Source organism: Nesoenas mayeri (genome assembly GCF_963082525.1).
Source record: "Nesoenas mayeri genome assembly, chromosome: 19".
Taxonomy (NCBI): domain Eukaryota; kingdom Metazoa; phylum Chordata; class Aves; order Columbiformes; family Columbidae; genus Nesoenas; species Nesoenas mayeri.
This window is the reverse complement of record NC_137568.1, coordinates 10,672,928-10,743,232: the sequence shown is the minus strand read 5'-3', so window position 1 is coordinate 10,743,232 and position 70,305 is coordinate 10,672,928. Positions and strand designations below refer to the sequence as shown.

Genomic DNA, 70,305 nt, shown 5'->3' with positions numbered 1-70,305 from the left:
GAGCGCGCAGGGCGGGGGTGCGGGAAGAGCGCGCGACGCCGCGCAAATAGCGCGCAAGCAGCCGGCGCGCCGCCGCTGCGGCTTTTCCCGGCGGTGCGCGCCTGCGGTTTACGGGGTGATGCGCGGAGGCGCCGCGGCTCGGCGGTGGATCCGCATCGCCAGCTCGGCTTTTGTTGTTTGGTTTTGTTTCGTTTTTTCACCCCAAACCGCTGTGGCTGAGAGGGAACAGATCCCTGCCCTCCTGCATCCCTCCCCTCCTGCATCCCTCCCCCCCTGCATCCCTACCCTCCTGCATCCTTCCCCTCCTGCATCCCTGCCCTCCTGCATCCTTCCCCTCCTGCATCCTTCCCCTCCTGCATCCCTGCCCTCCTGCATCCTTCCCCTCCTGCATCCCTGCCCTCCTGCATCCCTGCCCTCCTGCATCCTTCCCCTCCTGCATCCTTCCCCTCCTGCATCCCTCCCCTCCTGCATCCCTCCCCTCCTGCATCCCTCCCTGCCTGCATTCCTGCATTCTCTGCCTTCACCCCAGCTTGCATCCCTGCTTGCATCCCTCCCTGCCTTTCTGCTTCTGCCCCTGCTTGTGCCCCTGCCTGCACCCCTGTCTGCATCTCTGCCTACATCTCTGCCTGCCTGCACCCCTGCCTGCTGCACGGTGTGGGGGCTGCTGGCTGTCCTCCTCCTCCTCCTGTCACCAGGTTTGGGGGGACAGTGGCATTAGCCCAATGCAGGTCCTTCCCGGTGGGATCCTGGGGCTCCCTGGGGACCAGGGAAAGGCTCCGGCTCTCAGGCAGTGGCTGGAGGTGACCGTGGCGGGTCCAGGGTGGTGTGGGAGGTTGGTGTGGTCAGGCCCATCGCCCCCATAACGCACTCGAGTCCATCTGGTGCTGCCAACCTGGGGGTGCACACAGAGCATGGGGAGACGTGTCGGTGTCCTGGTGAAAACAGGAGAGATCTGGGTGCAAAAATGCGGTAGAAAGAGCAAAAAATTATGCACTCCATTTCCTTTCCATTGGGTTTAGATTTTAAGGATCCATTTGGGAGAAACCTCTTGCTTTTGTGCTCAGATGATGCCGGGGGCATTTCACATTCTGCAAACATGGTGGTGCCCTGGCTGAACCACGACACTCAGCTGCCTTACATAACGTCATTTCTTAATCTTTTCTCTTTTCCCCTTGCAGGCAGAGCAGATGAAGTGAGTTTATCCCAATTCTGAAAAGGAGTGTTTTCCAAGGTGGTCAGCTCGGCTGCTGTGGCCTCACGGAAGCTTCCCAAATGAAGAGCCAGGGGGGGACATGACGTGGTGACATCCCCATGAGATGGGGATGCTGTCCGGATCAGAAGTGCAGCTGGATGCTGGGCTGTGGGAGCTGGGGACCCCTGTCTGCATGTAGGAACCCCACTTTGGGAAAAACCTCGAAGGAAAAGACAGGCCTTCCTGAAGCAGCGCTTTATATGAAACATCTGTTTAATTTTAAGACCACTAGAGGAATAAAAATTAAAACAAAACACTAAATTAAAAAAAAAAACCAAAAACTAAGTGCTAAGAAATGTGCGCTGCAAAAACATTTACAGCTAAATTAATGGCAAGGATGTTTGTTTACACCCCAGCAAAATATTGACGCCAAAGGTATAAAATCCAGTGCAAAGCTTGCACGGAGAGCGTGTCCGGGATTGTAAGTAGCGCTGGTGCTTCTAGTGCCTTTTCCTTGGGCTGGACAATGTGGATTGTGGCGGAGTTTTTACCCTGTGCCCCCATGCCGCTCCATTTCCCAGCCAGCCCCGTGCAGTTCTGGGCTGGCGTTGCTCAGGATTTTGCCATTTTTAGCTGCGAGGGCCGAAGTCTGACGGAGCTGTAAGTAACCCGCAATTAGGGATCTGTTTGGGTAACTTTCTAATGTTCGGAGTGATTGTTTGGGGTGAGGGAAATATGCTGCTGTACGTGGTCCTTCCTGCCGAACTTGCAGCTAGAGCAAATCCTTAGAGCCAAGCAATAAATCCCCAAAATGAAAGGTTTATGATGGAAACGCTGACAAACCCTTAACTAACACATTACAAATGGCAGCGTTACAATTCGGTAGCTATAAGCTAAATTAGCAGCGGCGCGGGTAGCCTTCGAGGATTGCCATGGCGAGCTGGCCTTGTCTCGGTGAAGACATGCAGCGAGGCAATGGCTTCTAATTTGCTTTGATCTCTCTAATGAACTTTTGTTGGCCTAACTTGTGTGCAGGTGCAAAACAGGGGATGCTCCTTTGGTGCTTCATGAAGTTTTTGGATGCCTGTCAGAAGAACATCCATCGGGCAAGAACAAGCGCTCAGTTGTTTTAAGGCATTTTTTCATATCAAGGATGGAGTCCTTGGTCCCCATGGTTCCCACAGCACTGACTGCGTCCCTTGCCGTGTCCCAGGTGCCATCAGGTGCTCCAGTACGTCCCCATCACACACACAGGCTGTGAGAGCCCAGCAAAACCTGTGTCACGCTGCTGGCACCCAGCAAACAGCACAGTGTCAACTGTAATTATTTTTGAATATATTTTTTGTATTCCCCATCTCCAAAGGCACGCAGGGACCTGGGATCCCCCCGCAGCGCTGCCTTCCTCAGAATTGGGGCACCCTTGCACAGCACCCTGCTAACGCCGAGGGAAATTTTCTCCTGGTTTAAATGGGTTTAGGCTGAGCCCAGGACCTGCAGAGGCTTGTCCGTCTGTCATGCGCGTGTCTGTACGGATGGAGGGGGTGTGAAGTTCAAGCCGGCGGACGAGTCTCGGCAGGCTGCGGCGGGACCGGGCGCTGCGGCAGGAGGCTGGGGGCTGCCTGGAGGGGTGAGGGATGCAGCCCGTGGGATGCTCTGATGCTGAGCCAAGCGGGGATGCCGTGTGTGAGCCGATGTCCCTACAACTGGGCTTCCACGGACCGTGCATCACGGTGCCATGAGCAGGTACCACCAGCTTTGAGTCAAGCGGTACCAAAAGATTTTATTATCTTTATTGGTCGTGATTGCTCCAGCACAGTGCCCAGCCTTTAAGCTCCGTGTTTAGTTTCCCCTTGGCACATCTTTTTGCTTTTAAAGTCCAAATTCTGCAGACAACGTAACTGGATCTCCTTTGCCCCAGGTGGGATTCACCCTCTGTGGGTCTCATCTTTGCTGCTCCAACTGTCTCCTCATCGGTTGGCAGCGCCTCCAAGGCCATTTGTCTCCTGAGGACTTGTTAAGTAATTTTTTTAAACACAACTTGAGTTGCTGGCTTTGTTTACAGTCAAACACTTTGATTTGTCATGCAGGAATTATGAGAGCAGATGCTGAAGCAGAACAGAAGAATCTTTTCTCAAATGGTTACGTACCCAAAGGCTGCGGGACGATACCTGGAGGAGCCAGCGCGGTGCCTTAGGTCAGCCTGTGCCTCCCGATGCGTGTAGGGAAATGCTCTGGGAACAACACTTCAATAATCTTGGGTCAATAAGTAGTGCCATGCATCCCTGTGCAGTGACTTTATAGGAAATAAATCATCAAATTGTGAGTCGCTGTGAAATGGAGCGGTCCTGCAAAGTGCCTGGGGAGAGCAGCTCCGAGGGAAGGGAAATTCATGGGGCTGAACAAAGAGATCTGATTTCTACATCTGCATCTGGCCCTTACTATTTTCTCTTCTACTTTCTGTCTGTATATAGTAATTTGAATTTTATGCATGCTATGGTCTGTTTATTCCTCCTTCCAGGTTGCTCCTTCATTGCTAAGAAACGATTTTGCTGCAGAGACATTGGACAAACATGCTGCGGTTTCAGGGCGCTGCTGAAAAAATCTCCTCTCCGCGTTTGTAAACAGGAGATTTGCGCTGAAATATGTATTTGCTTTAGCCATGACTTGGTTTCCAGCGTTCGCTTTGCTCGGGGTGCTTGGAAGGCGAGCTGTGTCATGTGCCGGCTTTGTCCAGTAAAAATACAATTAGAGGCTTCGGTTTCAGTGTTTGCGCGAACAGTCGCTTGCGGATAAACGACAGGCCAAAAATTAATCCCAGAGCCCTGTGTGCAAACAGCGACAAGCTCGAGGGGTGCAGCTTCTCAAAGGTGTCCGGCTTCACTCTTGCAAGATCATTATCAGAGTTTCTTTACATATTTCAATTTCTTATTTCTCAGTGGGGAAGACCATGTTTTCCCCTGGCTCGTATCCCTTCACCAAGAATTATTTGGAAAACTCAGATGGTTATGCGTGGTTCGTAACTGTTATAAACGTATGTGGTGTGAAACAGAAGCAAAACCGGTATCCAAAGCACCTCTGGTGCCCCCATGTACATCCTTGAGCACCAAGACCAGGTTTTGGGGCTCAAATCCCATCTTTCCCAGCGTGTCCTGTGGCGTGATGGTGCCGTAGCTATTGCTCCGAAGCTGTTGTGTGTTTTGGATGACAACCCCGTGCAGGGACGGACAGAAGTCACGGTGCCTGGGAAGTGGGATCTTCCAAAAACAATACACTTTGCAAATGAAAGCAGGAGGTGGGACAAGCTGCAGCGGCTATTTCGGTTTCCTTTGGTTCCAGATTGCGTTTTTCTTGGATTCTGCTGTTTTCAGCCATCTCCTCCCTCCATGGGGATGGGAGCTGTGGAGATGGAAGGATGTTGTGTGGCAAGTGTGGGGAGGTTGAGCTTGGTCTGACCTGCGATAAGGTGTAACCGTGGCAGATTGCTTGTGTCCAGGAGAACGCCAGCCCTTTCCCCAATATTCCTGAGCACAGGGGTCTCCAAATACCAAGCTGAGAATTAAAAGTAATCGGAATAAGCACATGGAGGGCTCCGCAGGCAGCCAGGGAAGCGCTTTTTGCGACAGAAGATGAAGAAACTGTAGGAAGTTCTCCAAGACAAGAGGGACCAGCTGGAAAAAGGGATGTCCCAGGGGGATGCCTGGGGAAGGAGCTTGAAGAAAAGCCAAAGCGAAACAGCGGCTGCAGATGCTGGGGAGGAGAATAGGGCTTGATGAGAGAGGAGGTGAGAAACAATGAGCAGGAGCTGCTGATGGGAGCAGAGACCATCTGCTTTTCACCAGCCTGAATGGTGCCGAGCGATATCCTGCATTCCTTTGTTCCTGCTTTAAGGGGAATCGCAGGCTGGGAACATTTTGAAAGGCAAAAACAATCCCTGAGAGTTCAGCCGCATCTTACCTTTTGTCTGCGTTTCCTCCATCTCCTTCTCCTCAAGCGTTTGCTCTTGCAGCCCTTAGTTCGCAGCAGTTTTTCCACTTGGGATGGCGAGTAGGTGGATGAAAAGCCCAGGAGGACGGTGCCCTTGGCAGAAGTTACACAAACCGAGCTGCCCCGGTGGGATGGCTGGTGAAGTCTGTCTTTGTGGCTTTAGCGAGATAGATGGGCAATTCGGAGGGGATAAAATGACCCAAGAAGTACATGCAGCTCATAAAAATGGCAGAGGCCAATAAATAAAAATGACTTCCAACTTAGTAACTTAAGTAATAATAAGATCTTAGAGCCATAAACCTGGCTAGATAATAATAATGGGTTGAGCACGCTCTTCCAGGAGGGGTAAGGGGGATGCTGGTCTCTGATAACCTAAAGAAGAGGGATGGAAATGGAGGTGGAGAGACATGACATGTAAGAGCCACGTAGGGGTTTTTTTTATATGAAATTAATGCACAGATGAACTAAAGCAGCCTCATACCACAGCAAATCATTTATGTAGGGGCTGCAGGAAAAAGGTGGGTTTATGTGCAGCTCCGGTTCCCGTGTCACACACATTGGGGTTGGCACGGTGAGGGCAGAGCTGTGCCCTGCGCCTGCTGGTGTGGGGATTGATGCTACAAATACTGCTTGGTTTTTACTGTATGCATTTCCTCCTATCTATATGCCATGCATATATATATATATGTATATAATTGGTTCTCTGTTTACTTGGGTGAAATAATGGACCAAAATGCATCCTCCAGGCATCTTGTGAGCGTTTAGCTCAATCTCCGGTCCCGGCCCTTTTGTGTTTTGCTGGATTTGCAGTGCTGGCTCTGGGTCCTGTCCCCCTGTGTACCCCACATGCCACAGGCTGTGTCTGTGGCCCTGCGGCTGCTGCGGGGGAGCTGGACTGTTAAACAGCTTTTTGGGGTCGTATCCACCACCTTTAGCCTCCGTGCTGGTAAGATTTGCAAGTCGCTTGCCAAGCGTCATTTGAACATCCGGTGGCTTCATCCCAAGGACAGGAGCAATAAAGCAAATTTAAAATATTGTAAATTGTGCCCAGCTGCCAATAGCCAAGCACTTTCATGAGATGGAGTGAAAGCACCGCACATGCTACACCGAGAGCATTTTAAGTGGCTCCTTCAAGGTTCCTTTAAAATCAAGGTACCATTAAACCAACACCAGTCAGTGATTCCCCCTCCTTCCCAGGCAGGCAGGGTTGGAGCAGAGTCCCCAGTGCGGTGACAGCCCTGGGGATGCTGGTGGCTGGAGGTGCAGGCACAACCTTTGTCCCAGCAGGTCACAGTCCCTGCAAGTCACCTGCCTCGTGTCCCTCGCTCCCCGGATTACGTAGAGCTTTTTTCACCTTGTGGCACCGCTCTGTCCTTTGCACTTTGTTTCTCGCTGTTTTTCCCTGACTCCTTCATTCTGCTCATTCTGAATGAGTTGCGGGCTCATTCAACAACACAACTCAGGGTTCAACCGTTAACAGCTCGTTGCTCTGGATTCCTGTTGGACGCAGAACCGTGGCTGCAGATGCAAAGGGGGTGTCTCCAGGGGGCCCCATGGGGGGCTGAGCATCACAGGGGGGTTCAGGGGCTTGTCCCAGGCCGGCTCCTCGCTGGCAGATTAGAGCTGCCCAGAACCCGTCTAGGTCTTATCACTGGGTGCGTACAACCACCACCACGTGTTTTTGTCAAGGTGGTTTATTAAACCTTTATTATATTTATGTAGCCCCCAGGGTAATATGATCCAGAGTTAATTACCGCAGCCGGTTTTCTTTGGGAAAACATCGGAAGAGTTTGTCAGAAGCCTGCGGTAATCCTTTGCCTTCCTGTTTAATAGGATACAAATTTGGATGGCTCGGGGTAAACGTCAGCATTGGGGGGATGCGGGTGCTGAAGGCGGCCGCGAGCCCCGTGTTGCTTTGCAGGGGCTTTGCAAAGGGATGTGAGCACCCCATGAGTTTTTGGGTATTGATGCGATGCTACACGGTGTCCCAGCCAGACCAGGGTTGGGTAGGAGATCACCACCAAGCTCCCGGTGCAGGGCAAGGAGAAGCCCAAATATTCCAGGTAGAAGCGACCAGGGAGAAGAGGGAGGAAGAGGAATCCGCTGCAAAAATGTTCTCGAACATGGTTGAATGAGGTTGAGCAGCTCCAAAAGTGAGATTCTGAGAAAAGCAGCGCTAAATAAGGGCAGGTAGTGGCCTCTGTCTGAAGGGATATTTTGATTGGACTGGCAGCAGGAAGCATAATTTTCTTTAAATGACATGTATATCTAGAGTGTGCTGTAACACAAAGTCAGCCAGGGCAGCGCTTTTTTTTTTAAAACGGGAAATTATATTTCATAATCCACACAGCAAAATTCACTAGAACACAACTGGTGGCGGCATTTTCATTCTTTTATGTTTTTTCTATGAACATAAGGTATCATTCATGACCAGAATGAATATATGTTTGTACCGACACGGCTGTAATTACAGTATTCTATATGCATTGCGTACAATGTATATATTATCTTTGTACCCCGGCACTGCTGCTGTTAAGAATCTATTGATGCTTTGATTAGAAAACTTAGTTTTTCTCAGAGGTTTCTAACTTCCCATAAAAGCCCATGCTGGGCTGAAACTCTGCGCCAACTCTTAGGCCAAGACTGCAATTTCTTTTATGAAATTCATTTTGAGCCAGGTTGAATGTTGTTACAGAGGACAGATAAGAACACAGCGTAAAATTTGTCTTGCAGGCTATGAGGGAATCTGGTTCCTAAAGAACCTGAATTTTGCAGAAGCGTTTCTAGAGGTGCCCAATGCCATTCTCAGCAGGGCTTTCACCCCTTTTCTTTAACCTCGGGTGTAAATTGCTATTGGTTTGCTCTGTGTGTGATAACCATGTCCTGCTCCTGAGCATCAGGGCCGTTTTGGTGGCTGTGGCATTGGGCCCTGGGTGCAGCCGCAGACCCAGAGCGGTTAATGCTGAAGGAAGATGCGTTTTTGCATGGTTTATTTTCATCTCCTTCTAGTGCACAGGAGGAGGCAGGTCTCTAAATTAGGTGCTCTGAATTACCGTCAAAGAGCATCCTTGGCAGAGGATCTGGGCTCTAGCCTTAGATGTTGCAAATGCATCATCCTTCTGCATAGATGCAGGTTTATTGATGCAAACGCATAATTTCCAGTAAATATGGAGTATTTCTGCTCTTGTTCTGTCTTCTCATAAACCATTGCCTCTCCTCCGGAGGGTGGAATAATTGCTTTCTGATGCCACTGTCGGTGGCAACTTGTCTGATTAGTTAAACCTAAAAAAAAAAACCCCAGGCAACCTGCTTTTTTAAGAGCTTCGTTTGGTTTCAATCTGGATGAAACCACAGCAGGTGAAGCGAGCTGGGAAGCAGCAGCAGTTCCTGCCTGGTCTGTAATGATGAACCGCGCTGATGCGGCCAAATAAAACTCACCAGAATTAGAAAAGGCACAAGCACATCATGGGGGTTTTGTTCTCCGCTGAAGTGCCGGGCACTCGGGAAGTGCTGGCTCCAAATAGAAGCAAGACACAATGGGCAACTCGCTTTTTTTCCTGTAATTTTGCTCTTGACCAACACAACCTCTAATAACGGTGCCTGGAAGAAAGAAAAGAGCAGTTCACCAATGCAGACCCTCGCTGGAAGGAGCCAGGCTGGTGAAATGAGGCAAAACCCTGGCGCTGGTGCTCAGCTTCGAGAGAATCACCAGTTTGGATGCACTCTGTTGGCTGAGAACACCTGTGCCCTCTGACTGCATGAAAAGAACATCTATGATTTGCAGGATAAATGCTGGTTCTTTTATTTCTGCGCAGGGATTCACGCAGGGGCAGGTTACCCTACTGCTTTGATCTTTGCCTCAAGGATGTAATAAGGTGCCTTTACAACTCTTCTCATAGGCCTGTTATCTAAACCCAGAGGTTCTGTGTTATTCTACACCCCAGCTGCAGTCGCTTGAGCACATTTGCAGTTCTCCTCCTGGCCATTCCTGCGCTATTCAGACTGGGACTGTCCCATCACCCCCTCATCAATTCCCTCTGGGTTTATGAGGGTCTCAACTCAGACTCACTTTCACCGAATGCTTTTGTTATTTTACCTTTTGTCATCAAACTCACATAGTTCTGTTTAAGCAACACCGGAATGTTTACACTGAACTGAGCATGGGGAAGAAACAGCCCAAACTTTCAACTGAACGTGTAAATGTTACAACCAGCTCCCTACGCCGAATGTTTTGCCAGGTGCCGGCTTGGTTTGTTATTGGCTTGGATGCTGATGGAGACTCAGCAGCAGATGTGGGAACCTCCCCATTATAGGTAGAAACCAGCTTCCAGAAAGAAAATTGGGTCGTCTGTGCCTACCAAACCTTTGTGCAGCCATTCACGCAGCTTTGTTGCACTTGATGCCACTACCTGGTGCAGTTGCTTAGATCTTTATTCTAGTTAAAGAGGTGAAATTGCTTTCTTTTAAGTTTTTTTGCTCAGAAGTAGAAGTTGGAGAGGTTTCTGGTGTCTGCTAAGGCAGCACCCATCCCCACCACAGATGCAAACTCCTTTTGGCCTTGAACAAATTACAACACCCTTGTTTTTTTGTATCTATAAAGGGAGATTATGTTTAAGGCACCTGAGTGTACAGGACTGTTGTAAAAATTAATTAGGTAATGGTTTTACTGTGCTTTGAAGATGAAAAGCATCGCAGCTCTTCAGGTGATAATTACTCTTGGAGACTCTCCCCGTGCGCGGGTTGGTTTGGGCTCTTGCACTGATGCTCCGGGCTGCAGCAGCACCCTGCTGACCCTAAGATCTATTTTAGGGGATGTTCTCTTTCCCAGATGCCGTAGCCCAATGTTTTGGAGCATGTGAAACTGGTCCCATGCTTCGTGCACACCGTTCGCTTTTCCCTGCTTTAGACTGTGCCAGTGGGTTATTGCTGCAGAGCTGGGCTCAGATCAGTTGAGCAGAGCTGGGCTCAGCTCAGTTGAGCAGAGCCAGGAACCTGCTCAGGAGGGGCTGTTGTGCTCAAATACCCAAAACTGCAAGGAGTTCCGAATTTTGCAAGTCGAACATCAACGTGAGCAGTTAAAACTCTTGAAGTATGAACAGAGACCACAACAAACATCAAAGTGAGCAAAAGAATTCAGCCCCAGACAGGCCTGTATTCTATTTAATTCTAGATGGATGAAGACAAGAACTTTGGGTTGGTGGTGTTTTGATTTGGGGTTTTTTTTATATTATTTTATTTTATTGAAGCTCAAGTTGTGCCATGATGTTTACTCAGTATTCATTAGGCAAAACTGAAGGGCGTTATTTAGAGTACTTTCATCTAATGCTCTTTGTTAAAAACTAATGGAAAAAAGGAAAGTTTCCAGTTAAAGCAAGCCTTTCTGATGGCTTTTTATATTACTATTTTCTCTAAAGGAAGTGCTAGCATAAAGATTGAGTGGAATTTGATCATTTTCCCTATGTGAGGTACCTGAAGAAGTGTGGACCCAATGCTGCTGGGCCACACGGCTGTCGGGGGACACCCGATGGAAAGAGCCTCATCCCCAAAACCTCATCCCTAAAACCTTGTCCCCAAACCTTGCTGTGCCGGCCCATGGGATTTCGGCAAAGGTGCCGGTGCCTGATGAGGGCCCTGGAGCCAAAGCAGCCCCTTCAATCTGGAAAATTTCCAGCTGCTGCTGTCGGTGAAGGTGGGAATGCAAAGGCTTCTGCGTGGCTGCGATATCTACTCATACAACCTCAGTTTTTCACTTAATGTGCTTTGAGACCCTTGTCTTTTTTTCTGGATGAGGACACAACCTCCTGCTCTGTTTCCCAAGTGAAAACGCTGAGTCCGTACCGTCGCTACAGAGCTGCGTTTCAGCACAGGCGTGCACAGCGCTCGTGCAGCTCCTCGGGTGCACAAAACCAGCTCAGACGAGGCGTTTCAAACACTGATCCCTCGAACTGCTGCGCTGCTCTGCGGGAAGCCGAGCAGCCAGCCCTTGGTGGAGCACGAGCAGCCGCAGAGTTTCTCCCCAGCACGCACGCAGCATCCCTGCTGCAGGGCTCCGGATGCTCAGCGACGCCTCTGGGTTTCATTTTCAGCGCAGCCTTTCCCAGCGACTCGCAAGAGGCATTTGGAAAAACGGGCACGTCGGATTGCGCTCAGGATAATTAAGATCTGGGTAGTTTTGATCGCATCCCACTTGTCAGCAAAAGGCCGGACATGGACTGAGGCGAAAGGCCTGTCCAGAGGGTGAGGAGAACACTGGCTGGAGGTGGAATGACCCGCTGGGAGCATCACGCAGCGTCAAGCCACCGAGGTAGGGAACCGACGCACGTAAACAACGGGGATTCGGCATTTGTATTCAAGGCAGCATTTCCCACGCTTTAATTACATGTTTGCAATGCAATATAATAATGCGATACAGTACTGGCGACCTTCTGGATGCCGGCGGGAACCGGCAGCAATGGATGTACCGAGGCGGCTCCTACTCGACTGTAAATCTCTGGGTCGTTTTTTCAACCTTTTCCATGGGGGTGCTGCGGGGGGAATGACCAGGGGATGGATGTCCGGGGGTGGGGGTCCCGAGGGAAGGGATGTCCGGGGATGTGGGGTCCCAGGGTGAGGAGGGGTCCCGGTAGGGGTGTCCCCGGTGCTGCGGGGCGGCTCTGCGGTCCCTCCCGGGGGCGGGGGGCAGCCCCGCTCCGCCCCGCCCCGGGGCGGTGGTGCCGGCGCAGCCCGGCCCCTCGCCCCGCGTCCCCGCCGCAGCGGAGCCGGTGAGTCCCGGGGCACGGCCGGGGGTTCTCCGGCGGGGGGAGGCGCGAACCGGGGACACACACATACACACACCAGGGGAACCGGCCCCCCCCCAGTGCGTAGGACGGGAAGGGGAAGGAGAGCAGAGGAAGAGGAGGAGTTTTGCTGTACCTGTGCGTGCGCGTCAGTACTCCGGAGTCAACGCTGGGGGGTTATTGATTTAATGTGTTTATTGAGGTTTCGTGGCTGCGCGCAAAAAAAAAATATATATAATGGTGAGGAGGCGGTGTTGGGAGGGTGGAAAAAAGGGAGGAATGGAACGCCCGAGGGGTGTGTCCCCCCCACTCCCCTCCCCGTGGGGATATGGGGGTCCCCGGGGAGCGATGGGCTCGGCCGGGGGGTTCGTGGTCCCGCAGGAAATAGCGCTGGGGCCGGCGGGAGCTGTTGCTGCAGCGCCGGGGTGCGGGGGCTCGGCAGCCCCAGGCGCGGCCGCTTCCCCGGGGGAGCGATACGGGAGACAGTTCAGCCCGTTTTTAAAAATGCATCAATGAACATTTAGCTTCAATAATTTAAAAGCGGTGAAAGGCACATCAGAGTTTTTCTTAAGTATCCTTTAGGCTTCTTGCATTGAGATCGATAATCTTAATTTCTTCTATTTCTGCAGGTGGTGTTCACTGATAAGTTGTATTTTATTCATTTTCCCCTCATCCACCACACCCTGCTTATTTATATTATTTTTAGCTTAAACAAGGGAAACATGACCTGCAGCACTAAATCGCATAAACTGACCCACTGTCAGTTGATGTCTGGGGATGTGGGGGAGTCATCCGCCCATTATTCCTCCCTGTAAGAAGCACTGGTGTCTCCGATGCAGAATTAAAGTACAGTAACAGTAATTTACTTGAGATTGAGATGCCCACAAGCAGGTTTTTTTCAGCCACTTCTATCAGTACAAGATCCCAGGGAGGTGGGAAAACGGTCGGGGACATATGCAGGTTAAGAGTATTTTCATTTTGCCCAGTATGATTCCAATAAATGTCTTGGCAGCTTCTTTTTCTGTTCAACCTACATGTTCATTTTCCTGGTCTGGAGTATTTAGGAGAGTTTGGTTGATTTGCTTTTGCTCAGGGGGAGTTTTTCACCATTCAAGTGATACCTCATCAGAGTTCTTAATTGTGTGCTAAGTAGCCTCATCAGCCTATATGTGGACGTCAGGTGTGATATCAAGACATTAATTAACATTCTTAAAACCCTTCTTTCAACGTAGACGGGGTAAACTGAAGCATGGAAGTGGTCCAGTGGTGATGTGGAAGCATTGCTGGTAGCGTTTTGTTTTTAATAACTGGATAGCAATTAATTAAAGAAGCAGTAGCTGGCTTTAGTGAGTGAATCTGATTAAATCAGCCTTGCCAGTTTTCTGGATCCCCATTAACGAGGGATGGGGTTGCTGCTTTAATGCGGTTGTGCGGCGCTCAGCACGGACCTTGTGGAGCTTGTCTTCTTGTAAGTGCTCTCAGAATCCGCTCCCGACAGCAAACAGTGGCGGTCCGGCTCTTAGTGGGCGTGCTGGGAGCCGAGGGGAGAAGCACATCATGTTTTACGACCTGCAAGCAATAGCTGCTGCTCTTGATTATTTTCAAAACACTCCGCTGTCACTTTGAAGCGCTTCTTGCTTGAAAATATCCGGAGGAGCCGCATGTATTTTTCCTGCAAGAATTAGTTACTAGCATAGGTTGATGTTTAGACATTTTGTGTTTGTTGTGGTTTTTTTATCCAAGGAATTTATTTGTCTTTTATGAAGTAATTCAGTGGGTTTCTCTGAGAAGCCCTCAAGGTTCTAGGATCTCTTCTCTTGGGGTGATGTGCATCCATGTTCCCTCTGGGTCCTGGGGGATCCCTGCCCCATGGAGAACCCCAACATCTGAACAAGGACGCCCTGAGCTGTGGGTTTGGTTTCTTGAGGATGTTTTTCCCTCCTCTCCTCCCTCCTACACCCAGAGAAACGCCGGCCCTGTCTATGGGCACTGAGTGTGTTTCACGTTCTTCCAGTTCAGCTCATGGCAGCGGTGCTGACATCCGAGCGACCTCCCGGGTTTCTGTAGCAGGGTGATATCTGCGCTCCAAAAATAGATTTCCATATTAAAATACAGCTGAGGAAGGAAGCGTGAGCCATGTGTTGTCTAACGGATAATGGAGAAAACAGGTCCTGCCACGGAGCAGCTCTGGATGTGCGGTCACCGAAAACGTCAGTCTGCTTTTGGAATGAGTGTTGGGAGCTGTGAAAAACCTGGAATAGGGATAAATTCTTAAAATCAGAGCTGTGCTTGGGCTGAAATGTTGTGAAATGACTCTCGTGGCAGGTGGGACTCGTGGCCACAGCGGTGGGGAGCTGGACAGGTGGTGCTGTGATGATCTGCGCTGGTTCTTGTATTGTCTCTACTGAGCGGCTCTTCATTGTATTTCAGCTTCATAGATGAGGAAACAGAGAGAGATGCAGATTGACCAGTGACTCCAAACCTCGGGCAGCAAGGTGGTGGCAAAACTGGGGATAGAAACGTGGTGGTTCCCCAGCCACGTCCCTCACCAGGTACGTCCTGGTGGAACGGGATGCTGTTCTTCTGGATGTGTGTTTTCTATTTTATTGTGGTTTATTTTTCCCCAAAGAGTGTGCTCAGCACTGGTATGCTGTGCTGCTGACCTAATGAAAAGGTAAAAAAAAAATAAGGAAAATAAGTAGTGTTGGATCTACTCCAGAATGGAACCGGGTTACTCACGGTGAATTGAACACTTTGCCTGGGGTGAGGTGGCTCTTGTTTTTGGATCCATGGCTCTGGCTGGCTGCCCTGAGCCCATCTGATGGATGCTGGAATTGTGCTCCGAGATCAATACTTTGGTTTGTCATTTGTACTTAGCAGAAGGAAAATAAGCTCAGGTTACCTCGAGTTTTGTGAGTTTACATAGGGCTAGTCCTGCCATTGGGTGGAATTGCTCAGATGGCATCGCGTGAGTACCAGCGGTTTCTTCGCGTCATGGGCATCTGATGTATGTTGGAAAGCATTAAAAGTATGAAAAATATATATGAAAATATAAAAAAAAAATATCTGAGATACTGAATGCTGTAACTGCCTGGATTTTGCTTTTAAAATTATTCCGTCGTTTCATATAGATTTATTTTGGTTTTGTTTTTTGTTTTGTCTTAAACAAGCTGGTCTTGAATAATGGCGCCGGGCACTCCAAGGGAAGCAGGAGTGTGGAGACAGACCAGAGCTCTTTTGTTCAAGAACTGTCTTATTAAGTGTAGGACTAAAAAAAGCAGCGTCCAGGTGAGTGCGATGCTCGTGTGTCTGCGGTTCTTCTGCATTGAAGTGACTCCGGACTCAGAGATGCTCAGCTTTATTCTAATGTTTCTAAAGCTTCAAGGTCTGCTCTGAATTTGGGGTTGAAATGGGTTTTTTCAGAAGGCATTCTGTCATCCTTTGGTTGAAAATGTGTTCTAATGTGTATGGCATTATCCAGAAAATCTCCTTGAATTAGTATTGCGATCTTAGTGCACTTTTAAAAACTTCTGCACCAATAACTGACCAGAATAGTGGGATTAGGCCTCTCCAAAATATTTTTATATTCAAGTAATGTGTGTGGTACTTTAAGATGGATTTTGAGGTGAAGAAGAGACAGTCCAGTGCTTGGCTAGACTTGTTTAAGTGTTCATGGTTTGTGTTTTGCCTCCAAATAACATACGTCTACTGATAGTTAAAACACATCGATTTATCCCTTTAAAATTGCTTCTTAGGTGATTAAAATCCCACTTCAGTGCCAGAGAAGGATTTGGCATTAAAATTACTGTTGCATTGAAAACATTCAGGGGACATTACATTCAAGTAAATAGACTCACAGTCTCTCCTTTAAGCTTCGTGTAACTAAGATAAACTTCTGGAAGTTCTTATTTCCATGACTGCTTTATGAAATGCCGTATTTATTTCTTCCTTTGCCCAGGAGGTCCTTTTCCCACTCTTCTTCTTGTTCTGGCTCATTCTGATGAGCATGATGCACCCGCACAGGAAATACGGCGAGGTGGCCAACACCAACCTGGGCACCCTGGACACCTCCATGCTGATCAACTTTGTCATCGGGTACACGCCGCCCACCCACATGGCACGAGAAATCATGAAGAAAGTGGCTTTCGATAACTTCGAAGAGGGTATTCAGCCCTTTGCGTGGCGTTTTTCTGAGTATATCTCACGCTGTGGCTCGTGTTTGAAGAGCTCGCTGCTGCTGCTGAGGACAGAAATAATCCCATTTGTTTTCTATTGCGGCTACAGGACAGATTGTGGAGGCTTTTTCTTTTCGCTTGGTTGGCAAATGTTCTGGCGCTGCCATCTCCGTGGGGTTCGTGTTCCCCTGCTGCAGCCAACACGTGTAATGTGATTGCAGGGAAGGTTTTCAGATGACCCAAATGCAAAAAGCCCCTGGACATCTCTAGGGCTAAATTAATGTCCTGTGACATCCTGGGGCAAATTTGGGAGAGGATGCTGTCCTGCAGATAGATTAGATTGCATTTTCTAGCCTGTTGTTACTATCAGAACAAGATTTGATTTGGTTTTATTAAATGATTACAGTTAACACTGTGTCACCTTTTGAAGGCAATTTTTAGGGTTTTTTTGCTTTAAAGTGCTTTGCCTGCGCAGCTGACGCATCCAGTGGGAACGTATCTCCCCACGACCACTCTGATGTATTTTTAGTTTGGTATCTTTGATTCTTTTGTGGCACTTGTGCTTCAAAGGTACCGCACAGAGCAGCCCAGCCCGGCATCCGCGTTTTCCTGACGATGCCTCAGCAAACGGCTCCACTTTCCGCCTTCACAGCCCATTTTCCTCCCATCCTTTGCCAAAGGCGGTGGCAAAATCCCATATTTTCATGTATTTAGCCCTGATTTAATCTGCCCTTCCTCTAAAGCGCTGGAGAATAAACTATATATCCATAGCCAAATAAATCGTTAAGTATTAGCGTAACGGCGTTGCGGGGTTTTAATCCCTCCTGTGCTGACGCCTAAATGGATGTGAGAACTTCTTCTGCCCCGCAGACATCATCACGGAGGAGTATTTGAGCGAGGAGGACCTGCAAGAGGCCAGCGCTTCCAAACCCCCCAACTTTGTGGGTGTCGTATTCACCGGCCCCATGTCCTACCAGCTGCGCTTCCCCGACTCGGTCGCCATGGCTTCCATTTACACCGAGTCCAGAGGTAAATAAACGCACCCCCTCTTCTAGGTGTCCGCAAGGGGATCAACTGGGAAATCATCCCCTTTTTTTTTTCCTTTGTTGTTGTTTTTTTGGGGAGGTTTTTGCATTTTAAATCACCCTGCGTTGTTCTGCAGCCAGCTGCTACAACCTGCGGAAAGGCTGTGAATCCGTGACGTACTGGAGCTCGGGATTTACGGCTCTGCAAGCCTGCATCGATGCTGCCATCATACAGGTAAATCTGAGCAAATAGCAGAATAAACCCAAAGACTTTCAAATCCATGACCTGCCTTGGCTCTGGTTGGTTTTGTGATGTTTTTGATTTGTTGTGTGCAAAGCCGTATCAAAAATCAGCCTGGATCCGATGAGAAAGCAGAATGTTTCATGTGTATTCTCCGTATTTCCTACAGAAGTGTTCTTGTCTGGTTGAATAATGCGGACATTTGTCTTCGTTTGCGTTCAAATGCGCCCAAAGCATCTCATCAAAAGGAGGTGCTCACCCCAAAATGCTAGTTAAGATACCAAAAAGCTATAGAATTTACTATTTTGATAATAGTATTTATCAGCAATGCTCTTTTTCCTCTTTCTCTCCCATTATGCTGCTCGCAGTGAGAGCAATTTTGAGGGTTTTTTTGGGGTTTTTTTGGTTTGTTTGGTTTTATTTGTCCGGGTTTGTTGTTGTTGGTTGGTTGGTTGTGGTCCATTGGTTTATTTTACATGATAGGAATTGCAAAATTGTTCATTTTCTCTCCAGATGTTCAGATGTTCTCAGTTCCCCTGCCATGGACTGGGCTTTGGGGACAGGAGGTTTGGGGGTGAGATGGGGCTGTAGAATCACAAGCGATGCAAAAATAACTCTAATTTCTTTTCCTTGTAGCTGAAGACTAATCAGTCGGTTTGGGAACAACTGGAACTGACCAGAGCGATGGTCATGGGAGAGGCCGCGGTGGTGGAAATCGACAATTTTCCTCGGGCCATCATCTTAATTTACCTGGTGATCGCTTTCTCACCGTTCGGGTATTATCTGGCGATTCATATTGTGGCAGAAAAGGAGAGGAAGTTGAAGGAGTTCTTAAAAATATTGGGACTTCATGACACTGCCTTTTGGTATGTGTTTGGTGCATCTCATTCTTTATAAAGGAAATATATATAAAGAAATTTTTTAAAATAGCATTTTCTAGGTATATCCCCCATCCTCCATTTTTTAAATTGTTTTCTGTCTGATTAAATGAAAGCAGCTAACAATGAGATACTCTGCAAAATCGAACAGATATCGTGAAAATAGGAATGTTTTCAGAAGTGCCGGAGCGATGCTGTTGCATTGATGCATGTAAAGTCACGCCAGGCTTAGAGGGGTTAAACGTGATGATGCACGAGGTTTTTACCTAGTTTGTTTTTATTGGTTTTAAATATTTTTGGCTCAGCACCTCCTGTTCTGGAGGCTCAACACGTCACCTGCAGCCTCTTCAGAGCTTATCAGCACTTTCCCCAACCGATCATTAAATGCATCTCACTCTGTAATTTTAACATGACAGAGCAGTCTAAGCAACAGGTTCATTTCCTTACCATGATGGAAATTATCCGATGCAAGATAATGAAGGTTGTTTTTTTCCAAATGAGAGGAAGTACTAATTTGAAATCATTGATATTTGCAGAGATACAAACAGATTAAACTTTGCCCTTTGCTGCAGCAGCCGATGCTATTTTAGCACCTTCTATGCCATAACAGCCAACTAGGGTGGGCTAGGGTACCTTTTTCTGGTTGCTTTTGGTGTATTTCTGCCAGCCGGTTCTGTTTGTTTGCGGCACATCCTTGGTGACAAATCTCCTTTAGTTGAGTCCTTGACCCACAGCCTCGGTCCCCACTGGCCCCTCGAGCCGCTGAATATGACTCGGTTTTGAGGAAAATGTGTCACTTTTTAACTACCTGCGCACAAACTGCCCTTGTATCCTTAGGTCAGAATTTCTAACAGATTCGCCACTCTGTTTTTAAAAAGAAAAGGATTTTATTACCCTGCCCAGCCGCTGGAATGACTAGCATATTAAATTTTAAATAGAATTTCTTTAATTATTAAAACCTACTACCCAGTTACCCCCTCTTGGTCATACCGGGGAATTAATTATGCAAGTTCAAAAAAAACCCCACCCACCCACAATGAATCATCTAATTGTGTATCTTTTTGATGCCGTGGGTATTGATGTGTGTGCTCTGATGCTCGGAACAATTCCGAGGATGTTTACAAGAGCTCCTTTTATCTGGGGCCTCTTGTTTTGTTGCAAGCCCGTCCTTTGGTGCAGCTGTCTGGAATATTAAAGAATGGTAGTTTTGGCTATTTTTGTGTGTGAATAATTGAGGCTGGGAGTTCATTGACTGGTTTCTGTGCGTTTTGCTTTGGTTTTCTCCCATTTTTGCTCCTAGGCTTTCTTGGGTGCTGCTCTACATGAGCCTGATTTTCGTCATGTCCATTCTGATGGCGGTGATTGCGACGGCCTCCTCCCTCTTTCCCCAGAGCAGTGCCTTTGTGATATTTCTCCTCTTTTTTCTGTATGGCATCTCTTCAGTAAGTATTCCCCATCTTGTTCAATTCAGCCATCCCATCTCTGTCTGTCTGTCTTGTCTGTTTGTTTTTTCCCACCCAATCTTATTCTTCTCCACTAAAACAAACATGACCTGAGCAGGTGATGGGTGTCAAACCTGTCCCTGTCCCCTTCCCCAGCTCCGCTTTGCTTTGGGATGTTGTTCAAGTCCCAACCATCACTATGACAAATACCTTGTGTTACTGAAGCATCTCAGTTTATAACCATCTGTCTTGGAACTGAAAACACTGTACAGCACCCTTTTGAAGCCCAAAACCGTGCCCTCTTCTAAACATTTGCTGTTACTATATAGTGGGATGTTAAAACCCTAATTACAGATCGGAGAATTAATTTATAGAGAGAATTGCTTGTCTGAGTTTGTAAGCAACCAATGCAGAAATAATCACTTATTCACTGTGTCATTTACAGAGATGTACTAACCAGGGTGTCTGTGCCCGCTCAGCCGTATGGCTCCTTATTTTTCTTTTACTTTGTTTTATTCTGTGCTCTGGCATCTTTGGGAAATCTGTCACTTTGTAAGGGACGCGTGGGACGTGGGTGGATGCTGGAGTGACTGTACCAGGAAAATGATACGATTAGCAGAGGCAAAATTGAAGCTATAGTCTTTTTACTTCAGCTTTTCTACACCCTGTATTTTTAATATAGTACCTTCTCACATTTGTTTTCAATCTGTCCCTAGGTTTTCTTTGCACTTATGCTGACGCCTCTATTTAAGAAGTCGAAGCACGTGGGTATAGTGGAGTTCTTAGCAACGCTGGCGTTTGGTTTCGTGGGCCTAAATATTGTCCTGCTGGAGGATTTCCCCAAATCCTTCGTGTGGATTCTCAGCCCCTTGTGTCAGTGCAGCTTCTTGGTCGGCGTCGCGCAGGTAAATAACCTTCTGCTCCTCCGATCGCAACCTCATCATGCTGACTTGTCTGTCATCGTTTTCATATAGGCCTTGATGCAGGTATTTTAAATGTATATACATTTAAAATGAATTAATGATGGTGGGGAAAATTGCCTATTTTAATAGCTTCCCACGGCAATTTAGTATCAAGCAAAATCCAATGTGCCGTCGAGCAACTGTTATTCTTTGTGTTGCTGTGATCTCGGTCACTTTTTCACTGATTTTGTTTTATTTCACTAAGTTTTTCCCCATGCTGTGTTGTCTTTCCCAGCTGGTTCCGTGCCGGTGTGTGACATCCCCATGTGTCTGTGTTTGTTGGCAGGTGATGCATCTAGAAGATTACGAAGATGGTGCAACGTTGTCAAATCTAAATCACGGGCCTTACCCGCTCTTTATCTCTCTTATTTTATTGGTGCTGGATAGCATATTTTATCTGCTTGTAGCCGTCTACCTGGATCAGGTTATCCCAGGTATGTTCATGAGAAGAATTAAATTGAACTGTGCAAACATCACCAGTTCCCAAAGTCCTGAGGGTGACACGACCGGTGGCACCTCTGACTGAATTTCACCTATGGAGAAAGGAGATGCTGCTGTTTGCCAATATATTTTATGCTGTGACTCAGAATACTTTTAGCTGAAATAGTTTATATTCCATTAAAACTGTGAGACGTGAAACTAGCGTGTTTAGAGATGATGGCTTTTATGGATGCCAGCTAAACTTTGTTTCCCTCTTCCTTACTGGGTTAACTGGTGCCTCAGCCTCTGCAATTTGCTCTTACAGGGTTGAAAATTAAAGACTTGTCTGCCTGTTCCAGACCTTTCCCTGTGATGGCAGTAGCTTAACTTGAAACGCAGAATAAAGTTGTTAATCGTGCGACTAATTCCTAGTTAAGCCCTGCAGCTCCCTTCGCCTCTCATCTCTCTGGATTTATATTGCTGGTGTTTACATCCCTGTTCTTGCAGCGCTGGGGATTTCTCTTGCATGGAAAGAGATTTGCACATAATATTTAAATACTTAGCAAAACTGGAACCTGCTGGCAGTGTTGATGGCTTAAACGCGGATAATGTAAACTTGGCTGATGACATTGCTCCGGAATGGAGGTGTGGGCTGGCTGCTAAACTTCTAGCAGGAGAGCTCATGGCTTTTGTGGCTAAAACCTAAAAGATGAGGAATATCTGCACTTACTGTTAAGAAATTGTCTTTTTCCCATCACTCTCCAGGGGAGTTTGGACTCCGCCGCACGCCGTTTTTCTTTATGAAGCCCTCGTTTTGGTCCAAGCGCAGAAAAAATTACAAGGAGTTGTACGAGAGCAGCATCAACGGCAGCTTGAGCTTCAGCGAGATAGTTGAGCCCATGCCTTCCGAATTTCAGGGGAAAGAAGCCATCAGGTACGATTCCTGCCCTGTCCACGTGAGGTTTAGCAGACTTGGGTCCCTGATATTTAATGCGTAATTTGAAAAATCAGTGTTTTTCCTCCAGTTGTTGGATTCAAATAGCATATGGTATGCATTGCCGGGTCCTCCGCGCACACACGCAGCGCGGCGAGTTTCCACTTTCTGGGACGCCCCACCATCATGGATGCTCTCCAAGGATAAACCGCGGGGCGTAACGAGAGGGTTTGTTTGTAGATTGTGTTCCTTAAGTTGGAGTCCTCTCAAAACCGGCCCCTTTTCCTTCCCCTCCGTTGCGCTGGGGCCGCGAGAGGTGTAAGCAGTTGCAGATGTTGAAACGCCTACTCTGCTGGGAGGGTTTGGTTTCTGGTAATACGCATTTGAGGAGAAAAAGGCTGTTGTGTCCTCTGTAGACCAGAGGAGAACTTCATGGTGGTTTTACCCAACTGCCCGATCTAGGAGGGTGAAACAAAACTGAAAAGTAGACGGCCATGCTCTCGTCTTTCACCTTGTATTTTGTGTCACCTGTTTGTCTTCCATCTGGCCCGTCATGTACTTTTAGTGCATCTCAGATACTATTTTCAGTCTTTCCAGTGTCGTAGCATGATGTGGGCTGAGGAACTCTGTGTCTTTACTCCTCATTGGCTCCACAAGTCTCAAATAAATATTTGAGCTTCGTGACCAGAATGATTCTTGTGTTGTCCATTCTATCCGTGTCTCTTCGGGCATCTGCCATAGGTTGAAGGGTCCATTTTTAATCCTGATGTTCACATGAGAACATTGTGGCCACTTTTGCACTATTCATCCACCCTGGCCATTTTCCACAGCATCCCTCTGCCAGCTCTTCATCATTTTTGAACTATCTTGTCATCTTTACATGTACTGGTTTTGTTTTCTGTCATACCCAGTTCTCCCCACTATTCAGAGCTGTAATCCACTCCCCATCCTCATTTTCAGGATGGCCAGGCTTCCAAAACCCATCTTACATGGCGCCTTCAGATAAACCGGTGGGTTTTTTCATTGGGAAAATCAGTGGGGCTGGAAGGAAGGTTTTTACCTTTCTTAGAGAGATAGGTAGCTGCTTTCTTTCACTTAAATTGATCAATAGCTATTGGTAATCATGTCTTTGGAGTCTGGTGTACTAACACCTGTTTTCCATATCGTGTCTGTTGAGTCTTCTGTTGTATTGTGGAGTTATTGGGGAATAGCTGTGCCCTTTTCTAGCTTAGGAAACCTCTAGTGCATTGTTCTACTGTGTGAAAGAACCACCTGTTTGAAATAATCTGGTCTGGCATCATAGGAAATACCTTAGAAAATACCAGCGAAAGCTTTCTGATACAAGAGTGGAGCTGGACTAACGTCTGTGACAAGATGCCCCGTCTCTTGACTTGCCTCCATGGGATTTTAACCTGTCTAGTGCCACTTTAGCTTAGTCGCCTCATTGTGACTGTTTCTGAGTGTTGATCGTTCAAAATGCCATATAAAGATGAAATAAAATAGTGTATAAAATGACATGTCTTCTTTCAGAATCAGCTGTGTTCAGAAAACATTCAGGAAAAAGGGGGAAACTGTGGAGGCTCTGAGAAGTAAGAACACTTTAGCTTTTTAGCTGCTTGTCAGACACCAAGGAGCAATAGCTGAACTGTCGAGTGGCCTTTTGTGTTTCAGTTCGGGCTTTTTGGTTTCTTTTAGTGGGGTGGGACCTTGGAGCATGAATGCCAGATGTGCTTGCGTGTGTCGTCCCTCACCGCTTTGGCAGTAAACTTCTTTAAAACGGTACCCCAAAAAAGAGGAGCCCTTCCAGCACTAAACAAACCTGCTGGCATCGTCCCCGTGGTTCCTCCTCTGCCTGTGTTGTTAGCAATACAATCTTCCCTCCCCCATCTCCCTCATCTTTTCATCTTGTTGCTTTTAAACGCGAGGACTGTCCCCCCCCAAGCATCCCCTGCCATGCGGGGACATGGAGGTAAGGCGTCCCTTTGAGCAGACCCTAAATGCATACCCCATATGTCCGTATTTGAATTTCCCTCCGCGGTAGGAGCCGGCCCCGGGTGCCACGAGCGCTGTCACTGACATCTCCTCTTTCTCTCGCGCCTGCCTCGGGGACCAGATTTATCCTTCGACATCTACGAGGGTCAGATCACGGCTCTGCTGGGGCACAGCGGCACCGGGAAGACGACGCTGATGAACATCCTGTGCGGGCTGTGTCCACCCACGGACGGTGAGCTGCTCGTGGGGCGAGCTTTGGGGTTCCCCTGCTTTGGAAAACCAATTAACATCTATGGTTCATTCAGATGCGCCACGTTGTTCTCTGGATTATGTCTGCAAGAGTCCGTTTTACATTCATGTCCATGTTACCCTGATCTCTGGCTGTAAAACAAAAAAGAACCACCAACCAACCAACAAAACCCTCTCAGCTGATGCTTCTGGGTTGTTTTTTTTTAGGATTTGTTTCTGTCTATGGGCACAAAGTCTCCGAGATCGATGAAATGCTTGAAGTGAGACAAATAGCAGGGGTGTGCCCCCAGTCCGACATCCACTTTGATATATTAACTGTGGAGGAGAATCTCTCCATATTTGCTGCAATTAAAGGAATCCCCCAGAATGATTTGATACAGGAGGTGAGTCAGCTGGGCACAGGTATTGTCTTGTATGTTCATTTTTAACCTGTAGGATAAAATACCCTTATACTGCGCAGGTATTTCCTTAAGACAAGTTTGCGGGGAAATATTACTTTGCAGTACAGTAGGCAAAGAGGTACAGACAGGTATTTTTACAAAGATAAACTATTAATTTTTTCTAGGCAACTGAAATGCTTATGAAACATTTTAAATCCTAATATTTGTGTTCAAGCATAGACACCTTTTAACTCCTTCGGGTTTGCTGGATGTTCAGACCCTGCTCTGGATGTTCGGGTTCGTTAGCAGCGTGTACAGCTCAACAGAATACACTGGGAATTAGGAACAGTTAATTTGAGTGTTAATTGGTAAGAATCTGGTTAAAAAAATTACAGCTTTTTTTAAACAATAAATATGTTTCTTGTGTTTCAAAGGTGCAGAAAGTGTTGCTGGATTTGGATATGCAGCCCATCAGAGACAATCAAGCTAAAAAATTAAGCGGGGGGCAGAAGAGGCGGCTGTCGGTGGGAGTTGCTGTTCTTGGGAACCCAAAGGTGGGTGTGATGGAAACGTTCCTGACTTGTTGTCACCAATACACCCAAGGGTGACGTCTCATTGCAACCAACTACCACATATAGTAACATGCAAGGTGCAGAAATTATTGCCGTATCTCTCTTTTTCACCCTTCTGGTTTGTAGTTTAAACAATTAAAGTTGCTTCAATAGCTCAACCTTTATACTTGAGGACGTTAATGGCTTTGGGAACGGCAGTAGCTCTGGATTTGATCTCTTTGTGAAGGAAATAATGTGACAAGTTTGATGCTGTTGCTGGCAGGTACCATTTAGCCCCCGACAATGAACCTGTTGGGGACTTTCCTTGCAAAAGCATCCAGGCTCCTGGCGCAGGGACGGAGCCGGAGAGCTCCTTTGTGTTACAGATCTATTATTCCTGGCCTGTGAGAATGGGGACTGCTTTTAGATCTATAGTTAAAAGTGATGTGTGTGACAGTTCGCTGGGAGTTTAAAAGCTTGTGTGTATATTTAACCATCCCTTAATAGGAGGAGTGAATCCATAGCTGAACGTAGTTGTGTTAGAATAAAACAGACTATGGCATCAGCTTACTATATGATTTTTCCATTTGTCACAACAGGAGATGAATTTATTCAAAGCATAGTGAAGACAGCTGCCTTGCTTACTCCAGGATATTCCCTATATGTTATAGGGACCTAACGAACAGGCTTCAAAAAGCCCCATATCTGTTACATAGGTGGGATTTCCCAAGATCAATAATTGTAGATTTGGCTTTGCAAATGCTGCTTGTTTTTGCACCAAGGTTTTACTGCTGGACGAGCCGACTGCGGGTATGGACCCGTGTTCACGGCACATCGTCTGGAACCTCCTGAAAAACAGGAAAGCGAATCGCGTGACGGTTTTCAGCACCCACTTCATGGATGAGGCCGACATCCTTGCTGGTGAGTCCCATCACAGCCCAGGGTACCTGGTCCACGAGTAACCATCATTTTACAGAGCAAAAAGTGATGCTTCTTAACTGTACTATATGCGTGTATTTGAAATATATAGTTATTTTTTGGAGTAAATTACAAGTTCTCCAAATGGTCGTCTTGATTTTAATTTTTCCATATTTTTTTTTTGGTTTCTAGATCGTAAAGCTGTGATTTCTCAAGGGATGTTAAAATGCCTTGGATCCTCTCTCTTTCTTAAAAGCAAATGGGGAATCGGCTACCGCTTGAGGTATTTGTTTTGTGTTATATCTGTTACGTGACATTATGCATCTTTCTTTTTTATTGTTTGCTCTTGGAATCTCTAAGCTCGCACACCCCACACTCAAAAAAGATCCTTTTATTTTCTCCATACTGAGGGACAACTGTCCGCTAGTTCTGCTGCAGATGCAGGGAGAAAAGCCGGCTTTAAAAACCCCGTTTCTTGCGTGTTTTCTCAGCATGCACATCGATGCCTATTGCAACACGGAAGCCACGACGTCGCTGATCCGCCAGCACATCCCTGCAGCCAGCCTGATCCAGGAGAACGCCGAGCAGCTGGTCTACACGCTGCCGCTCAGGGACATGGACAAGTTTGCAGGTATTCATTTATTTACGTCGTTATTGGGCTGCAGAAAAATCCATCCAGTGAGGCCATAGCCTGCAATTCTTGCTAAATTGTCCTTGCTATGCATATGTTTTATTATGAATATTGATCGTTTGGCTGATGATCGGCAAGGTCTTCATCGGGTGGGTAAGGACCTTGTGGCCACCTCTGAGGTGGTTGGGTTGTGTTAAGAGGGATGTGGGTTCCAAGCAGCAAGTGTTGGGAGATGCTTTTAGCAGAAGCGTGAAGAGAACCTCTTGTCTGAGAATCCCCTTGTCCTGCAGAAGCATCGTCTCATTGCAGAGTATTTTAAGGAGCAGGACTGGCCTCTAGCAAGGAGCCAGAAAGCCCCTCATTGAAGATGTCCCTGCTCATTGCCATGAGGTTGGACTAGATGAGCTCTGAAGGTCCCTTCCAACCCAAACTATTCGGTAATTCTATGGTTCTAGGATTCTATGATCCTACAATAATCCATCCCCCTCATTGTGAGCTGCAAAGAACCTCGTGTCGCTTCAAATCCAGTGGTGAGAGGGACAGATGTGCTGGTTTCACTAGATGGCAGCAATTATCTGCTCAGCCCTACACGAGTCTTCTTCTTCATCTCCCAGGAGAAAATGGAAGAAGCAGCGTGTCCTTTGAGCTATGTGGAAAGCAAAGGGAGAATCAATACTGATATGAACGCAGCTCATATTTCATAAATGCGCTTTTTTTTTTGTTCTCCATTGCATATAATCAGTTAATAATTTATTAGTTCAGCAGCCACTGCGGGTGCTTTTGAAAAATGGGCATCTTTGCGCAAGATTGAGTCAATTCCACCAAACTATTTTAAGGAGAAGCTGAGGCCAGGAATGTGCCTCAGCACCGGGGCAGAAGAAATCGCGGAGATCGGATGAGCATCGTTGGGTATCCGACTGCTCTTCCCATTTTACGCATTTGCGTTTCTTGTCAGTGTGACCTTGACTCTGAAGCTCCTCGTTTTGTCAAGTCCTTCACCTCACAGGACTGGCAAGAGCCCAATGATGTTTTTTATCCCAAGGTGCTAATAATTACTCTCACTCTGAACATCATTCTGGTTTTCAAGCTATGCATGTTGTCCAGTATCTCCTGCCCAGTTAAGCTGGCTTCACAGATCTGGCTATTTTTATATATATATAAATATATAAAATTTCTGGGTGGTTTTATTTGTAGAATCTCTTTGTGTCTGGGCAGCCCAGGATTTTTCAGATGCTGAGGTGGTTCTCAGAAATGCTACAGCTTTGGGGAAACATCCCCCATTTCCCACACCTGACCATGGAGGATGAAGTTTCGCGCTAAAGACGCTTATCCTAACCTTGCTTCTCAAGCCATGACCTGGGTTTTCATAATGTAAGCAACCAAATTGTCACGTTACCTGCTTTTCTCTGCCGTGCAGAAGACCTTAGGGATGCCTCTGATGGGCTCGAAGTTCTCTCGGGAAGACGATATATTAATAATTCTGTTTCAGAGTACGCAGTGTGTTTCACTCCTGTCCCCAGGCTTGTTTACTGACCTGGACACTCATTCCCATTTGGGCGTTATCACCTACGGCGTTTCCATGACGACGCTGGAGGATGTCTACCTGAAACTGGAAGTTGAGGCAGAGATTGATCAAGCAGGTGGGCTGGACCGTGGCTGCTCTCCTGTTTTTCCGCAGATTTGGTTTAGTATTAATTACTGTATAATTGCCCACGCCACATCACTGCCAGATGGAGATTTGCTATGGAGGTGATAATAAAACCCCTCTTGCTGAGCGCTGCATCCAGCAGCACCAGGCGCCTTCGGCCACATGGCATTCCAGGCTTTTCAAATATTTAACATGAAAAACACGCAAAAGCAATGAGTTGTGGGGGGGTGATGCTGGGAGGATCCAGGGGAAAAGCTTTTTACTGATTGTCTCTGCAGTAATTAAATTTTCATCCAGTGTACTTACATCTAAGCCCTTGGTTTTACCATTGCGCTTTTTATGGGTAGCTTTTAAAAATGTGCTTTGTTTTCCTAATGGAGTTTACTTGCGAGAAATTGTAAATACGCAGTATAAAATTTATTTCCAACTTCCTGCGTGAACTGTAACATTAGAAGCCTGCGCTTAAGGCTGAAATAGCTGAACTTCTCTCTTCCTCTCCTTTAAGTTAACTTTCAGGTCAAATGAAAAGTTGGGACCGCTTAATATTACTGCAGAATTAATCAATTGTTCCGCTGTCACCTTTGGATGGTTTAAGTTATCTTAATCTTTCTAGTGCTCTCTGTGCGATACAGACTAATAAACCATCCAGCTCTGCAAAGCTTTTGCGTGGGTAGAAGAGGGTTTAGCAGCTGAACGTGCTGGTATTTAATAATACAGGTGAACGCACAGGATGATGCATCAAAATCTGTTGACTTCTGGTTTGTTTTTCAGATTACAGCGTGTTCAACGCCCAGCAGGTGCAGGATGAAGTGGACACCAGGTCCTTCGAGGACATGGAGCAGAGTCTCCTGATGCTCTCGGAGGCGAAGGCGCCGGCCATGAGCAACTCAGCCCTCTGGAAGAAACAGGTTTCCACCATCGCCAAAGTTCATTTCCTCAGTCTCAAGCGGGAAAATAAATGCGTGAGAGTTATGTAAGTACCGGGGCTTTCTCGTTTGTATACAGAATTCTCACAGCTTGTTTGAATGACACCAGAGAAAGGGCAGGATGCTGTGAATATCTGTTACTGTTGAATACACGCTTTTTGGGGGCGATGTTTTGATAGCATGCACATCAACCGAGTCGGCTTTCGCTGATTTTTAATAAAACCAAAACTTTTTATTTCTTGCAGGTTGTTGCTTTTTCTGATTTTTCTCGTAGTTCAGATTTTATTGTTTTTCATACACCACATCATCAAAAATTCTGTAGCCGCTATCAAACTTTCCCCAGATTTGTACTTGCTGAAGCCTGGAGAGAACTATCACAAGTACAGGAGTCGCCTCCTGCTGCAGAATTCCACAGGTACGGGAGCAGAGGCTTCAACTCAGGATGTTGTAAAAGTCTGTAGCATCGATCCAGACAACAGAAAGTAGCCTCTGTTTGAGCTGTTCGGAATTTGTGCTTGATACAACTTCATTTCTCCAGATGCTGTATTAAAGTGCTGCTGATTTCCCACTCGTTTAGCTAATTATCTATTCAGCTGAACCTTTTGGAATGTCCTGATAATGCTCAGTGGCAGCTCCGCTTCCTCACGGCTGCATTGGATTTGCACAGATTAACTGGAGAATATAACAAAAAATGTCTTGAATTCTCCAGAGGCTGTTGAGTGGGAAGCCAAGATAAAATCATCCATGTTGCTCAGAACAGCAGAGGACTCTTTGACAGGCGCGTGTAAGGAAACAGGGATCTTTTCTCATAGGGTTATATCAGTGAGAAAACACATCGATAATTTTGTGTTAAATGCTCCAAGCTGGGATGAGTAATCGTGTTGTTTTCTCTGTCTTACACCAGAATCGGATATCGATGACATTGTCCACTCTCTTGGGAGCATGAACATCCTCTTGGAGATGTTCAACGACAGCGATTACGTCTCGGCTGCTCCTCACAGCGCAGGTTTAAACGTGTTCGACCTTGAATCTAGACAGGTAAGACAGACAGCAATATCATATTGCTTAGACAAGAGGCTTGCAAAGAGGACTTTTATTACCAGAATGGAAATATTATTAAAATAAATACTCTTCCTTAATGGTAATTATGGTAGGCGAGTAAAACTTCCATCCCCCTTCCTTCCCCACAAGGATACAAAAAGCCAAGAGAAATATTTTACTTCGCAAGAGCTCTGGCGTAGGAATTCCTTATACTGGTTGAATTATACCCTTTGACAGATGTATAATTCCATGGTGCTCTCATGTGTAAAGAAAAATGAGTTTCTTGGATCGAAAATATTCATTTCAGTATGGCCACTGAAGGAGTGTCAGCAAGATTGGAACATTGGGTTGTGTTTAATCTCCAGCACAGGAACTGCTGTGCAATGTGCCAGCTCTGTCTCTTCTTTCCATTTTTATTCATTGCAAACTCTTAATATTAGTGTGACAGCACAACCCTTAGCTAATGTAAATTTTTGCCTGTCTGGCTTTTAAATGCATTAGCAAAAACATATGAGTGCGTGTCATTCTGTGTTTTGGTTTTCAGGCTGTAATTTTCTGGAGCATCGTTTGTCACAGAGTCACAGTCGCATAAAACAGACTGGGAATTTATTCCAAATAATTTGTTCTCTATGAGCATGACTGTTTTCCTGAATGAGGTTACATGTTATAACCACCCTGAGCAGCCCACAGCTTCCTGCAAAACCTACTCTATTATGCAAAGCTTTTTCCAATGTTCAGGTTTAATTAAGCCCATGGGAGAGGGTATTACCCTTCGCAACACTTTCCTTTGCAGAACTACGTTTTCACGCTCGTATTCAACAGCACCATGGTGCATTCCCTGCCGGTTTTGATGAATATTGTCAGCAATCTGCTGCTGCGCAGTTTAAATGTGACGGAGAGCATCCAGATCTGGAGCAACCCCTTTGTCCAGGTGAGCACGCCCAAAATCGCCCTTAAACATGACGGTCTATTAGACACTCCTACAAATACTCCAAACCCCTCCATAGGTATTTTTCTTCATGCTGCCACTCAGATATCTTGAGATACACAGAAAATATGATTTAGTGTTTGCGGTCACGTTCCAATTTTAAAAGCGTTTTTTTTTGGTCGCACCCATTCTGGTGTTGAAGAAATCTGGTTTATGTTTCAGAATCTTCCAGACACAATCTTCAGACTAGAGATCTACTTTGAAGCTGTGTTACTGGGAATCATTATTACTGGAATGCCGCCTTACTTTGCCATGGACAACGCAGAAAACCATAAGGTAAACTCCCAGGTGGAGATCCATAGACTTCAGAAGAACTTAGAAACATCGGGGCTTGGTGAAAATCTTGAGTTGTTTCATATAGTGTCTTTTATCATGAGGAGCAGTATGGATGTGGCTGCTGTTTGCTGCCTTGGGTAGAGCAGATGTGGGAAAAGCCCTTTTGCTTTCCCTGGAAATGCTTTTTGCAGCTAAAATCAGCCATAAGCAGGTGACACCATGACGCACCGTCGGTGTAAAAGCAGCGTATTAGGTGGAACAACAATACCCCGCGTATACACTGGCGCAGATTGCCATCGCATTCATTTTAATTAACACATAATTAATGTTGCATTGTCTTTTCCCGTTGCAGATCAAAGCGTACACGCAGCTGAAGATAGCGGGGCTGTATCCCTCGGCGTACTGGACCGGCCAGGCCATGGTGGACCTCCCGCTCTTCTTCTCCATCCTCATCCTGATGCTAGGCAGCCTCTTCGCCTTCCACTACGGCGTTTATTTCTACGTGGGCAAGTTCCTCGCTGTGGTGAGCGCCGTGGGGGTGTGAGAGCGTGGTCAGGTTGTTTTCCACAAGTGTTGGTTTTTATTAGATGGTTTGGTGGACTTTTTCCAACCGATACATGGGGAAAATGCCCAATTAAGGCTGCTGGAGTAAAGGCACCCATCAGGTTGCACCAAAGGCTAAATAATGCAGCTTTTCATGGAGGAAAAATACTGAAATTTTGCATTGCGTTCAGAACAGGAATAAAGTGAAGCTTTAAAATACCAGGATATTCGGAGGAAATGCTCTATCCTCTTTATCCCCTGTGTGTTCAGCGGCTTCGCGCTCTTTGCTACCCATCGATAATTGCTCCATTTGCGTCGGTGTGCGGCCAATGATGAGGTTACAGCGACTTTGAACACAGACCAGCCCTACAATGAGCTGCAGAACATGATTAAGTCGAAGAGACTTTAAGTCTCCTCATCTTTTATATTCAGAGCAGGGTTCCCTGCGATATTGACTGTAACTGAGAAAAATCAGATTTTCCTATCTGCTCTCCCATAAACTCTGATTTGATCAGCTTTGGGATGGGACCATTGCGCTGCGGGGTCATTTTTCTACCAGAGCATCTACCCTTGTTGCAATATCTGCAAATACACTAAGGCTAAAAGCTGGAATTCTTAATATTTAAAATCTTTAAAATCTTCAGGTCAACATTTATGTTATTAAGAAAAAATGGAAATAGTTTAAAGGAAACTGACAGGTGGTTCCTGCCTTTCCATGTACTCTTTTATTTGTGTCTTTGATAGAATATGTTGTATGTACCAAGGTGGCAAAATACACCAAATTAAGTGACAAGGAAGGATATAGAGCTACGTAACATGCTGAAGTGATTCTAGTTGATACTTATACAAACAATTCACCCCTGGGTTCTTGCTGCACATTTCCTGAGAAGCCTTTCCTGTCTTTGCAGATCTTTTGCTTGATCGGTTACGTACCATCAGTTGTGCTCTTCACTTACGTGGTCTCCTTCACGTTTAAAAAAGTCCAGAACACGAAAGAATTTTGGTCATTTATATTTTCGGTGGTGAGTAATTTCACCTTGATTTTGGGTCGCTGGGAACACTGATTTATTTCCAAAGCCACAACCGGCTGCTCAGTTATTTTATTGAACTGTGCGTCCTTAATGCACAAGGAATTTGAAACATTTACCAGTGTCTCTGTATTACTGTCATATCCTAAATGATAAAAGCTTTAAAAAAAGTGCCTCAAATTAGATAACTTACACTTGGAGAGTCTGAACTGAATGAAAATGGGCTTTTTTTTCCTTTTCCTTTGTACAGACAGCCTTGCTCTGTACGGTTGTCACCGAAGTGGCCTTTTTTCTGGACTATTACCTGGTAACCACCGTCCTGCATTATGTCTTCTCCATCTTCATCCCTATTTATCCCCTTATTGGCTGTCTGATTTGTTTTATAAAGGTAAGGGGATGTAAGAAGTCCTCTCCAGAGCACTTGTAAAAGGCTGGGATTGATATGGGTGTCTTTGATGATAATGAAATCTAATATGTGAAAAGTAGCAACTGGTGGTGAAAAGTCACTTTTTTCAGCGCGTTGCAGTTTTAAAATGAGCAAAGGAACGAGTTTTCCATTAAATATCTAAAGGAAAACTGCGTTTCTGGGCTGGGTGAACACAGTGGTGGGTGACGCGTTATTTGGGAGTCGGTGGCTTTAAACTGGGAGCAGCCCCAGGGACTTGGATGGGATTTTATTGGCATCAAGCTCAAGCAAGCGAGGTCTCTGCAGAGCTCAGAAAGTGACTGACCAGTGTGGCTTAAATGACTGATCTGAGATTGAAGTGCAGTGCAGGATATCAGCAGTGATTATTTCCCTGAACGTATGTTTTTGCACTGTCAGATCTCATGGAAAGGCAAGCGAAAGAACGGAGGATACTACGACCCGTGGGACCGGCTCCTGGTAGCAGTTCTAGCTGTAAGCGTGGTTATTTGATTATTTGCTGTAGAGAATTGCTGATTCCTGCCGGGAGGCCCCTTCTGCTCAAGTATCTTTATTAATAAAGATTTGCTGGAGCCTGTGGCTTTGCAACCTGTTGCAGCATGAACAGTATCAGTAAAAGCTGCTGTGCCCACCAGCTCAACATCTGCTTCAATAATCTTATTAACGATGTTGGGATTAATCTTGATTATTATGGGGGCCTGTGCTGATGGAGCAAAAACTGCAGAACAGGGGGCAGTCCCTTCTGTCTCCAAAAACCAAATAATTGCCATTAAATCGAAGCAGATTCTGGTTGTGCATCCTCAGCGTTGACGCACTGAGCACCTAATGATACGTTTAGTCTTTTTGGAAACATCAGCACTTCTGTGGTGGGGAGGAGCTGGTGCTCGTCACTCATTGCACTGGTGGGATCACCTGTAGGATCACCTATGGGATCACCTATAGGATCACCAGGCTCGCAGGGCTGGCAGCGCTCCGAGTAACCAGAGCTGTATTTGTCTGGTTTAGCCCTATTTGCAGTGTCTCGTCTGGCTCTTCCTGCTGCGATGTTTCGAGCTGAAGAATGGAGGGAGGACAGTGAGAGAGGATCCGTTTTTCAGGTAAGTCTCTATTTAATCAACTTTTAAAAATAATAGTCCTAAGAAGCCATTTTTGAAGTGCTGCTGGTGATGAAACTGGAGTATGCAGCCTGTAGTTATGGGAGATATTGCAGAAAATACCATACCCGTGGTTATATCCCATCCCAAGTGTCTAAAGAATTTGTTTTTCTAGCTTTATTTCTCTGAAATTCAGTCAATAAAGTATATAAATAGGGTTTTTACTTCCTTTTAAGTTCTATCAGTGCAAAATCAGGAGTTTGGTAAGAACATCCCCTATACATTATAAAAACAGGAACTTCCTTTGCATGGCTGGAGATGCCAACCTCAACAAAGAGCTTGGCATAAAGATGAGGTCTTTCTGCTCTTTTGGGGCTTCTTGGATGTGCTGAATAACTGTTATACGCGGGTTCAGCAAATTGCTTTCTGCATCCAGGTGGAGACCAGATCCCACCTGAATGCTGAGCCGACGTGTCCCATTGTTTCCTTCCCCTTAGAAAATGTTCTACAAAACCCAAAACCTGGAAGTTCCCCGACGCCCCACATGATGAGAATGAAGATGAAGATGTGAAGGCGGAGAGGCTACGAGTCCAAGAAATACTGAGCGGCCCCAAAAATGAGGAGGTAACACTGTGAACACCAGCAAAACCCCAAATTGGGATTTGGCCAGGATCTGCAGCCGCTTCTCTCCTCTCTCCTAGATGCCGGCAATCCTGGTCAGCAGCTTGCACAAGGAGTTTGATGAAAGGAAGGAATTTCTTTTGGGGAGAAAAATAAAGAAAGTGGCGACAAAACATGTTTCTCTCTGCGTAAAAAAAGGTAGGAGTTTGATTACTTGCTGTTGAGCTGCTTTATTTACAAAACCAACTCTTGAGTCCATGTATCTGGCCTGATGGGCAACATTTTGTGTCATCCATCCTGTAGGAGAAATTCTGGGGTTGTTGGGACCCAACGGAGCAGGGAAAAGCACGTTAATTAATATGCTTGTTGGAGAGATTGAGCCAACCAGTGGGCAGGTACGTTACATGCTACAAACTAAATAGAAAATGATTCTGTATTTTTTATCATTATTGCAAGCGTTTCTGAGTGTTTTTTGCTAAAACTTCACAAAACCTGTTCTGATACTTAGAATATTGTTGAGTAAAAGCTATACGTTGTCCTCGCAGGTTCTGATGGGAGATTGTGCATTTGGCTTGAACAGCGAAGACGACTCGGTGAAATTTGTAGGGTATTGTCCTCAAACGAACCCGCTTTGGCCAGATATTACATTGCAAGAACACTTTGAAATTTATGGCGCTATCAAAGGAATGAGTGAGTCTGATGTTAAGGAAGTCATAAAACGGTAAGTAGTTTGTTATAGAAATCTTTAACGTTTGGCTATATTTTTCCTAGCCTTTCTTTTTTTCACTTTTCCTAATGCAATCTTCTTTCATTTAAGTTCGATTGGATCTTTGCAGCGAATTCAACAGGTCTGAAATTGTTGGTCAGGAGACAGAGATTCAATCACCCAAAATTCAACTGGTTTTGTTGGTGGTGTTTGTGGTGCTGCTGGTGTTTTTCGTGTGTGTAGTGATTTTTTTTGTCTGTGGTTGTGTTTTTTGTGCATGGGTTGGGGGTTTTTTTGGTGTTTTGTATTGGTTTGGGTTTCTTCAAGTTAGGAAGTGCTACCAATGACCCTTGCAGAGACAGCAAGGACAGGCAGTCCAGGGCTTGGAGCTGTTTCTGGGCTGTCACCCTGGGCTCCTCCAGGCAGATGCTTTCGTATGGAAGCGCCCAGCTCTGATTCTTCTTGTTGCTTTGCTTTTTCTATACTTTATATACAAACATATATAAATACTTGTCATCGAGTTCTTCAAATGAGACCGTTCGCCTACTGTGTGATGAGGGGGAAGCCGAACCATCACCGTCTCAGCTTTTCACGTGTGGTCCTTCCTCCCTGTTCCGCAGCATCGCGAGTGCCCTGGATTTAAAAGACCACCTGCAGAAGACCACGAAGAAGCTGGGCGTGGGGCTGAAACGCAAGGTACGGGGGAGCTGCTGGAGTCACCACCTTGGGGTGTCCCCAGCAGCCGCTGTGTCCTCACGCTGTCCCTTTGCCGTCCTCCAGCTCTGCTTTGCCCTGAGCATGCTGGGCAACCCGCGGGTCACGCTCTTGGATGAACCGTCAACCGGGATGGATCCCAAAGCCAAGCAGCACATGTGGTGAGTGCCACCAGGTCCACAGGTTCATTTCTCTGTGGGAATTTGCCTGATTTTATATATTTGCATTATGCTTGTAAACACCAGAGAGAGCCACAGACAGGGAACCATCCCGACCTTAGTCCCAGGTGTCGACAGGTGTGTCCTCTCCCAGGAGAACTTGGAGATGAAAGCCTTGAAATTCAAAACAAATCTTAAAATATAAAGAGTATGAGATTTGAGTCATCTCTTGTTATGTTTTGTAGGCGGGCAATTCGAGCAGCGTTTAAGAACAAGGAGAGAGCGGCTATCCTGACCACGCACTACATGGAGGAGGCAGATGCTGTTTGTGACCGTGTGGCCATCCTGGTGGCCGGGCAGCTCAGGTACCACAGGGAGGACAGGACAGCTGTTAACTAGAATAGATTTCTTTGAAAATATAGGTAGATAATTGTTTTGCACCTTAAACTTGGAGCAAAATTAAACTGCAAAAAGGGTCCGTTGAAAGTTAAGCTGCTATTTGAGCGTGGTGTAACATGTACAACTCTTATTTTCCCTCTGCAATTGGTAGATGTATAGGTACTGTCCAACACCTGAAGAGTAAGTTTGGCAGAGGGTACTTCTTGGAAATGAAATTAAAAGAAGCAGCAGATGTACAGCAAGTGGAGTATCTGCAGAGCCAGATTTTGCACATCTTCCCCAACGCGAATCGTCAGGAAAGGTGAAGTTTCACTTCATATTAATACAATAATTAATTTCTCAGTAGCTCCTTGGTAGCAAGTAGGAAATGCCATGATACTGATATTTGCACAAAATATTTATGCGTAGCTTAAAAATGAAAAGAGGAAGGGCTGTGACAGCAGCAGAAGTGCCGGGGCGGTGGCTGCGAGTCCCGTGTCCAGATGTTCGGCACGGGGGAAGCAAAACTCAGTTTCTTCATAGCTGGTGTCTAACAGCTTCCTCCTTGGTCTGGGCCCCCGAGAAAATCCGAGTCACTGGCCCTTATCTAGAAATGCTTGAAATTCTGGGGTTCTCTCGAAGTCTGAGTGTGGGTTGGTTGTTTTTTCCCTCAACTGTATTGAATCTCTGCAGTGTGAACTCGAGGATCTGGCTTGGTGGGCGCTGGTGAGGCTCCAAAAGGGGCACTGCAGCTGTCAGATAAGGATTCCTCAAGTGTGGGAGACGTGGAGGAGAGTTAAATGTTGAGAAGGAAATGTGTGGGGTGGAGCAGGTCCCTGTTCTCGAGTCTGGGTTGTGGGAACTGCTGCCTGATGCCAAGTCCCAGGAGATCCCGTCACCTTTGCCTCAGTTCACTTGAAAGGCAGAACCTCATAACTTTTTTAGTTTGAGGCAGTGATTTTTTTTTTTTCATTCATGAGTTTATAGACGGAATATAAATGGCTGAATCTTAGCTGACGAGCATATAACTCATGGAGCGGTTTCATCTCGGAGACAGATCTTCTGGAGCTGCATCTTTCCTGTTGTGTAATGACAACAAGTCAAAATGCCTGGAGTAACCTTCAGAAAATGAGTTTAAATCTATTAACTCTAATATCAATATTTTTCGTTGTGAGGAATTTTACCTGAAGCTAAATTTGCTTTGTTTCTTTGTTCCAGTTTTGCTTCTATTTTGGCATACAAAATTCCTAAAGAAGATGTTCAGTCGCTTTCACATTCTTTTTCCAAGCTGGAAGAAGGTAATTAAGCACTTTCCATGCGTCATGTAGAGAAATAATTTAGTCTTCCATAACTGACACATTTGCCATGCAGTGGCACTTGTGCATTTCTGTTCCAAATCAATTTATTTTTGTATTATTATTGGTGTCCACAACTCTGCTTCTTGTTAAATGAAGAGTCATTGCACCAGCTTAAAATGCTTTTAAATCCAGTTGTTTCAGATAATGAAAACATGCACTCTCATTAACTCTTTTGCGCTCTCATTAATTCTTTTAACAGTAAAACACGCCTTTAACATCGAGGAGTACAGCTTTTCTCAGGCAACATTGGAACAGGTATGTTAAAGCAAATTATATATATCTATTTTGCCGTGGGAAGATGCTGCAGGTGTTTTGATGATGGTGAGCCCCGTGCCCGCAGTTTGTCCCTGTCCTCGGTGTCTGGGTAGCCCGGGCTGCTCTGCTGCTATTTGGGCATTTTTAGGGAACTGAAATCCCCTTTTCCCAAGTGAACTGGGACTGCCAGTTCCCCTGCTCCTCTTTATTCCCATTTTCTCCTTTAAAAATAAGACGCCAACTGCAGTGATTGGAGCAAAATCAGTTTGTGGCGTTACTGGAAATGTTGCTGTGATTTATTGAAAAGACGGGCAGTACTGTTCATTTCTGAAAGGAGGGGAAAGCTGAGGTTTATTATTGCTTATTCTAAACTAGTTATTGCTGACGATAAATGTTCTTCAGCATGTATTTGGTTCAACTTCCTTTTCATTGCGCTTTTGAAGAAATGAGGTGGGAGCAAGGAGAGAAAAAACCCCAAAACTAAGCTAAAAATTTCTTACTCAGAGATGAAGCAACACGTTCAGTACACGTGGGGTTTTAGCATGAATTCTGTTCGTGACCAAGTGACTTCCTAGGAGAAACGTGGTGCATTCGCATCCCTTGTCTGTGTCGCAGGTGTTCGTGGAGCTGGCCAAGGAGCAGGAGGAGGAGGACAGCAGCTTCGGCACGCTCAACAGCACGCTGTGGTGGGACAGGACGCAGGAGGACAGGGTCATTTTCTGAGCTCCTGACGGCCCACATCTCCTCGGCACCTCGTGTTTCGTGCCCGCGATGATCCTCTGTACACGCATCGCGGTGTGCGTGGAAAACATCGGGGCTGGGACAGACAAGGGAAATTGTATTGGAAGCACTGAGCGTGTTCCACCAGCCTGGCCTTAGGAATAACGCCGTGGTGGCAGCGAGCATCCCCACCGTTATTCCGGCTGTTCAGAAATTCCTCCTCCCCTCGCTGTGTCCTGGTTTGCCTTGGGCAAGAAGACGCTGCCACGGCAGCCAGTCGTCTCCTGGGGTTGGGAGCTTCTGCAGGAGCACCCACCTTCCTCTCTCGGCCGTCCCTGCCTGCAGTTGGGCTCTCCTTGCTGGAAATTGGAGCAAAACCAGTTGCCATTGGAGCATCCCACCCCATGGGGCTGGTTTGCAGGGTCTTGCCGTGCCTCCTGCCTTCGGTGGGCGTTGCTGCCAGCCCGACCAGGTGTCCTGCAGACACGTGTCCCCGCAAGGTCCTGCTACCCCACCGGCCAATCCGTCCCTGCTTATGCTTCAGATCCACCTGCTTAGAAGAGACGGGGAAAAAAACGCTCCACAGTCATTATATACTCACTGCAAAGAGGGTCTGAATTACACCACAAGCTTAGCTTGGTATCCAACCAACGTGAAAACGTTCATTTACAGATAAAACACGGCACTCATCAGCACTTAACATTCATTTTACCGCAGGTTGGCAGATGCGGCCGACTCCTGCTGCCGTGCTGGGTGGCATCGCTGTTCCGCGCATGCACTGTAGGGTTCACGGGGGTGTGCACAAGTGGGTTCTTTTGTTTTCCTCTGCTTGGTAAAAGGTACAAAGACATAACTGTGTAGTTAAGGGATTTGCAGAGATGTGAGTGTTTCTCGTCTTCATTAAAAACAGTCTAATCCTTTTGTTGGGTGTAACGACGTGTATCCTGCCAGCTGGTTTTAGAGGCAGCCCTTTTGAGATGTTTTCATTTTTCTCAACAGTGGATTCATAAGTACATGCAACAGTATTTCCCAATCCGTCTTTGTTGTGATAGCAGTAAGTAACGCAGTAGTGTGCTCAGCACAGGAACTTTGGCTTTGTCCTGGCAATTTTTATTTACCTCTGTAAACCCAAAATAGATCCAAAATTGCAACCTCACCATTAGGAATGGTGCCTTTGGTTTGTATGGAAGCACTAGGAAGAGCAGAATATGGGATCCTTTATCCTGAGATATGACAGATGTATGCTGAAAATATAGTATTTTTGTTTCTTTTTTCTACACAAAGCTATCATCACCTTTTTAGTTTTATAAGGTGAAATAAATGATTGCTAACAGTTCATTGCGTTCTGCAATGAACAAATATAGAGGTGCATTTATATAGAAACATTGGCTTCGTAAGTCATATCAGTTATATAACTTCACATTAAAGTTAGACAAGACCTTTGTTTTTCTTGGGAAAACTCAAAAAAAAAGTGAGTTAAGGTGGAGTTCTGTGTTCCGACTCTGTAGTTATCAGGCAATAATATTTGTAATATGTCTGATAATGGTTTGTCATCACATTGAGCCCAAATCCATTTTCGTTAGTTTCTTACTCAACAATGGGGAGATTCGAACTCAACTTGGGCTTCTTTTTTTGCATAGGAATGTACAGATTTTGTTTTGTAGTTAAAATTTGAGCCCAAGAACTGCAGAAACACCTGGACGTCCCATTTGCTGCACCGGGGGAAGGTCCCATCCCCTGGGGAGCATCTGAGCCCCGAGCCGCGGTACTCACCTGTGCCCTGATCCCTTGGGCTGGAAACCAAACACAGGTGAAAAACAGGATTAAAGCACCAGCTTCTAAATTGCAGCTTGAGTGACAACCTTTCTAGGGTTGACGCATCCCTGTAAGGGAAGGAAAATGACCCAAAGCCAGCTTTTTTGTTTATGCAGACTTGTACTTAGCTCCTGGGAAGCCCCAGCCCTGCGCTGCCGGTGGCTCTGAGTATTTCCCTTTGCTTGAAGCAAAGGTGGGACTCAGAATTTTCTCGCGTGTGTGTACATATAAGCCAAGTTTATCTTCTCCTGAGAAGGCTCCGTAGCTCACGGGGTAGAGCCCTGGTCGAGTAGACCAGGGGTCCTAAGTTAATAGTCTGTAAAATAGTTCTGTACTATCTGGTTGGAATCGCCCTATTTCAAACAGTTTCTTGTTTTCTGACATTTCAAGTGGATCATACGAAAACTTTCCTTTGCATCTAGATTTGGCACTGTTCTTGTTCACCCTGGAGTAACCCAGTTGATGGTTGCACGGTATTTACACAGCTACACATACAAAGAATTTTGCTCGTCAAGGTAACTGCAAATTTGGGTGGGATCTTCTTGGCCTGGTGACATCACTTGTCAACATGGTGTGAGATGCCACCCCAAAGCATCACTTTCCAAGTGTCATACCGTGTCTGTCGTTGCCAGAATAGGGGAAAAACGTCCAGAATTCAACCAGAGAATTCTTGGAAACTCAAGACCTTTATTCCTTCAATATTAAGTCCCTTTGTTCAGCTGTTCTATTAGTGACATGCCAGATCCCAGCCATACAATACACTCAGTTTGTGCTTCAGTAGGTAAAACGGAGCTGAAGCAGATGGATTTGGGCTGACTTGGGGCAAATCAGTTCATTTGTGCCACCATTCCAGGTATAACGGCTTGCCGGTACCTTGCAGAGCTGTTGTAAGAAGTAGTTAACTAGTCTATCCAAAACTCAGAAGACGCATTTACTTTTTGGTGTTATAAGGGTGTATTTTTCTATGGAGGAATTTAATGTGTCTGATTGTGTTTGCATTACAAAGAAAAGACCTTATTTAAATATATCTGTATAGCGAGCACCGTCTGCTCCATTGCCAGCACCCAGTACTCCGGTAGCAGAAAGCAGAAGGGATCGTGTGACACATTTGTAATGCTCCTCCTGATGTTGCCATCAGGCACTTTGAATCATTTGCCGTTTATTTTATACACCTGTCTGTCTTTTACCACTTTGCTGTATATCTAAAGTTGAGGTTTTCTTCCTTTTCCAGCAGAAGGTACTACCAAAATAAAGATGGATTGGATTGTTAAGTGCCTGTGTTTCTATCATGCAAGTGTATTGCTCTGCTAGAAATAGTGGGGCTGTTCCCCGGACCACACTGGGGTGTGCAGGTGAGTGGGGCTGGGGCAAAGCATGGGGTCTGGGGGTGTCAGGCTTCAGTAATTGCATGTTCTTAATTGAATTCAGGGAATCGCAGTATTGCAACACTTGGGATTCAACCGCCCACTTTGGGCTGGAAGTGACCTGGCAGCAGCTGCACGCTCCTGGCACATGGTGTGGAGCATCTGCAGGGATGAATCATGTTCGTCCACTTGAAAATGAACCCCGCTGAAATAAATGATTCATTTTTCTGGTTGGATCGCTGCCCCGGCCGAACTCGCTGGGTGGCTGGATGGGCGCTCGGCTGGGGCGAGGGGCAGCGAAACGCTGCTGGAGAAGGACCTGGGAAAACAAAAGGGGTTTGTGCTCCCTGAACCCCTCAGTGAGGGAGAAAATAACCCCAAAGAAATACAACCTGAACTTGGTGAAAGTTCCCAGATTTTCATTCTGTTTTTTCTTTAGTGGTGTGTTAGGGCAGCGTGCCATTTTTTTAATCTGTTTTTTAGAGCTGTGAAATGAATCTGTTCCTTTGCAATGCTGCTTTTAATAGATCTTCAGAAAGTCCCTAATTCAGCATGCTGAATTTCTTGATAAGAGTTTCCTGGAGCTTTCAGTTCTCCTTTTTCACAAAATACGTTTCTTGGAGCGTCCCCCTTGGAGGATGCTGCTCCGTCCCCATCTCTCTCCCCATCCTGGTGCATTTAAGGGCTGATTTGAGTCCCCTCCTCAGAAATCCTATGGAGCAACTGCTCGGGGGTCTAATTAATGATATTTTGAGCTGCCGTGTGCTCTCTAGCTGCTTTTCAATGAAGCCCTTGGGTTGGGGTCCCGCTTCAGCACCCAGTGCACAGGACGGGAAACCCCAAGAACACTCAGAACAGGTGTCATTTTTCTATAGGTAACGTGCAGTCCCGTGAGGGCTCCACGCTGTGCCAGGTCCTGTCAGCGTACTATGGCACAGGGTATGTGTCAGGAAAGTAGTGTTTTTTCAGTGAAGTGCCTCTCAGATGTGCTTTATTTTGCAGTTACGAGTAGCCTTCCCCATTCCTCACTTGTTGCCCAAGGGGAAGTGATGCAGGAACACATTCTGCTCCTCTCCAAAATGAGCTCATTCCTGGAAAATGAGTAAATCGACAGCTGCAGAAGAGCTACAGCCTTTTATTAAGCAACAACCGGACAGCTTTTGTGTTTTCGCTCAGCTCTGCAAATCAGATGCAGAGTCCTCAAGTTGTTGAAGTTCCCGGACAGTCGAATTCCTTTAATTCCTTGAATTACCGTGCGGCTGTACGCCCTTCCAGCTCATTTGGATTTCCTGGCTTATCTGATTTCCTCACCTCCCTGTTTTGAATGTAGACCCATTGGAAAGCTATTTAAAAATAAAAATAAAGAAAGAAAAAGAGAAAACTCCACCTTAATTCCAGCTGTGTGGCAGCTGTTGGGAAAGCAATTGAAAGGAGCGAAAACTAAAATAAAAATTACTAAAAACAAAGGGGAAAAGAGAAACAAGAGATAAAGATCCTGTTGGTGCTCGGATGCAGGATTCGTCTCTGCAGAGGAAGCAGCGTTTGCTGACTCAGGCTCTGAACAAGACGGGGAGAAATGCGTGACCCCCAGAGAAGCTCGTGCAGAGACGAGGTTGCTTTGCTGTTCTATTACACGCGATGCACGTGACGTATTAAATACTGCAAAATATAGTGTGAATGTCTGCAAGGGCAGCTGGTTGGAAGTATTTTGCTCGTTGCCTGGGTTGCTGGGAGCGTGTGCAGCGTGGGGACTGAGCTCTGACGTCAGGCGGGGGGGGCCTGGCCATGGCCATGGGACTGTCCCACCGCCCCCAACCCCATCCCGGACCACAGAGGGATAAAGAGCCCAGACACCTCGGAGCTGGAGGAGACAGATTTCCAACAGAAAACACAACATCAGGTAAGGAGTTTTGTATTTCTCTTTTGTTAAGGGAAAAATTATCCCTAAGGTGGTTTTATGCAGGGGTTGTGTTTGGTGATTATTTTTTTTAACTTGTTATTTTAATACAGTGTTATGCTGAATGCATAAGAGCTGCACTTCCCAGCTCTGTTCTCTGGCAGACTTTGAGCTTTGCATCGGAATGTTTAAGAGGCAAAGGAGCAAAAATATTCTGCTTTCCTGGGTGTGCACAGACTCTGATTCGTGCTACTGATGTACTTGGAGTCCAGGCAAAGAGCCACAGGTTGAGCGCTGGGTCCTCCCCAGTAACGATCCCTCCCTTGGCTCCCCCTTCTCTGGCACTGCTATCACCAAGAAACGCTTCTGAAAACATGGACCCCCTGAATTTCACTTCTCTGTATGAATTAAGGTGTTGAACTTTGATACAGGGCAGGCTTAGAGGTGTAGTTTTTGAGTAGAGAGTAGGAAATAAAATAACCTGTTTGGGAAACTTTGTGTTAAAGAGTCAGATCTGTCTCATATTTATCAGGAAGTAAAGACAGTCTGAGGAGATGCCCAATAGGAAATCCCTGAGATGGTAAATAAATGAGGTGATTATATGGGACACACCTCCCCAGGACGACACGGGGTCCCAAGAAAAGTTGCTACAATGCCTGACAAGTGTGTTCCTGGAGAGCAAGAGGTTTGGGTGCATTTACTGGGCCCTCAGGAGGGAAATTCCTCCATAGACATCCCATTTTCCAAGTGATGCTCTTGACTGGTTTAAGGCTTCTCCAAACACCATTGCCTCCAAATGAGTTTCTGATGTTTGGTTTTGTCTTCTGAATCTGAGGTTTTGAACTTCAGGTCTTGCAGAGGCATCTCTCTTGCTTATATTTTGTGTCTTTTGATAACTGAAATTCTAATTGAATTTCTAATTTCTAATTCTAAATTCAAATTGAAATTCTTCCTGATGAAGTTTGTCCAACGTTTGTAGGGAGCATCATTTGTTTGACTTTCTGACTTCATGTGTCAGTTTCCAGGGTTATTTGCTTCTTGTTCCAAAGGCAAAAGTAAGACTAGAAACAATAGAAATTTAATTGAAATGTTTTTAAAAGTCCTGGATTTGGTCCTTTTTTGTTTCTTTTTAAATGAGGTGTTTGTTACATCTGTAGAGATTCAGTGCTGTTTTTACAAGACCATCATGTTTTCCATGTTATCCAAATACTGCAGCGTGAACCTTTGTTTACTGCCCCAACATCCTGGGCTGCTGCGTTGGGTTCAAAACAACTGAAATAGAGACCTGGATTAAAAAAGTAGCACTTCCTAGAAATCCCTTCCTAATCGCCTTTAACCTCCATGGTCGCTGCGGTGGGGAAGTGCCACAGGAAGCTGCAGGCAGGGAAAGCAACATGGAGATAAACCTTGTGCTAACAGAGGGTACACAGGGATCCTGGATCCTTCTCCCCTGGAGCACGCAAATATTTAGTTCTTCCGAAAACAAACAATGAAGGGAACAGAGTAGTAGAACCGTTGATTAACTCCAGCTGCCCGATCCGTGAAATCAGGAAGCGATGTCCAAGGGGAAAAGAGCACGATGCGTTTGAGGTTACTTTGATTTTTTTTTTCGGTTTCAGCTGGTTTAAAAGATTAAAATACAAAAACATGTTCTGAGGTTCCCTCCCTGCTCTCCTTCTGGGAAGGTCGTGGAACCAGTCAGCTCGGAAGCTGTTGCTGTTCTTGCATGGGATATTTGCTGCTTGGCCACATGATGGAAGATGGAGCTGAAATAAATATTCCCCATTAAAACATCCCCCAATAAACGCTCCTTGTTTGGTATTTAGGAGGACATAAAGAAATACATTGGTGTTTTAATGCTGCCCTCCTCTAGCTATACTAGAGTTATAATTGGGTGAAAACATGACAAAATAGTCTCTTACCAGCCTGCTGAAGGCAGACATTGGATGCACCTATTTTAGGCTATTTTAGCATCTGAACACCTTTGTCTGTAGGCCATGTGGGGAGAAGGCACGTATATAACAGGGATGGTTTAGGGTCTGGTTACAATATCTAGAGCAGATGAGCAGCGTTTTGCCAACAAACCACGTGTCTAAGGCAAGACATAAATTCGCTGCAAGAAATGTCGGCTCTGAGGCTCAGCTGTATGTGCAACGTCAACCAGAGCTGCTGGACTTGAGCTGCTGCAGGTCAGGTATATTTTAGATATTTTGAATAGCTGCATATAGAAAGACAATTAAAATTTATATCTACTTGCCTGTATATGCCATTCAATCCTCTCATGTTTTTTAATACAGGACAGAGTGGCTTTCCTTTTGTTAATTTTATGTAGATGAAGAATCAAACATTAGCCCATTGAATGCCTCTTTCTACAAAGCCTCTTTGGGATGAAGAAGGATGAATTTGTACACGTGGAAGAGGCAGCTGAATCCAACCCAGCGCTCTGCTCCCTCGCATGATCTTGGGCTATTTCCTTCAAATTTCTCCTTGCTCATCCAAATTGTAAAATGAAGAAAAGCTTTTAACCTTTGGCATGTTATTGTCTTCCTCTGAAGTGGTGTTTACTCGAGTAAATATATTAACTCCCAGTGATCTGTTTTATTCTAAAATTATGTGATTTTCTTTCTCATCCTAGATGGGAAAATGCAGGGGATAGTCAAGAAAGCCTCAAAAATATTCCAGCAAACCCTTGCTCTTCTATGGAAAAATATTCTATTGGTGTGGAGGAGGAAGGCACAAAGTTTTCAGGCAAGTGTCTGTTCTTCCAAAGGGAATTTAGGATTTCTGCTACAAAGTACTTTACACTGCATTGTTTTTATACGGGGTGATATAAGAGAAAATGTGGTTCTCTGGAAAGTGCCAGCAGTTACACTTCATCCCGTGACACTACAACATCATGGCACAATAAGGGCTTGTTACAAAGCTGGTTTGTTGCTTTTGGTTGTTGATGCCGTTTCCACGCTGTGCAGAAGAACGCAATGTCCAATTCATGATTACGGGTGTAAAATTATCAGCAGACCTTGTTGGCTCTGGTACTAAGAAAATATGGTTTTCACTTGGAACATTCCTCACGTTTTCAAGTTACTCCACCTGTGAAACAGCTCTTCCTCATGGACAGACAGAAGGCATTCATGGCTGGGGGAGCTGGATGGAGGTCCTTGAGGACACTTTCCATCCCACCCAACCTCCAAGTCACCGTGCTGCCCCTCACCTTCACATTTCCTTCTTTTCATCTAGGAATGGATTACATCGGCAGCTTTTCTCTTGGTAACACTACTGTCAACAACTACGGTAGGCACCTACCCACGGCAAGAAGTACCTTATAGGTTCCTTGGCCGATTAGATGCTCCTGCCTTTAGGTCCGAGGGAGTTACGCTGGCATACACACCTGTAACAAACACCACCAGGAAAATAATGAGCAAAGTGGCTTCGGATTCTGTAATGGCAGGTAAAGCTGCTCTAAAATCCTTGTAATTGCAGTGCCTGAATGTGCCCTGGCACTGTGGGCACCTTGGTCTTCATTGTGGTGGAGGGAGAAAAGGATTTGGATGATAGAATTTTAGAGGGTACACATCACGGCCGGTGCATGTTTTCATGTTGTTGCATGATGAATCAATGGTTCAACTGTCATGATTTTCTTTTTTTCCTTTCTTTTTGGTGGCAGGTGTAACAATAGAAGAGGTGAAAAATGAGGAAGAACTGGAAGTGAGAGGATTTTCGCAGGAAGAAATTATTGGTGTTGTTTTTAAGGATGACTTCTCTTACTGTCTGAGATTTCAAGGCTACAGTGTGGTATCTCCAAATGATGCCTATGGAGACATGGGTAACAAAATAAAACAAATCAGAGGACTTGATTTTACATTAAAAAATGCTTAGATGGATCTCGGTGCTGCCGTGTCACCCTGGCGGCATTCAGGCTGTATTTGCTAAATGCTTCAAGAAAGATACCATTCAGAATTTGAGGGGTTTTCACTTAGAAGGAAACAAAAGCCAGAGAAAACTATCCAAACCAAAAAGTAAGCATATTATCAAGTGTTCATCATTGATGGGGAGAAACAAGTATTTTGCTAAGAACTAGTCTTGGAAAATGGAAGTGATGGAGACTTCTACACAAGCCTTTCAGTATTGAAAAGGAGCCTGTAAGAAAGATGGAGACAGACTTTATAGCACTAGGACAAGGGGTGGCCAAAGCCACCACCCAGTACCACATTATTCCTGGAGAAAAACGGCTGTTTCAGGAAAATGACTGAGTAAAACTTAATCTTGATTTCCCGACTCTTAGGTCAAATACATTTTGAACCCCAGACTTTATACATAAGCATTTATATACACATATGGAAATATATAGATCAAATTATCTTTTTCTTCTTTCCCACAGATATCTGCTACAATTATTCATCAGTTTACTGCAAAATTCCTTCGTACTGGTATAATGGTTTCCTACCAGTGCAGTCCAGCATTGATGCAGCAATCATAGAAGTAAGTATGATCCTGATGGGAAATATGTTTTCTGTTCTATCTGGAGTTATTTGTGAACTTAAAAAAACATCCAAAAACCAACCAACCAAACCCCCCCCCGCCCCAGTTCATATTCTGCGATCAGTAACTTTGTAAATACATATTGTAACTCAAAAGTTAAAAGACCTATAGATAATTTCATGCCTCAAGGTAGAGTTAGTGTTTGTTACAGAGCAATACAAAAAGATACTAAATATTGAGGTTTTTTGCCACTTACAAATTTAACATTGTTATTGACAAAGTAGTAATTTCGATGCTTATGAAAACCTGTTTGTTCTGATGTCGGCTGTTTCATTACCGAAAATCAAACTAAGGGCCCTTTTCTTTTCTTTAGGTGAAAACAAACCATTCCGTCTGGGAGGAGATGAAGTCAATTAGCGGCGTTCGTCTGGAATCACCCTCGATCAAACTTGTGTATAAGCGGGATTATATTTGGTTCATTATGTACACTATGCTGTGCTTCTCCCCATTTATGTACTTTTTATCGGTGAAAGTTATGCAAGAGAAAAAGAAGCTCAAGGTGCTAATGAGAGCAATGGGTTTGCACGACATCTCCTTCTGGTAAGTCTCATAGAAATAAAGTGTGTAACCACAGCATTTATACCATTTTAGGGACATAAGATGTGTACTAGCTTGCGGTATCATTAGGAAAGCAGAAGAATAAACGATCCAGGCTTCAGAGCCTCTGCTTGGGTGCCCTGTGGCTCTTTGCTGGCATTGCTGCACCTGCACAGATATAGATGCAAGACAGTGATATTTGCACCTTTGGAGCCTGGAAACTGTAAAAGAAAGGGTATTTGGAATTACAAAGTATTTGAATGAAAAAGAGCGCGTCTTGTATTGGCTCTGTCAGAGGCAAAAATAACTGTATGTTCATTTGTAGGTTATCCTGGAGCTTGCCGTACACCGTGTATGTTGCAATAACAGCGAGTCTGCTGGCAGTTATCAAGGATGAAGAAGTCATCCATGACGACAATGTTTTCAAAGGATTTTTATTTTATTTCTTTTACGGCATAGCATCTGTAAGTTTGCTTTTGTGTTCTTAACCAATGTATGATTATTTCCATTTCCTAATCAAAACAGCTAAAACTCAAATGCTGCAGAGTACTCTAGGGCTGGGAGTCGTATGAGAAAGCAACAAAAACTCTACTGGGATTTATTGTAATTTGTAGGTTAATATATCACTCCTATTACATTTTGGGAGATGCTGGTCTGGCTGCCTTTATAGACCTGCCCTAAATATCAGAGCTGTCTGCTAAATGACACAACCTTGTGATGTGCCATGTGCATCCGTAGGGGACAACTGAAACTCAGCTGGGCCTCTAATGTTATTTTCTGCATTTTTTCTTCCTTAATCACCAGCAGAAATGCATCCTGCTAATTACTGGTTTTCTCTGCTGCAGATTCACTTCTTTTTCATGCTCGGCTCATTGGTAAAGCAGCCAAAAATTGCCGCTTTTGTGGGATTCGTCCTTCACATCATCTTTGGACTCCTGGGCCTTTTGACGTTGTTTGAAAAAGTACCACGGTCTTTGGAATGGATTTTTAACCTTTTCAGTCCTTTTGCCTTCACAGCTGGCATCTCCAAGGTATGTCCAAAATAAAGGCAGATAACAGTAGCTACTGTACGTGATTTGCATTGTCATAAGGACCCAATCATGCCTCTCTGCCCTTTGTAAAAAGAAAACTTGATTCCGAGAAGTACACGATAATTCGTAACACATATAGTTGGACTTTCAACTGCATCACAAATTTTACCAGCTCCGTATATACAATAAATGTCGATCTCTGGAAAATTATTGCAGCAGTGGGATGTGTCTGGTGGGTACCAAGATCTGCAAGAAACGTGAGGTCTTGAAGTGCTGCCCAAGCAAATTCTGCGTGCATCACTCTTCTGACGTAGTCACTTCTTCCGCACGATTTTGAATTCAGCTCACAGAAGCACTTCTGATATTTGTGGTTATAAGAAATTGTTGTCCTGCTTGGAAACAGTGTCATGGTCACGAGTGGGCCTGGGTTTCTGGTGAAAATGATCGTGATGACACAGCAGTGGCTCACACATAGTGTTACTGCCTAAAGGAAGCGTTGCATCTGACTTCTGCCTTTTTGCTTTTTTCCTCCCAGATGGTAAAATTACACAAATATGGACCAGACTCTACACCAGAATTGTACCCTTTCCTTAACCTATACATCATATTGACCCTTGACAGTGTCTTGTACTTGCTGTTGGCCATCTACTTTGATAAGGTGTTGCCTGGTAAGTGGAAATGTGAGGGAAAGAGTACAAATTCCTTTGCTTTTTTCTTCTATAATCCCGTCCCATCATAGGAGGAAAGGTGCCAAAGAAGCAGCGGGATAGAGCTGAGAAAACCGTCATCTGTGTGGAGCAGTAAAAAAGGTGTCCTGGTAGTGAGCTGGTCAGGTTGTGGAACAGCATCTTAACAGCGATGAGCCGTGTCGTGTTATGTGAGGGGGTCAAAATTGGATTTGTGGTATTACTTGGGAAAAAATGGTTGGGAAGAATCCAGTTTTCCCAGAAGCTGATATATGTAGCTACCTCATCTGGCCCTGCCTCAAAAACAGGTTTCAAAAAGAGCATTAAATCCTGCTGCGAGGCACTGAGGTGCTTTACATCCGCTCCAGCAGCCATGACCGCTGGGTTTAAAAATATGCTGTAGGACTTGACCTGATTTTCCTCTAACTTCTGGACCAAAGAGGTGATCAAGGAGGTCTTTGCTGTGTTTGTTCCCCACCTGCATTTATGGAACTGGATGAGTGGATAACTTTGCAGAATTTACCAATCCTTTCACGCTGCCAAAGCCTCTATTCTGCATCTGTGGAGGGCAATAGGGCTGGACACAATGCTTATCAAAGTTGAGTTGACACTTGGCAGTTTTTGCTTGATTTTTTGCCACCTTTGTTTGCTGTATTAGGCAAATACGGAGTAGCGTATCCGCCCTTTTTCTTCCTGAGCCCATCGTACTGGTTCAAGCCCCGGAGTGGGTACATGGGGATAGGAGCTGGCAGGACGGGCAGCCACGGTCCCATCCTCAGCAACAACACCGAGCCGATGCCTCCTGACTTCCATGGGAAAGAAGCGATCAGGTAAAAACTCCTGTAGGCAGGAAAAAATAGAACACCACACGTTGTATTTGACTCTAGAGAGCATAGCTGTATTGCACTGGTGCATGTTATACTGAGCTGTATTGCACTGGTGAATGTTATACTGAGCTATCTAACATATAAAATAATATCAAATAATGTTATTTAAATCCTTACAGGGCTAGTTTGGCCCATTGCTGTTGATGCCCATTACTTATTACTAGAAAGCAAATAAATACAAATCTGCTGCTATAATAGCTAGGTCAGAGCTTTTAATTATATAACCATGTGTTATCTTATTCCCTAGGGCCTCCCACGTCATTTACTAAATATTCATTGAGTTTGACTTTGAAACCTTTTAAGCATCTTTTAGAAAAGTATATTGGTTATTTTAAGTGGACAAGAAATGAATTATATAAAGCAATTCCTTCAGATGGAATTACTCTGCTCATTGTAATGAGCAGAACCAGTCTGAGGAGGAGGTTGAGAAATATCCTTCCAATAGTTTTCAAAGTTTATTTTGACACAAAAGCAACATGACAAAACTGAGATTACATAGTAATGGCTTGTTTACCTTTCCTTTAGACTAAACAATGTTACAAAAATATACAAGAAGGACAAGTTAACTGAAGGTTTAAGAGGTAAGAGAAGTTTGGGAATTGTTTTAATTTAATTTTTCACTAGATATGAACCCAAACTGTTTTGAAATATACTGGATGCATCATATTTCTGTCCTAGGTGTGTCCTTAAATATATACGAAGGACAGATCACCGCACTACTTGGTCACAGTGGATCTGGAAAAACTACTCTCTTAAATGTGCTTGGTGGCTTTTCCAATCCATCAGCAGGTAAGATGATGGACTTGTAGTGATAGGACAAGGGATGTTGGCTTTAAAGTGAAAGAGGGGAGGTTTAGATTAGATATAAGGAAGAAGTTGTTCCCCATGAGGGTGGTGAGACATGGAACAGGCTGCCCAGAGAAGTGTCCAAGGCCAGGTTGGACAGGGCTTTGAGCAACCATGTTTCATTCATTCCCGTGTGCAGGTTCTGCAACGATCTACAACTACAAAGTCTCTGATGTAGAGGATATGGAAGGAATTCGGGCACTGGTCGGGTTTTGCCCCCAATTTAATTTGCATTTTGAACTCTTAACGGTGAAGGAAAACCTGAGAACTTTTGCTCACATCAAGGGGATTCCATGGAAGGAAGTAGAGCAAGAGGTTGGTATGTGTGTGTCTGGACTCTGTTTTACAGCATCTCCGAGACTTTGTGCTTTCTTTTATAAAGAGTTATCATCACCAGCATCTTGTTCTGTGGAAATTAGAATAATCCTAATCTAGGGGAGAAGTGTTTTTTTCAGTTCTTTCTTATCCTCATGTCACAGAAGTTACAATTCAGATTTGCAGTACTTGTCTCTAATCAAAGCCATTTAAAGTAGATAAGTTTTAAATCTTTAAGTTATATTCTCTTCTACTCTGTGTAATCACGGATAATTTACAAAATGACCAGCACTTTGTAAATCTGGCTCTTGTCTTTTTATATTGCCAAGGTGCAGAAAGTTCTCGTCATGTTGGACCTCACCGACCTTCAGGATGTCTCTGCCGATACTCTAAGTGGGGGACAAAAAAGAAAATTGTCTCTTGGAATTGCAATTTTAGGGAATCCCCAGGTAGGTATCGGTCATATTTACATACACACACTGTGTACCGCTTTAGCACAAGGTTTGCATTTTGATTTGGCACGCAGACATTGGTACTTTCCCCCGGGCACTCCAAGTCTGCTGACCTACTAATTCACTTGGCTGCTGGAAGTATCAAGGAATCTGGGTTAATGAGAACTGTATTTTAAATGAAAAGGGTAATAATATTGTAATAGGAGAAAAAGCAATAAAAACGGCTTCTATTTGAGGATGCATGTTATTCTTAGAGTGAGATTACGAAAAGCATGAAATGAAATGATGTAAGCATGGAAATACTGGCTGGGACATGAGGAGATCTGACCTCGTTCGCCTTTGCAGGTGTTGCTTCTGGATGAGCCAACAGCTGGGTTGGATCCCTGCTCCAGGCACCACGTGTGGAACCTTCTGAAGGAACGTCAGGCTGGACGTGTGACGCTGTTCACCACCCAGTCCATGGAGGAGGCTGATGCTCATGCTGGTGAGCCCAAATTCTCGCACCATGGTTGACCTACAGTTTGAAAATCAGGTTTTTCCCATTGCAGAGCCCATGGATGGGTCCTGCCCTGGTGCAATCTGTGCTTGCTGGATACGTTTTGTCTGCTGGAGACCACCCAACCCAGGCTGAGCAAAGGCTAAAACTGGACTGACGTGTCCTTCCAAAACCTTGCTCGTGCTCCACTTCAGGGTGAAGAAATTGCAGATTAACTGGCTGTACCACTAGCAGCACCCACACAAATTAGTGATATTGTTTTAATTACTATCTTTCCTACTTCCTTATTGCTTCTGGGCTGCATGGGATTTTTTCCAAAGGCCTGTAAGAATACGTAATTAAAAGACTAACCTCACTGCTTAGGAGAAAGGCAGCAGTTCAACAAGAAAAAACCCTTCAGCCCTGGCCTGGTTTTTCTCCTCTCAATTTCATTATAAAAGTGTCTGTTGAGTTCAGAGGGAGCAGAGTGAGGTCAGTCTACCGCACTGTTGTAAATCCCCCTAAATCCTTTGTATTCCTACCTCCTTAGATCGGAAAGCTTTTCTGTCAAATGGGAGATTACAGTGTGTTGGCTCATCTCTGTACTTGAAGAGAAAATGGGGAATTGGCTATCACTTAAGGTAAATCCTTCTCTTTTTGGTCATCACTCTTCTTATGAAAAGCTTCAAGTTGATGTATTTTCTTGTCGAGTCTGTGTCTCTACAGATTTTCAATATAGCGTAATAGAAATCTTGACAAGTCGTTTTAGAAGACTTTGAGGCTGCCAAAAATATCGTTCTTTGGACAGCGAGCTGCTTTTCTTTGGAATTCAATCTTGAAAGCTCTGCACATGTAGCTAAAATGACTTTGCAACCTCCTTTGCAGCCAAAAGGGGACCAGAGTAAGGAGAATTGTGATTTCCACATACTCTGGTGCCAGAGTGATGTACAAAGGCATTAATGTAAAGTTGTTTTCCTTTGGATTTTAATTTCTGTGTTCTTGATTTAGCAGTATTGGCCAGGATCATTATTCGTAACTTCAACTATTTCTTGCATACATGGCAAAACCAGGGGGCACTGCAGACACCTATACAAATTCCCACTAAAATGCTGCCCAGTTTTGGAGGTTTCCCTACAGCTTGAAGAACAACTGCTGGCTTTGTGTTTTAAATGGATGATGCATGCATTTTTTTTTTCCACTCATTTAATACTATAGCAATTGCTTTTTAATACAAACAGGATGCGCGTAAATGACCTGTGTGACCCTGAGCTCACCTCGTCCCTGGTCAGACGGTACATCCCCAATGCCGTGCTCAAAAGACAGAAGGGGGACGAGCTGTGTTACATGTTACCTCTGGAAAACACCAACAGCTTCCCAGGTAAGAAAAGCCCATCATTTTGTCAGGATTGTAAAGGAGAAAGTTGCTATGAAGGGAATAAATATATTCCCTTGTTCCTACTGCATGGGATTGGGAAGCCCAGAGCTGCATAAACGTCAGCCTTAAAGAAAGGCTGTAATGGACATCCTAATATCAATACTGCAAATGAATCCACCAACTAATCAACAAACTAAAATCCACCGAGCCTCCTGTGGTTTCAGGATGACATTTTCCCACCAGGAAGGCCTGTGGTAATAAAGAAATCTGAATTTTCTCCTTACCTCTAAAGAGCACAATAATTTTGCTGTGGCTTTTAAGTGATGGAAATTAATGACGTGAATGCTTCTACTCAACACTAGCCTTGGTCACTAAGCTGGATCTGGCTGTTTCTGTCGTGCAGACCTGTTCAGCCATCTCGAGAGCAGTCTTCTGCAGGGGGTTGTTAGTTATGAAGTTAACAGGACAACCCTGGAAGATGTTTTCCTGAAGCTGGAGGGCAAGGAAGCCATTGGTCATGAAGGTAAAACTTTGACACCCATTTGCAAGTGTGGCGCAATTAAGATTCCATATATACATGTTTTAATTAATATCTAATTAGTTTCTGTTAAAATTGAATTTGGGTAGGTTTTGGTAGATCAGGAGCTACTTTCCTTTAACAAAGGTTATCTTCTTGAAGAAGCCTAGATGGCTTGGTCTCAACACTCTCTTTTAAGCACATGAATTAAGGCTGATGTTGGAAGGGCATTTTCTTTTGAAGGGTACACTGCCCTGACCAGGAGATAAAGTAGCCAGGAGGCATTTCACAAGGCCAGTGAAGATGTTGGGTGTGTTGCCATACGAACCCAGCTTCACCCAGTCTGAATTCACCAATGTAAATTATATTCTGTGTAAATTATGGCCCTTGTTCTCTGCCTTTATTTCTTTCCTGGCTAAAAATGGAAGCATTCCTCTAATCAGAACAGAAGATCCTTGTTGTTTTTTTGCACTTAAACGTGTCCTTTGAAAGCTCTTTGTGGATAACGTTGTTTCTCTTGGTGAACACGCAGAAGACGTAGACCTTGATGGGAGGGACCAGAGCCTCCTGGGATTGTCGGAACTGGGGAGCACAGCAGTGACTGGGATGGCACTTTGGAGGCAACAAGTCTGTGCCATGATGAGAATTCGCTTCTTAAAACTGAAGCATGAAGGAAAGTTCCTCACGTCCATGTAAGTGCAGGAGCTCTCGCCTCGTGCTGGGTTGATGCCTTCCAAAGGGTTCAGTCCTTCCCTTGAGCGACTCAGGGAAGGTTCAAATACTAGTGGTGATGTTTCGAAGCTGAGAATTAGGTGGGAAATAATTAAAAACGCTGGTAATGACAGTTAGAATTTAGTGCTGGAGGTCTGAATGGCTTTTCCCTTTCTCAAAAGAAATCACAGAATTAGTTAAACGTGGAGTTCCCCTGGATGCACTTACGGTCTGTTTCTCCATCTAGATTGCTGTTCTTTGGAATGTTTATCCTTCCACTTCTTATGATTTTCATTGACATTAAACTGTGGAATGACTCTGGCAACTGGGAAATCTCGGCTAGCCCATATTTCCTTCCCACCAAAGTGAAACTTCAAAATATGTCAACAAATCTTCTCATCTTCAATGATACAGGTAAAGAAGAACATGTGATGTTGATTTGCTTTCTGCACTGCTCTGAGTCCTCTTAGAACTGATAGACCAACCTTGCCTTACTCTTTCGTTACATTCCTTTATGTATTTGAGGCTTTTAAAAGCATTTTCTCTTGACCAAAAGCAAATCCAATTTTAGTGCTGATAACTGACAGACATTTAAAAGATATATGAATTGGGCAAATTTAAAAAAAAAATGCAATAAAGAAATTATGGGAACATATGTTGTGTTTAACCAGTTTAGTTAAAATAGAAAAAATAGAGACAATTTTAATTTGCTTAGATTCTAAATTTATTTTTTTAATGATGTCCTTCTGCTTTGCAAATGGGAACTTGTTTATAAGAAACTATATTTAAAGAAAAAAATGTGATTATTCTAATTTCTGTTCTTGACTTGATTTCAGGATCAGAAATTGAGGATTTCATTGCTGCTTTGAAGGCTCAAAACATAAACCCAGAACTAAGTTTTGAGAAAAATGTCACAAGCATTCCACTATATAATGGAGCTATAAAAATATCCCTGGAAGGCAAGGTGAGTGAGAGGTTTTTCCTTATTTCATCCTATATGTCAACTGGACTTTCTGAAGTGTGTTTAAATGGGACACAGAGAAATACCCACATCAGCAAAAGGAATATTTATTTGATATATTAAATATGAGTAACCCTGTTTGTGGGAAACTCAGCTTATATTTTATTATTTTCACTGAATGATTTTCTAGTGTGATTTTTACAGAAAATCATCAATGCAAGTCTTTTGTGCTTTTGTCCAGAAAATATTATCTTTATTTATTTTTTTGTGGTACCTGTTACCACCCTTCCAGGTCTTTGTGTTGCCTCTCTTCAACAAAACTGTCCGATCACATTTCTCATTGCATTCTCATGAATTTCTCATAAATTCTCATAAATCCGTCACTGAGCTCAGCTCCTCCTCACGTTTCTCAGGGACACAAAGGTGATATCTTTTGCTTGTACACCTTCAGAGCTACCGCTACACGGTCCTGTGCAGCATCGAACCCATCAACTGCCTCCCCGTGCTCATGAACATCCTCAGCAACACCTTCCTCAGGCTCTTCAACTCCACCGCGCGGATCCGCATTTGGAGCGATCCCTTTTACAGAGTGAGTGTCCTCCTTTTCTTGGTGAAAATTAATGGAAATAGCCATGCTGAAGTGATAGGGACTGGGCGGGTTGGAGACTTGGTTGGGTGGGCAACCTCCAATGGCTGCGGTCAGTGGTCCAGCTGCTGGGGCATTCCTCTGCAGTCAATATCAGGGCTATTTAATGGGAATTTCTTCTGCAGTGTTTGAGACCTTTGTAGGGTTTCAGTGCCATAAGGCATTTAAGCTCGTGATATGTGGCAACATAGGAATACACCAGTAATACTTGCAAGCCCTGCCTTGCTTCAGCAGGCGTTTGGCAAGAATCAGCATCAAAAAGATGATCTCTAGTCTCAGCAATTTACAGTAATGCAAATACTTTTTGCAAATTTTAAGGTGCTGAATGCTTTTGTTAACTGCCTTAGTTTTTATGCTTAAACACAAATTATTTACCATGTCATTGCTCACCTGCCTACGAGCATCAAGCTGCCCAGATATTCACTGGGCAGCTGCTGGTTATTGATGAGTCTGAATTTCTCTTCCACAGACAGCAAGCCCGTATACACAGGAAAGTCTTTTTAGTTTCTATCTCACCTATGTGCTAACTTTGGCTGCTGGTTTGCCTCCTCACTTCGCAATGAGCGGCATGGAGGATTACAAGGTAAAAAGCATACCCCGAAAATGGTCTTACGCAAGAAGCGAAGGCAAATGTAATGTCTCTGGACAGCATTTTGTGTGCTGGTGGGCTGACCAGCATTTCTAGGTAGGATGCCAGAAGAAATGCATCCACATGAGCACAATGTTGTACCAAAGCACGTTATTCTGCATCTGAAGGAATCAGCTTGGGCTCAGAATAATTTGGGTGTTAATAAAGGTTTTTGAGGTGTTTTTGAACAACAGTAGAACTAAGAAAGAACTGAACGTGTTCAAAAGGGAGAGGAAAGCTCAGCCAGGGCAGGAAGGAGTGAAGTTAATGGAGAAGGAGGAGGAGAATAATGATGTTTTGGGCTCTGCTGCATGACCTCCCTTTTCCCATTGGCTTTCACAGCTCCAGGCTCGCTCCCAGTTGCGGCTGGCGGGGCTCTACCCCTCGGCATACTGGTGTGGGCAGGCGCTGGTGGACGTCCCGCTCTTCTGGACCTTGATGTGCCTCATGTTCGGGGTCATCCTGCTCTTCAACCCCATCTTTCCCTTGGAGTCCTGGACCGTGCCGCCCCTGGTGAGCATTTTGTATGCGGGAAAAGAGGCAGCCAGAAATCCCCCTCCCTCTTTCCGCTCTGAGTTTTTTGCATTAAATATTTTAATCAAAATGGGCTGCTCCAGGCAGGTTTTCATATATCCACATCCATCTGGATGAATGACACTGACATCAGTCTCTTTCTCTAGATCATTTGCCTCATTGGTTATGGGGTATCTGTCATCCTTTTTGTCTACTTAATTGCCTTCAAATTTCGCACGGGACGAAGCAATCGTTACATTTGGTCTTTCATCTTCATTCTGGTAAGTGAAGTGGATCTGATATGTTGGACTTACACATCTTGCCACTTGAGGTTTCACTTTAAATATACTGATATTTAGCAGAATAGCCCAAGTCAATGACAAATAACCTATTTTTTAGCAACAATACATTAATATTAGAAATACTTTCTCTGATTTATTCCAGGTGAACAGCATTGTCTTTATGGTCAGTAACATACACACCGCAATTTACTTCACCTTCTCTACTTTGATTCCTGTGTTTGCACCGCTGGCCTGGTTGATCTTTGCTGTACATGTGAGTAAACGTGTCCCACTAAATTCATCAAAGGTCCTAATGGTGCAAACTGGAAAAGCAAGAGGCGCTTTTCAAATTCCTTTTCTCAAAATGCCAAGTGTTAAAAAGAGTGAGAAAAGACAACAGGAGAAGAAAAGGTCCAGGCTGGGGAGAGAGAGAAGTGGCCAAGATTTGACTTGTTAGTCCTTTGACTGGGATATTTTTGGTTTGTTTTGTTACAAAGAGCTGTTCCAGCGCCTGTATTTTGGCAGCTGAGGTAGCATGGGAGGGGAAGGCAGTGGAGTGGAGGGATGAAGTGAGCTGGCAGAAGCACTGGGAAGAGGGAAGTCATGATGGAAAAGGTCAATCTAACCTGGCTGATTTGAGGCACCTCTGGATCAGCTGTAGCCAAAGAAGCCGCACCTCTTTAAGACAGTCTGAACCCCAAAAATAAGTACGGATCAAAGCTCCTTTATCCTACCCTGCAGAAAAACTGAGCATTCCTACATCCCACACTTGCTTCAGTCCCAAGGCACACGATGCTAAGGAACTTTTCTAATGGACTGATGTTTTTTCTTGCAGAATTTCGCACTCTACTTTGCAGGACTTTCTGACAGATGGGGTGAAATCTTCATATCTGCCTTTGCAGTAAGGAGCAATTTGCTGGTTGTTTTAGAAAGGATGACTGTTCTAATATGATGGACTTGCACTGGGCTTGTATAACTCTCCTCAAAGTATGGGTGATGTGGTTAAAGTTTCATGTTAAATATTGGCAGGGGAGCTATTCATACATCTAAGTTAATCATGCGCTCATGTCTCATGTGACTCTGGATGTGTAAACATTGGTGGGGGGATTAAGTGGAGCTCATGTATAAGGCAGAGATATTATTAATTATTATATGCATTATATATATATATTATTAATGCTGCTTCTACAAAAGAAAGGTTTCTGTTCCTGCTGTTGCTTCACTGAGCCCATTGGGGTACAGATTATCTGAGCTAAAACTGTAGCATGAATTCAAGGTTTTTGCAAATGATCTGCATCTGAGATGGAAATATGTGTGAAACATCAATTTAACTTCTTTCCCTTTTGGACCTATATGACTGTATTTTCAATAGCTGAAGTCAACGAGATAGGTCCCTGTATCCCCTTATAACTAAAATTAATTGTGTTGTTGCCTTGTCTCCACACAAACCTAACCCGTTTTTTGCTTTTTGTTCAGCCTTACATCCACTGTGTGATCTTTGTTTTTCTCCTGCGCTGTTTGGCGCTGAGATCTGGAGAAGCGGTGACAAGACTCGATCCCATCTTCAGGTGTGTCCCAGGTACCAAGGTGCTGTGCCAGCCACGTTATCCTGGTCCATGGGGTGAGCCGGATGCTGCCAGGACCCTCCTGCGACCCCCAACAGCAGGAGGAGATGGGGACTAAACTTAAAGCTATTTTGCAAAGCCTGGATAAAGCTTGTATTTTTTAGTTTTAACCAATTTATCTGGAGAGGAGGAAACTGAGAATGAAAGGAGGGATTTTTTTAATTCCTTTGGGTCATTACAGTTTCTGGTTTACTTACTGGAGTTTCCCTGAATGTGTCTGGAGGCAAATTCCCATCCAGTGTGTTGCAATAGAAGGTCGGTTGAACTACAGTGTCCTAGAGAGAATAACAAATGTGATATAAGTGCTTTTTTTTTTCTTTTTAATTAAGCTTCACAGCCGAGGTTTCAGGATGTTTCACTACAGCTGGTTAAATTAATAGTTACAAATTGAAATCCAGCATTTTCACTCCTTTTCAAACGTGTCAGTATTGCTCTCTGCAGGATGGAGATCTCCCCTAAAGCTCCATCAGGCTGGGTCATCTTCTGCCTGCTCTCTGCTTCTCTGTCACCGCCAGCTTGTGCCTGGCCACCTAGGTTATGTGGGAGAAGATTTGTAAAATATATCAAATTGTCGAACATTAACAAATGTGGCTCAGCTAGGAGTTAGATGCCCAAATAGCTTTGAAAACCCACCCGTGTATTTTAATTCTCCTTAAACAGATCGTTGGCGTGTGTTGAGCAGGGGAACGGTCAGTACTTATCAACGAAAGAGAAGCTGAAGCTGACCTTTATTTTTTCATGCGTGCCAGTGGGATTTTTTGTTCCCCATGAACTAATATTTGAGCAAACACTCTGTGAAATAGTTCCCTGAATTCCAATGAATACACAGACAGGATCACAGAATGTCAGGGGTTGGAAGGGCCCTGGAAAGCTCATCTAGTGCAATCCCCCCATGGAGCAGGAACACCCAGATGAGGTTACACAGGAAGGTGTCCAGGCGGGTTGGAATGTCTGCAGAGAAAGAGACTCCACAACCCCCCTGGGCAGCCTGTTCCAGGCTCTGCCACCCTCACCATAAAGAAGTTTCTTCTCAAATTTAAGTGGAACCTCTTGTGTTCCAGTTTGAACCCATTACCTCTTATTCTGCGCGGTGCTGCGTTGGCACTGCCTGGGGAACAAACTTGCAAATCCGAGCCTGTTTTTGGAAGCGATTCCCGGTGACCCCATCTCTCTGGCAGGATCCAGCAGAGGAGAGCGGTCACTCGGCAGAACAGGGACCCCCCCGGGGAGGAGCCCCCCGAGGTGCAGGCGGAGCGGGAGCGGGTGCGGAGCGCGATGGCCTCGCTGCAGCACCAGGAGGTGAATCCAGCCTTCTGGCTTCTTCTCCATCTTCGGGCTGTCTCTGCTTTCTTAGCTCATACACCTATTAATTACTAATGGGAAATCCAAGCGCACATCTCGCCATCCAGCCCATGGTCCCCCGGCACCAGGGAGGGTTTAGCTGGCACCAAATTTTTATTCCAATTCTGCTTGTTTTCCTTTTTATTTTTATCCTGTCGCTCTGTTTCCTGGATTTTTAATTTATAAGTTTTCACTGTAAAAACACATACTCTATAGTAAGAACAGATGAGCTGTCTCATGGGACGAGAGTAGAGTTTTTATTTCCCACTTCATCTCTTCACAGGAGCCGGTGATCATGGTCAACGGTTTGCACAAGGAATACGACGATAAGAAAGGCTGTTGTGTCTTTAAGAAAAAGAAGAAAGTTGCTATCAAAAACCTCTCTTTTAGTGTTAAAAAAGGTTCAAGTATTTTGCTGCACCCCCTATAAATGACCAAAATCTATTGCGCAGGTCACATTTGGAGACCATACTTTAGCTAGAACTTTCTTGTGTGCAACCAGACCCAATGCACCTGCGGTCCTTCGTGCATGGTTTTAATTTATTGGGATAAGTTAATGAACAACCCCTCCTGCTACTGCACTTTCCTATAGTGCACACAGGGAAAAAGATCTTACTAAAAATAATTATTATTAACAGTTCTTGCTTATTTTTTCCAGGGGAAGTATTAGGCCTGTTAGGACCCAACGGAGCTGGAAAAAGCACAACTATAAATATGATTTCTGGAGACATAACGGTGACTGCTGGGGAGGTAGGTGATTCCTTTGGAGTATTTGGGGGTTGATCTTGATGCCTTTGTAAATGAAGGGTGTGAAAAGACAAGCTGGCAGAGCAGCCCTTAACTCAGGGAATTTATGTACGTGCAACCCTGGATATTTTCAGAAGTCAGAAGTGTTGATTTACTCCAAGCACGTTCTAGTTTTCATCAAAATCAGTGTTACAGATTTAAGGGTTTGAGCTACACCAAATCTTCAGTGTGTATCCAAAACCCATGGTGAAATTTCACAAGCCTTGTAAGAAATGTTGACATCTTTAAAAAAAAACCCCATCAAAACAGTCTTCATAAACAGTCTTGCAAAACCAGGAAATTGGAAAAGAATGTGAACAGGGTTGGGCCAGTAACAATCCATCATTTAATTATGTGCAGGATGATTAATGACATGCAGTAGGGGAGGGGAAATACCATTGCTGTTACAGATTTGGGACTGAATGTTTAAAATAGAAAAGTATTCCTAGTAAAAGATAGCCTCATGTTGGTAGTATTACCCAAGTTTTACGGTAGTAAACAGAGTTTGGTTTTGTAGAAGCCCTTCCCTGGGTTGAGGTGAGCAGGAGCCGTGGTAGATGGAGATGATCGTTCCAGTGATGTTGAACTTCCCTGTGTGCTAATGAGGTTCCTCACAACCCAGGAGAAAACACAACTGTGTTTCCAAGGGGTTCATTGATTCCCCCCAAAATAAGAGTGCACCTGCGGGGGGTGTGTTTGTGCAGGTGATGCTGGCGGGCCAGGATGCAGATGTCCCCTCCCCGGGGTCCCTGGGCTGCTGCCCCCAGCGGGACCCGCTCTGGCCAGACCTGACGGTGCAGCAGCACCTGGAGACCTACGCTGCCGTGAGAGGGATGAGCAGAGAGGACAGAGCTCTTATCACCAGCTGGTATGGAGCCACATGAAAGATGGGGACAGAGTTTTTAGCAGGGTCTGTTGCGATAGGTTAAGGGGTGATGGTTTTAAACTAAAGAGGGGAGATTCATGCGGGACATGAGGAAGGAATTGTTGTCCCTGAGGGTGGTGAGAGCCTGGCCCAGGTTGCCCAGAGAGGTGGTGGATGAACCATCCCTGGAGACATCCCAGGCCAGGCTGGACGGGGCTCTGAGCAACCTGAGCTGGTGAAGATGTCCCTGCTCATGGCAGGGGGGGCACTGGGGGAGATGGGAAGGTCCCTTCAACCCAAACCCTCCTGTGATTCTACGATTGTAGCTTTAGGACAGGGAAGGGTTTTTCTGCTAACAAACCAGGCTATTGTGATGAAGAGACAGCACCTTCAATGCCTCTTTACCTTGGAGAGACTAGATCTCCTTCTGATGAGATCTGCTACTTTATGTTGTTCTCAGTCTCTTGTCTATGAAGATTTTAAACTCTAGTTTATCTAGAAAACTTCAGAAAAAAAAAGAAACTTGCTCCAGTACGTGGCCAATTCCACGAGTAATTAACTTCTCTCATTAGCTGTGTTTACAGTCTTGAGTTTCTGCAAAAATTTCTCAATTTACCATTTGAGCAAATTTTCCTGAGGAGTAAAGTTACCAAGTAACACAAGGTGACGCATTGTCCTCCAGAATGTGTATGTTAGTCCCTGGTTCCTCAGCACCCTCATCGCAGTGTTAGCAAACAGAAATGGTCGTTTCAATACTTTTCTTTCCATTTCCTGCAGCTTAGCAAGAGCCTTGGATCTCCAGAAGCATCTAGAAACCCCAGCCAGGAGGTTATCTGCTGGAGAAGCCAGGAAGGTACATGTTAGCTTGAGCAAATCCTGCTCGTTCTTCTTCAACGTGGTGCACAGAAAACCTTCCTTCAAGCTTGAGGATGTGTTGGGTTCCTTGACCTGGTGTCAGTGAGAGCAGAATATGGTTCTTGACCTTGTAAACATTTTACTTTTTTGTTTCACAAAGTAGAAACTTCCTTCTTGGAGGGTAAAGCCTACAATTCAAGTCTAATAGAAGTCTCTGCAAATGCAGTTTCATCATGGAAGATCCTTTTGGTTTGGAAGGAGTTATAATATTTCCTTGTATCACAGCAGCAGATATAGCTGCGTGGGTTCCTAGCAGGATTTTACTTCTTTAATCAATAGCTTTAGAATCCAGCCTGGCAGGATCTATCCCTCTGCTCTTTCCCTACTCTTCTGCATTGTGTGTTTAATAAATGTTAACCACAAATGGGATTTACAAGGTAATCACCCCTCCATGCACCACCACGTGCCAGTAAATGGGAAGGAAAACCACTTTCAGATCTTTGGCAGGCTTGGGGTTTTGAGGAAACCTGATTTTTGGAGATTAAAATGTTAAGTAAGAACACCTGAGGTGGGGTTTTTTTCTCTCCGTTTCCTGCATTTTGGAATCAGAGATTTAGGTTCTAAAAGATTCCCAGGGATGAAGGTGTAGCAGGACAACTCATCAGTTTGCAGGTAAAGTAGAAGCATCCCTGACACGACCTCATTTCTTTCTCCCATTTCAGTTGTCTTTTGCGCTGAGCATCCTGGGCGACCCGACGGTGATGGTTTGGGATGAGCCGTCGGTGGGCATGGACCCCAAAGGGCAGCGCCAAATGTGGTGAGCAGCGCTGAGGCGTATAAACAGATTTAACAGGGTGGATCTTACCCTTACAACTGTAGTAACCGTTGAGCAGGGAAAGAGCTTCTGCCCCAGTGGCAGATACGTCTGTATTTTCTCTTTTCCTAATGGACAGGGGGTGGGGTACCACTCACTAAATTCCTTACTCAGCAGGCAACAGGGTCTTGGTGACCATCAGGTGTAATCTTATAAATGGCATAAACTCCAGCTGAACCCATGAGTTTGGTACAAAAGACAAAATTTCCTGTTTTTATCAGTGCATGAGAAAAAAGTAGAGGTGGTTCTTCCTTTTCATCACTTAGACCTAGTGCTTGCTCTAGCTTTTCATCAACAGCTAATGCTGAAAGCGTAAAATTTGGAGGGATGCTGACATGATAAATTGCATCGGCATCTCCACGTCAGCTTCAAGCAAGATAACTGAAATAGTCGTCCAGGTTTTAATAATGTTACGATTTCAGTGGTGTTTGGGGGGGAGATTCTCCTTGGCTGTTTGTGGGCAGTAACTGTGGCATCGCTGTTGCAGGCGGGTGATCCGGCGGGCCGTGCAGGGCAGGGAGCGGGCGGCTGTCCTGTGCACGCAGTACCTGGAGGAGGCGGCGGCGATCTGTGACCGCGTGGCCATCCTGGTGGCCGGGCAGCTACGGTGGGCACCGGGGTCGCATCACCCACCGGGATGCCACCTGATTTTCAGTCTGGGCTTTGGGGTTTTGTTTGTTTATTTGCTTTTTTTTTTCCTCTTTCTTTTTTTCTTTTGTTTTTCTTTTTTTTTTTCTTTCTCTTTCCTTTTTCCTTTTTTCCCTTTTTTCCTTTTTCCTTTTTTCTTTTTCCTTTTTCTCATTTTTCCTTTTTTCTTCCTTTTTCCTTTTTTCTTCCTTTTTCCTTTTTTCTTCCTTTTTCCTTTTTTTTTTCCTTTTTCCTTTTTATTTTTTCCTTTTTCCTTTTTTAAATTTTATTTTTTATTTTTCTACTTCCTTTTATCTATTTTTTTGGGGGGGTGTTTCTTTTTTTCTGGCTTTTTAATTTTTTTTTCTTTTTTGTCTTGTAATATTTTTCCTATTTTCTGTTGTTTTCTGGGTTTTCTGTTTTCATTTTTCCTGTTTTTGTTTTTTTTTTTTTCTCCTTCCTCCTTCTTCCTTTCTTCTTCTCTCCTCTTTTCTTCATCTAACAGCAAATGCTAGTTTGGTTTGTCCCAAGTGTGTCCCAAATGTCATTTTTGTGAGGAGTCAGGTGGTTTTAGCACCACAGTACGAGCAGCTGCTGAATAAGAGGATGTGTATCTGCTGCCCACATCCAGTGGCTGCTTTGTTTGCTGCTTACGGTGATTTGAGCACAGTTTTCCCTCCCCTGCAGGTACATCGGTTCCCTTGAGGATCTGAAAAGTAAGTTTGGCACGAGTTACCGCCTGGAAGTCAAGATGAAGGACACGGAGCACAGCGATGCTCTCCATGCCGAAATCCTGCGCCTCTTCCCCCGCGCAGCTTGGCAAGAAAGGTCAGAACCTAAGAGCTGCTCATCCAGCCCAGCTCATGCTGAGACCCTCTACTGCTCCTCCTGACCTTGCTCAGTTACTTACCTGGGAGGACAATAACCCTACAAGCACCCCAAAACCTTAGTGTTGAATCATGAAATGATTACTTAATTTTTTAACTATTTTTTTCAGGACGACTCATCTACTGATCTACAAGATACCAACAGAAGATGTGCTACCTCTGTCCCAATCTTTCTACAAGCTAGAAGCAGGTAAAAGGAAACAACCAATTAAGTATGACGATTGCTTTCAAGTCGTTCCTATAGATTTGTTTTTTAAGGATGCCTTCTCCACCCTTCCGCAGCTAAACAGAATTTCGGGCTTGAGGAGTACAGCTTGTCATTGCACACCTTGCAACAGGTATGTTGATGTAGAAGTTACAGATTAGATCCTGCCTGTAGAAAAAGAAGAAACAACCGGTGACAAGTGTAGGTACCGTCAGTCCTTGACAATAACGGGGTCGTTTCCACTGCGGCACATTACAGATGTTCATCGACCTCACCCGGGAGCTGGAGGAGCAGGACCTGGATGCTGCACCTGATGGGGCCATGGAGCAGCGACCGCTTCACGTCTGAGCCCTTGGAGTCACAAAGGAAAATATTCAGTGTATTTCATCCGTGTTACTGGTCCATCTGATTGGTTGGAACCCATGTCACACCACATACAGCTCTGCAGGTTCTCTGCCTCATGAAGAAAAAGAAATAGAGTTATTATTTTAATAAATAAAGCCTTTATCCTTTGACAAATTGATGCCTGCCATTCATCTGTATCCCTGTTCGGACTGATGCATGAAGACTCGCTGTGCTGAGGAATAACTCTGCTGGGATAAATCACTGGTTCCAAGCTGGGCACTGTGGGCTTGGTCATTGGAGAAAATCATGTGCAAACTGGGAGGAGGCTCCAAAATCCTCCCTCATCCATGGCAGGAGGACACCAGAGCTTTGGCTTGCTCCGTCCTGAGAAGCATCCTTCTGGCTGGTGTTACGTGGCCAACGAGGGTGGTGCTTTCTGATGGAAGGGCAATAATAAATATATATTAAAAAAATCTTAAATAAGGCAGAAACTCCCTGCATTCGGGCAGCCAGATGTTTCCCCACCACCCTGTGCCCCAGCTGCTGGGAAAGGCTGGAACGGAGTGGAAGATGCACATGCAGGCAAACGCAGGCAGGGCTGCGGGCAGGCAGGTTCCAGCAGGTGGCTGCCGTGGCTCAGGAACAGGCTGTTCCTGCCAGGAAAAACCCCACAGCAGCCACCCCACACACCCAGATCCACGTGGATCTCCAAACAGCAGTGCTTCGGGCAGGGAGGCTCTTTGCTTGAGATTCGCTGACTGGGATCTGGCATCTCCAGGTGGGTATTTTATTTTGTTGGGGTTTATTTTATTTTATTTTTATTTATTTGTATTTTTACAAGGAGAACCTGAAAAAAAAAAAAAAAGAGAAGGTTTGTATACCTTGGAGATGTACAGGGGATAAGTCTGAACTTGATTCTGTGTCCTGACTCATTATGCCTTTGGGGTCTACCTGACTCTAAAATAGCTGAATGTATTTTAAATGTTAGGGGTGTTTGGTTTTGGTTTTGTTTGGGTTTTTTCTGCTAGGCAGAGCAAAGGGAGGCAGACTCAGCTCCTCCAGGTTTAGAAGCCCATTGCCCATCCCAGCTGGTCGCGGGTCTCTCGGCCATGCTGGGGCAGGGTTGGCGATGGGTGATGGATGGTCATCTCTCAGCCAGGGGGGAAATCAAACCCAGAGTGAGTCGAGAGAAGTTTGTTTGCATGTTTACAATAAGTTTTTTGAATCAGAAGAGCTGTTGTTATCCAGGAGGCAGCACTTCACTGCTCTTCCCGCACTGGAACACTTTGCAAACACAAACCTTTGCCATTCGGAGATAAAGTCACCGTTCACTCCTCTGCCTTCAGCGACGTGCCGTGATGTTGCTGTTGACTTCAGCCTCTCTTGCTGCGCTGAGAAACAGAACAGAATTTGCTGGAGAAAGGATTTTTGTGTGTGTGTGTGTGGTTTATTTTTGGGCTCACTTCTCTTGGCCAAGAGTCAAGAATTTCCCAAGTAACTTTTCACAGAATCCACTCCAACAACTCAACAACAATCCGCTTGGTTTGCTTTTTGTATCATAAATGAATCTGAAGATCTGCCAAGCAGGAAGGGCGAGAGGAAGCCGGGGAAAGTGAAGCGATGTTGTGAGGGATACCTTTTGGCAGAAGTGCCTGAGCAAAACATAAACAAGCGGATGGAGAAGGGAGCACCGAGAACCACAGGGACGACCGGCAAGTCCAGCCCACGAGGGTTCAGCATCTCCACTTTCACGGGCAAAGAACGAGTGCTGGATTCCTTCCTGTTAAGGTA

The 70,305-nt window shown here is 45.1% G+C and overlaps 2 protein-coding genes across 2 annotated transcripts; both read left to right on the top strand.

The window, feature by feature from the left end:
- Window positions 1-15,135: 15,135 nt before the first annotated feature.
- Window positions 15,136-39,735, top strand: ABCA5 (ATP binding cassette subfamily A member 5; the record flags this gene model as incomplete). Its single annotated transcript, XM_080356734.1, has 38 exons — window positions 15,136-15,240; window positions 15,911-16,115; window positions 16,998-17,156; window positions 17,290-17,387; window positions 18,030-18,259; window positions 19,572-19,713; window positions 20,430-20,618; window positions 20,962-21,109; window positions 21,861-22,029; window positions 23,560-23,618; window positions 24,143-24,253; window positions 24,478-24,653; window positions 25,085-25,204; window positions 25,984-26,122; window positions 26,312-26,402; window positions 26,611-26,750; window positions 28,271-28,390; window positions 29,170-29,371; window positions 29,570-29,739; window positions 30,229-30,362; window positions 31,159-31,296; window positions 31,516-31,629; window positions 31,982-32,152; window positions 33,081-33,194; window positions 33,451-33,588; window positions 34,024-34,098; window positions 34,630-34,721; window positions 35,216-35,342; window positions 35,420-35,537; window positions 35,643-35,734; window positions 35,885-36,060; window positions 36,666-36,741; window positions 36,826-36,920; window positions 37,163-37,282; window positions 37,468-37,617; window positions 38,514-38,593; window positions 38,853-38,908; window positions 39,524-39,735. 38 exons carry the CDS (start codon window positions 15,136-15,138, stop codon window positions 39,629-39,631), a joined length of 4,947 nt encoding a protein of 1,648 aa, XP_080212860.1. The 3' UTR covers window positions 39,632-39,735.
- A 4,001-nt stretch (window positions 39,736-43,736) lies between these two features.
- LOC308047953 (ATP-binding cassette sub-family A member 9-like) lies at window positions 43,737-68,517 on the top strand (the record flags this gene model as incomplete). Its single annotated transcript, XM_080356774.1, has 37 exons — window positions 43,737-43,746; window positions 47,340-47,452; window positions 47,942-48,152; window positions 48,369-48,527; window positions 49,083-49,183; window positions 49,557-49,783; window positions 50,106-50,244; window positions 50,626-50,811; window positions 51,347-51,479; window positions 52,156-52,327; window positions 52,910-52,965; window positions 53,063-53,173; window positions 53,370-53,545; window positions 53,875-53,994; window positions 54,343-54,481; window positions 55,023-55,113; window positions 55,711-55,850; window positions 56,251-56,370; window positions 56,897-57,056; window positions 57,323-57,489; window positions 57,912-58,039; window positions 58,488-58,625; window positions 59,152-59,265; window positions 59,653-59,823; window positions 59,991-60,104; window positions 61,581-61,672; window positions 62,908-63,028; window positions 63,357-63,471; window positions 63,729-63,820; window positions 64,561-64,724; window positions 65,499-65,574; window positions 66,299-66,393; window positions 66,938-67,057; window positions 67,765-67,905; window positions 68,075-68,154; window positions 68,247-68,302; window positions 68,428-68,517. 37 exons carry the CDS (start codon window positions 43,737-43,739, stop codon window positions 68,515-68,517), a joined length of 4,638 nt encoding a protein of 1,545 aa, XP_080212900.1.
- Between the last annotated feature and the right edge of the window lie 1,788 nt (window positions 68,518-70,305).